This window comes from Macrobrachium rosenbergii, chromosome 17 (genome assembly GCF_040412425.1).
Source record: "Macrobrachium rosenbergii isolate ZJJX-2024 chromosome 17, ASM4041242v1, whole genome shotgun sequence".
Lineage (NCBI taxonomy): Eukaryota > Metazoa > Arthropoda > Malacostraca > Decapoda > Palaemonidae > Macrobrachium > Macrobrachium rosenbergii.
This window is the reverse complement of record NC_089757.1, coordinates 16672915-16745003: the sequence shown is the minus strand read 5'-3', so window position 1 is coordinate 16745003 and position 72089 is coordinate 16672915. Positions and strand designations below refer to the sequence as shown.

Genomic DNA, 72089 nt, shown 5'->3' with positions numbered 1-72089 from the left:
TAACCTTAAATAAAATCAAAACTAATGAGGCTAGAGGGCTGCAATCTGGTATGTTTGATGATTTGAGAGTGGATGATCAACATACCAATTTGCAGCCCTCTAGCCTTAGTAGTTTTTAAGATCTGAGGGCGGACATAAAAAGTGCTGACAGAAAAAGTGCGGACGGACAGACAAATAGCCATCTCAATAGTTTTCTTTTACAGAAAACTAAGGTTGTCATTAAACAGTACCTTTCTAGCTTTCGTAGCGTGATTAGGTGATATTTTTATACCTCTTTCCAGAGTCGTATTGGTTTTAATTTTTTTGTCTCTTGAATTGCTATTAATAATGGTAGGCCTGTTGGTAATAATAATGGAAAAAAGTTCACAGTAGCATAAATGTAAAGTATACTGGTGAACGGACGAAGTTGGCAAACTCTCCTATGAGCATTTCATAAGTGGGCCTATTTATCAATTTTATAATGATATTGAAAGTATGGTTTTTGATAGTAACAATAATACTGACAACAGAATGTAAATGATCTTGCAGATAATTTGTTACTCCTTCAAACACCAGCTCTAAGAGAAGCTTCTCAATTTTACCTGCTCCCACGCCCACTCCCACAAAAAAAAAAAAAAAGATTCCAAGAATGGGAAGCATATATTTGCAGTCAGTATAAGGAACCTATCATAAGTTAGCATGCAAATATAAATTGAACTACTCTAAACCTTTAAAAAATAAAGTACCTCAAGCTGCTTAATTGCTAGGTCCTGAGACCTCTTCTGCTTCCTCCCCTGACGTCAGTCTCTGCATTTGTACGTGAGGTGCCTCAGGGTGGGTTTGGTTGAAGCAAAGCATCGGACCGCCTTCTTTTACCCTCGCGGTTTAACAGAGGTTAAAGCCTTTTCATGATTGCTGCTGCAGTCATCGTGTACAATTTTTCCTGTTTGGTTATAGCATTTCCATCTTTGTCACCATGCACCGTTTTTTATTCGTCTTAGGTGTCATCATTATCTTGCAATAACCAATCACGTTTTTCTTACTAATCATTGTCATCACTATGAACGCTCACGTTTTTCGTGTGATCTCTGTCGTCATTATCAGTACCGTCACCGTACATCTCTACCTTCTGTTCTGTTTTTGCGATCGTGACCCTGTCGCATGCTTTTCAAATTTTGTTTTGATTGTTCTTCGTCACCATCCTCTTCATTTTTACATTTCTTTATTTTATGGTTTTAAGATAGATACATATTTCAGTTGTCTTTACGCTGCCTTTTCTTTATTTTCTGTTCCTCTTGTTATGGAATTTTCTTTCTATTTTTATATATTCACTTCAGTTTTCTTGAATTATGCTCTCTCTCTCCCTCTCTCTCTCCCCTCTCTCTCTCTCTCTCTCTCTCAGACGAAATGACCCAGATCATAGTGAAACTACTGTCTCTTCATAATTAAGGATGCTCGATATTTATTAGAGGAAGAAAACAAATCTCCCTTTCTCTCTCTCTCCTCTCTCTCTCTCTCATCTCTCTCAGACGTGAAATGACCCAGATTTTCATTTTTCCATCTCTCTCTGTCTCTCTCTCTCTCTCTCTGCTCTCTATTTATTAGAGGAATTTTTTCAAATTTTTACAGGCTTTCTAAACAGGTCTCCATTAGAGGCTCTCTCTCATTTTCTCATTATTATCTCTCTCTCTCTCTCTCTCTCTCTCTCTCTCTCTCTCTCGTGTCGTTCTGATTTTTATTTTTTCAATTATATACCTGTCCTCTCTCTGATTTTTTTTCAATTCCATTTTTCTCTCTTCTCTCTCTCTCTCTCTCTCTCTCTCTCTCTCTCTCTCTCTTCATTTTTCTTATTCTCTCTCTCTCTCTCGTGTCGTTTCTGATTTTTATTTTTTCACTGTATATACCTGTCCTCTTACTGAAGAGAGATCAAAATTCAAGGGAGTCATCTGTCTTGACCGCGCCGGTTTTTTCCATTATTCGCAATAATCGTTAAGCATCTCTCTCTTTCTAATCTCTCTATACATTTGTCTCTCTCTTTTTTAATATGGGAGGTTTTTGCCAGCTCGTTTCTTTAGGTTGACGAAGATTTTTATTTTATTCAATTATATACCTTTGTATCCATATCTTATCTCGTTAAATTATCTCTTGATCATTTTTTTCCATTATTATCTCTTTTCTTATTCTCTCAAAGACAATCTTTCTTTTCATAACTCTCTTTATAATAAATATATATTATATATATATATATATTATATATCTTTGACCTTTATTTTTTCTTTATTTGTTATTTTTTCTCTGCTCTCTGATGATGTGCAACTTGGTTGTGTTCACAGTTACTTATGGCTGTTCCCACAGGTTTTTTACTGTACTTGTCAGGGCGTAGTTAAAGATTACTGAAGGAGAGGATATATTCATAGATGTTTTTTTAAAGTCGAGCGTTAAGCAAATAGAGGTCACGGAGCTTGTCCGCTTATCAGACGACCGCGCCGGTTTTGGGCTTCATTTTATTATCTTTTGAATTAAGCCAGTAACAAAGCAGGAATTGGTGTTTTTTCAGCAATGTAATTTCAGCGAGTTTAATTTCACATGCTCCTGCGTGAATGCTGAAGAATCTTTCGTATTTGAAATTTGTGACTAGAATCAATTGGTCTCAAATCTGTGTACATTTACATTTGTGATCACTTCAGGATTCAACATACACAACCGCGTCTGTCTTTTTTTAATATGGGCAGTTTTCCGCAACAGCATCAGTCTGTTAGCTTTGATGTTGACGATGATCAATTGGCTTCATTTACAGGGTTTATAATTATTCATATATGATATTTTAATGCTTGTCTGCTGACATATGTTATCTCGTTAGAACCAGGTATGATGCTTATTAAATATTTTCTTAGATGATTTCTTTACTCATATATATATATATATATATATATATATATATATATATACATATACATATATATATATAGATATATATACATATATATATATTATAAATATATATACATTTATACATATACATATAAATATATGTATACACATGTATATATATATATATATATATATATATATATATATATATATATATATATATATATATATATATATATATATATATATATAATATATATATATAACGGAAAACCGTTTCAAATTATATATATACAGTATATATATTTATAATATATATACTGTATATATATATGTGTGTATGTGTGTACGCTTATATAACTGTATATATATCAACAAAAAGCTGTTACACACGATAGGGTTTGGCTCCAAAAAAGGAGTAAGCTAACTGAAAGGTTGAAATTCTTGCTTCACTAGCAAGGAGGGCCAGGTTTAATTCCCGACGGAGGCGTGATGATATGGGCGTGGTTCGTTAAATTCAACTGTGCCTCTGTCGTCTTTGATAGGGCACTGCCAGAGTGAGGAAGAAGGATATGGCTAGAAACCCCATACCAAAAAACTTGGTGAAAACCTTAAGACTAACGCCGCCCTTGGAAGTAACCCACTCTAAAGAGGAAAAGGTAAAGGGCTTTTGTGAAATTCCTTCACTCATATCTTTTCTGTGCTTCATCTTCCAAAACTCTACCTAAATCCAGCTTCTCTTCTGATAGTTCTCATCCGAATAGGTTCGAGTTCGAAATTTCCCGTATGGTATCATTTATAACTGTCCTGTCATCTGACTTACCATTCCTCTTAGAGCTTAATTGTCAGATCGACGAAATCTGTTAGATACCTTTTCATTGTATATCAATACAGAGCATACTAGACTTATATATAATCTTACTTTCATTTACAATTTCAATTTATTTGGTTTCCAAATCGTATTGACATTCCCAGATTATATATATATATATATATATATATATATATATATATATATATATATATATATATATATTTATATATATATATATATAATATCAGGAGATGGAGAAGTGAATGTTAGTATGGGCCATGAGAGGCTGGAAGCAATAGGTTTTTATAAAGGATTTTTTGAGTCAAGATTTCGGAAGGGTTGAACGTGGACTTGGGCCCCAGTTTTGTAAAATACTGCGCCTTGCTGAGGATCTAAAGTGTCCGTTAACATGTAGTTGTCAGTATTTTGGCAATTGTTTGCCTTTATACCCAAGGCGGGATGCATGAAACTACTCCCAAAGTTCAAGAAATCTCGTTATTTTTAAACACTGCCATTACAAACTCAGGGGAGTTAAAAAATGTAACCGAGCGAAATATTTTTCCTGGTACATCGAAGATCTCTATAAATTTGGAAATCTCGAAGTTTATATGGCCGGCTGCAGCTTTTGTTAAAAAATTCAAAGACTAGCCGCTGTTTTTGATGTAGTACTGGTATGACCCCAATCATGACTTCCTTCCTTTGTATTTCAGTGAAATTAAATTATATTGCTGCCCCTTGTTTGCCGTGATTCGTTATTCAAATCAAGTGCTGTATTAATCTTCATTTTGACTTTGTTATTAGTGGATAGTATTGTTGCTCAGGCGATACTTTTCATTATCTGTATGTTTGAAAAAGATTTGTTTGCCAGTTCTCAGAATTCTTCGAGGATTCGTGAGTGATTTGCGTCTCCGGGTAGTAATAATCAGATGTTTGCGTGTTGTTAGTCTTTGCGGCCTTGGGCCTGAAAATTATTGGGAAGTCTATGAAAAATCTCTCAGTTTTCCTAGAATATTTCGTTAGCAAAGGCAGAACTTATGATCTGTTGATGGTGGCTGTTATTAGTTACCAGTTCTCGGAAGACCTTGAAGAGTTGTCTTATAAAGTACCAAACAGCCCACTGAGATCACCTTCAGAGAATTCTCTTTCTCTCTCTCTCTCTCTGTTGTCAAGGAGAGAACAGTGATACAGCACAAAAATCGTCGGTAAAATTCAGACGCTTGTGTAAATATTTTCCTCGTTTTATTTAGCAGGGGTTTAGCAGTTATCAAAATTCATATTTGTAAGGATCTTTAATCTTAGGAAAAATCAACACAATCGCTATTTTACCGTTAAAATCTTCATCAGAATTAAGGAAAGTGAATCAGTAATATTTGCTGAATCAGAAAAAGCAATCTCTCTCTCTCTCTCTCTCTCTCTCTCTGTCAGGCTCTGTTGTCGAGGAGAGAACAGTGATACAGCACAAAAATCGTCAGTAAAATTCAGACGCTTGTGTAAATATTTTCCTCGTTTTATTTAGTAGGGTTTATTATCAAAACTCATATTTGTAAGGATATTTAATCTTAGGAAAAATCAAATATGAATCAGTAATATTTGCTGAATCAGAAAAGTAATCTCTATCTCTCTCTCTCTCTCTCTCTATCTCTATATATATATATATATATATATACACACACATATATGTGTGTGTACGGAGTGCTTAGCAGTCTGGAGAGTTTGCTACTCCACCAACATCCGGTTTTATTGCCAATTTTGCAGTTCTGTCTTTTAAGTAATTGATGTATTATAAGAGAATAGCAATAATTAAAAGATGTTTTGTAATTACTGAAGCTTTTTTGATAACCAGTTAAATATTTTCCTTCGGGTCCTAATTCTCACGAAAGTCATCCCATGACTTGACAGTTTTCAGCGGAACTGCAATTTATAAAGGTGCTCTAAAATTCAACTCAAGATACTTTTAACAAAATCTGAATAGAACCCATTCTGGGATTTCGTTTTCATAGCGTCTGTACTTTTTTTTACGGTTGGCTCTGCTCTTACGAACTTTTATTCCCACGTGATGCTCTTGTATTAACATTTCAAAACTCCTGCTTTGGAATAGTCGAAGCCATTTATGAGCAAAACCTGAAAAGTAAATCAGAATTGCTGTTTATACCCTTAAAAAGATTCAGAATTATAATCAATTGGGCAGATTTATCTGTCCCTAGTACTACAGCTCATATTGTGGTAATTGACATCGAATTTAAAATCAAGTCCGGAGAGCAGTTTGTATCTCCGTTCGGTCGTCTGTTTGTCTGCTGAATTCGTGGCTACAACAATTGGCTAGTTTTTGGGAGATGTGTGGAACAAGAAAACGGATCTTGAGGTCACCGAGCGTCATATTTTTTTTAGAGATAGATCCTTTTCTTCATAGGAATATGATGATAATAACAAAAACGAAACGACACGGATTGTGGATGTATGATTGCGGTTTCGTGAGATTTAGGTTTTCCAAAACCTAAATGTAATCTGCTGCCGACGATGGAATGAAAGATCCCAAGCATAATTGTGAATAACCGATCGACTTTCTTGTCTCCTTAAAGAAAGAGTCAGTATTACTTTTGATCATTAGACTCTTAACATGTCGATGGTCTTTAGTCATGTGTAGTGAGGAACCCATGTTGCTATACGGTGAACTTGGAGGTCATTGTTTTCAAGGCCAACAACATTTATTTGCGCAGCTCAACTTACAATCATTTCAGGAGTGTGTCTTGGGTGACTGGTATGGATTACTACTTTTGAACAAGTTTGTTATTCAATGTACCACTCTCAGTCAACAGACTTGAAACTTTATCCAACCAAATTTGGCGTTACTTAGAGACAAGAAACTATGAACGGCTGCTTCGCTTGTTGGTGGAAATATTTCTTCAGAAGTAAGCATACCTTAGTTTAACCTGACCACTGAGCTGACTAACAGCTCTCCTAGGGCTGGCCCGAAGGATTAGATTTATTTTACGTGGCTAAGAACCAATTGGTTACCTAGCAACGGGACCTACAGCTTACTGTGGAATCCGAACCACATACAACGAGAAATGAACTTCTATCACCAGAAACAAATTTCTCTAATTCTTCATTGGCCGGTCGGAGAATCGAACGCGGGCCCAGCAGAGTGCTAGCCGAGAACGATACCAACCCGTCCATTGAGGAATATTTCTTCAGAGTCCTTTGCTGTAAAGCTCTACACAGAATTTCATCGCAGACCTTTTGGATAGGAAAATGCGTTAATTGCGTCACAGCAGGGACGGTCATCGATACCAAAATCAAAGAACAAAACTCATACAAATACCGACAGTTTTGTGAACATTTCTTTCTCTTTACCTAATAATGTGTTTTCTTAGATGGCGTAACGCTATAATGGTCATCGACTTGAAGTTACACAGCTCTCTAGAATTAAATATATTCACAATCTAATATGTGGCAGTTTCCTGGCATTACAATGTCCGTAAAACTCACATATACATAATATAAGTTATGGTTAACCTTTCTTCTTTTGGTCTCTACGAAATATAAGTACAGTAAATTAATAAATTCTACCCAAGGAATGACCTCAAGACCATAAAAGATCAAAGAAATGTTCCGTTTACCCTTCGACTGTCGCTTGTTCGACAAGACTATAATAGTAAGGAAAAATTACACGTCGGATGGAAGATAGTGTAAAGCGTATTTTGTTTTATGCACTGTTGGGAGTATGATTATTCACGTGCTTCGAACCAAAGCCCCGTTTATCGTTGCTTTTATTTTTCGATGTATGTACACGCGCGCGCGCACATACACACACGCACACATATATGTGGGAAATGTATATATGTACATATATATATTACCCCGCTATGTTTTTAAAAAATTCTAACAAAGGGGAAAAAGTTGCAAAACCAACTTGTGTAGAATAAAGTGATTAACAAATGCAAGACTAGAAAGTCAAAATTAATATTGAAAGGAAATTAGCTGTCATGTTCTTTGTCCGTCTTAGTAGTTTCTGACATTCATATATCTTGGTTTTGATGCTCCAGGACAGTGTCTGTCATTCATCCGTCTTGGTTCTGAAGTTCCAGGACAGTTTCTGTCATTCATCCATCGTGGTTTTGATATTCCAGGACAGTTTCTGTCATTCATCCGTGTTGGTTTTGATGTTCCAGGACAGTTTCTGTTATTCAATCATCTTGGATTTGATATTCCAGGACAGTTTCTGTTATTCAGTCATCTTGGTTTTGATGTTCCAGAACAGTTTCTGTTATTCAGTCATCTTGGTTTTGATGTTCCAGAACAGTTTCTATCATTCATCCGTGTTGGTTTTGATGTTCCAGGACAGTTTCTGTTATTCAGTCATCTTGGATTTGATATTCCAGGATAGTTTCTGTTATTCAGTCATCTTGGTTTGATGTTCCAGGACAGTTTCTAAGTTATTATTCAGTCATCTTGGATTTGATATTCCAGGATAGTTTCTGTTATTCAGTCATCTTGGTTTTGATGTTCCAGGGCAGTTTCTATCATTCATCCGTGTTGGTTTTGATGTTCCAGGACAGGTCATCTTGCCAGGATTTTCTGTTATTCAGTCATATTGGTTTTGATGTTCATTTCTTGTGTTGGTTTTGATGTTCCAGGATATTCCAGGATATATTTCAGTTTCTGTTATTCAGTCATCTTGGTTTTGATGTTCCAGAACAGTTTCTATCATTCATCCGTGTTGGTTTTGATGTTCCAGGGCAGTTTCTGTTATTCAGTCATCTTGGTTTTGATATTCCAGGATTTCTGTTATTCAGTTTCTCCAGTTATTCAGTCATCTTGGTTTTGATGTTCCAGGACAGTTTCTATCATTCATCCGTGTTGGTTTTGATGTTCCAGGACAGTTTCTGTTATTCAGTCATCTTGGATTTGATATTCCAGGATAGTTTCTGTTATTCAGTCATCTTGGTTTTGATGTTCCAGGACAGTTTCTATCATTCATCCGTGTTGGTTTTGATGTTCTAGGGCAGTTTCTGTAATTCAGTCATCTTGGATTTGATATTCCAGGATAGTTTCTGTTATTCAGTCATCTTGGTTTTGATGTTCCAGGACAGTTTCTATCATTCATCCGTGTTGGTTTTGATGTTCCAGGACAGTTTCTGTTATTCAGTCATCTTGGATTTGATATTCCAGGATAGTTTCTGTTATTCAGTCATCTTGGTTTTGATGTTCCAGGACAGTTTCTATCATTCATCCGTGTTGGTTTTGATGTTCCAGGGCAGTTTCTGTTATTCAATCATCTTGGATTTGATATTCCAGGATAGTTTCTGTTATTCAGTCATCTTGGTTTTGATGTTCCAGGACAGTTTCTATCATTCATCAGTGTTGGTTTGATGTTCCAGGACAGTTTCTGTTATTCAATCATCTTGGATCCAGGATAGTTTCTGTTATTCATCCGTGTTGGTTTTGATGTTCTTGGATTTGATATTTGTTCAGGACAGTTTCTGTTGTTCAGTCATCTTGGATTTGATATTCCAGGATAGTTTCTGTTATTCAGTCATCTTGGTTTTGATGTTCCAGGACAGTTTCTATCATTCATCCGTGTTGGTTTTGATGTTCCAGGACAGTTTCTGTTATTCAGTCATCTTGGATTTGATATTCCAGGATAGTTTCTGTTATTCAGTCATCTTGGTTTTGATGTTCCAGGACAGTTTCTATCATTCATCCGTGTTGGTGTTGATGTTCCAGGGCAGTTTCCAATCATCTTGTGATATTCCAGGTTTTTCTGTTATTCAGTCATCTTGGTTTTGATGTTCCAGGACAGTTTCTATCATTCATCCGTGTTGGTGTTGATGTTCCAGGGCAGTTTCTGCTATTCAATCATCTTGGATTTGATATTCCAGGATAGTTTCTGTTATTCAGTCATCTTGGTTTTGATGTTCCAGGACAGTTTCTATCATTCATCCGTGTTGGTTTTGATGTTCCAGGACAGTTTCTGTTTCATCTTGGATTTGATATTCCAGTCATTTCTGTTATTCATCCGTGTTGGTTTTGATGTTCCAGACAGTTTTTCATCATTCATCCGTGTTGGTTTTGATGTTCCAGGACAGTTTCTGGGATTTGATATTCCAGGATAGTTTCTGTTATTCAGTCATCTTGGTTTTGATGTTCCAGGACAGTTTCTATCATTCATCCGTGTTGGTTTTGATGTTCCAGGACAGTTTCTGTTATTCAGTCATCTTGGATTTGATATTCCAGGACAGTTTCTGTTATTCAGTCATCTTGGTTTTGATGTTCCAGGACAGTTTCTATCATTCATCCGTGTTGGTTTTGATGTTCCAGGACAGTTTCTGCCACTCATCCATCTTGGTTTTGATGTTCCAAGACAGTTTCTGTCATTCATCCATCCTGGTTTTGATGTTCCAAGACAGTTTCTGCCACTCATCCATCTTGGTTTTGATGTTCCAAGACAGTTTCTTTCATTCATCCATCCTGGTTTTGATGTTCCAGGACAGTTTCTGCCACTCAACCATCTTGGTTTTGATGTTCCAAGACAGTTTCTGTCATTCATCCATCCTGGTTTTGATGTTCCGGGACTGCTTCTGTCATTAATTAATCTTAGTTTTGATGACCCATGAAAATGGCTGTCATTTTACATCCTAAGATTAGATGTTCTTTGAAAAAGGCTGTCTTGTGGCCTTATATGATTAACTGGCTTTTAAAAATTATTTTCTTTTTATTTTACCTCTGAGGATTTAACTTCCTTTGAAATATGTTGGTATGTGGCCTTATAGAATTACATGACCTTTGAGAATGGCTATTACTTGGCCTCGTAATATTGGATACCCCTTAAAAATAGCTTTCAAACGACGTCAAAGAATTAGATGACCTTTGAAGATAGCAGTTATTTGGTTTCACTGGAATAAATATCCTTTTAAATGGAACTTAGTATGGAAAAGGCTGTTATTTTGCCTTGCATATTAAGATATCCTTTGAAAATAGTGGTAATTTGTCCTCAAAGGATTAGATGACTTTTGAAAATGGTTGTCGTTTGGCCTCCAAAAATTAATGATATTTTAAAATGGCTGACATTTTCCTCTGAAGATTATTAGAATAATAAGGACTAGACATCTCTCGAGACTGGCCACCCTTTGGCCTCCTAAACTTAATACCCTTTCAATATGGCTGGCCTGTGGCCTCCTAGGATTAGATGCCTTAGAAGACGGCAATTTGGATGGCCTGAGTCATCTCGGATCCAAGATCGTATAATGCCTCAGATGTATTGGTGAAAACGACCTAACTGCCTAAAAGCGCCTATCTGTTTTGTCCCTTACTGAACCTCATGAATTATTTAAACAGGCATAGTGACAGATATGTGCAGCATGATTTCCTGAAGTCTCGGTTATTCACCTGAAACCATCTCTGCAATTTGAACTCGCGTGGACGGATTATTCATAAGAGTCGAAATGACTGGCATTTTCATGAAACTTCTGATTTAAGATGGCTTATTAATGAACACCTCAACTTCTCTACTTGGGACCGCGAAGGTTTGTTGCATAATTTGGTAATGCTTTGGTAGTTTCTAGTTAGGGGCCATTCAAACCTTCGCTCAGTTCTTCTGTCGTTCTTAAATTTATTTAGTATACAACTCCAAGTTGAAAATTTGGCCGATGAATATAATATACAGACAGATTAAAAAGCCCCATCTCTGGGTATTACACAGAAAGGGGAAGACATACTGTAGTGTAACTGAAGAAACAGTGCAGAGGCCATCTCTTAGCCATTTGAAAAGTGGCCAATAAACATGAAAACCCAGTTCAGCCATTAAGACTGTTATTGATGTTCCTTATACATGAATTCAAGTTGAAGACAGTCAAGTACGCGCAGAAATCACAACATCCTTGTTTTGAGCGACTCGACTGTTTCTCTCTCTCTCTCTCTCTCCCTCCACCAGCATTTGGCTTTATAGACTAATTTTTAAAAATGAAATCTTTCTCTTTCGCCCATTCTTTTCTTGTGGTGCGTCAGTATGTCATATGCACATCAGTAAAACGGTTATCTCTCTCTCTCTCTCTCTCTCTCTCTCTCTCTCTCTCTCTCTCTCTCTCTCTCTTAAAGTAAACATTCAACTTTATAAATGAGCGTAATAACTGGATCTGCAGAAAAATGACTATCACCAAAAATTTAAGGTCAGCTTTTGTACCACAAGGTAGCCCAACTAGTGTTTTACGTATGCATCAGAAATTAGTAAAGAGCCTTGACACAAAATCACAAAACAGATCGTTCCGTAGTTTGCACATGAGGGCAACTTGGCTAAATAAAAATACATACTTTAACGTCTGTATGCATAGCCGTTTTGCAATCGTACATATTCTGGCGCTAGCAACGGAAAACCTGTTTTTAGCTACACTTAACCAGGGCTCTGAAAGGTGGATTTATTGGTAAGATTGTTTTTATGGGACATACATGCTGTATTATGTTGTATTAAAAAGCCCACATTTGCTTTTATTTAATATATTTTTTTTATCGAAAGTTAATGGCTTTCCAGGCTTGCTCCATTAGTATTTTTGCAATTTTTAAATAACATTAGCAAACCTGAATGTTATGACCATAACCGAGGAAATTGTAAAAATTTTTTCTTTGCATTGGCAATAAATTGCCGCCAAAACGTAACTATAACCAAACAAAGCGAAAAATTGCATGACGTCATCGTCAGGGCATTTCTTTGCTGCCTCGCCCATTCTGTCTGGGGTATAAAAGGAAGCGCTCTGTCATTTTCCACCTCAGACCTACAACTTATTCCGAGAACGCTCACCTCCGTCCCTCCTGAAGCCACATCCAAAATGGGCAAAGTCTTCCTGAAGACGGCACTGATTTTAACACTGCTCGGCATCAGTTTGGGGGCGCTTCAAAGGGGCATAGCAGATACCCATCCAGGTTGGTAGCGTCTCATGAACTTTTAAAAACAGGGCTTACGTTGGTGCTTTTATGAAGAATATAAATCTCCTTTTTAGTCTTAGGGAGATGGACTGATAGTTTACGGATGTTCGGACGTAGCTGTTAGTATAATCGTGAACAATTTATATATATATATATTATTTGTCATATTTTTTTCGTCATGAATTATTCTCATGTCCTGAAAATCCGTTTTAGCTGTATATAATTGTGTCATTTCAATCACGCTTGGCATACATTACTGCTGAAACTTCAGCGGCCACTTCCTTGCTTCCCGAGGCACTAGCGGATCCAGAAAAATTTCATGGGGCCACCAATTTTCATATATATATATATATATATATATATATATATATATATATATATATATATATATATATATGTACATATATAATATATATATATATATGTATGTATGTATTTCTATGATAGACTTTTATTTTTTTCCCCATTTTTATATTTCTCATGTTATTCTTATCTAAATCTTCTATATTATTATTTTGTTATTTTTTTCATAGGGGGCACGTGCCCAGGTGCCCCCACAACTGGATCCGCTAGTGCCCCGAGGACTCACTCGGGAATAGTTGAAAGGGCGCCTGGGCGTTGATCATATTTTATGCGTATGTTCGTTCTCGGGGTAGTGACCTTTAAATCTTATAAGATCACCGAATTTCACACGGTCGCAATTCTCCGTTCCACAGATCATCCAGGAAAATGCTGGGATAAAGAAAGCAATAAGGCGTACGCCGAAGGCGAAACCTGGCCGGCCAAAGACAGTTGTGCAGAGTTTTCTTGTTACACACAAGGCGGAGATCTGTATTACCAGATAACAACGTAAGTAATTTATTTCACTTTGTGATTTTTCCAGAACTGCGTAGAAAGAGTTCATCGTATCATAGATTAGCTATATGGACTATTTAGATGCATGCAAGAGTAAATTATCTAGCTTGCATAACAGTTCTGAATACAGTATTATGATTAAAAATGTGCATTAGTAATAGTGGTACAATTGAGCATGTTTATTTCACGAAGAATGCTCTTTAATTATTTTCAATCTTTTGTTTTCAGCTGCGGAGCTGTTGCACCGGGGCCAGGTTGCCACCTAAAACCAGGTCCCGGCAGGTACCCCAATTGCTGCCCTTCCATTGCTTGCAATTAACACCACCCGAATCATCTTGGTCAAGTAATTGAATGACTGCTTACATGCTAGCGTTACTGGAAAGTTGTGAACGGCTCAGCATGTGCCAGTGTTTTTTAGATAAGGTCGTTCAGTGTTTCATGTTAATGTTATGAGAATTATGATCACGAAAAGTACAAAGTTTATTTCCTTTCATATATCCTAAGGTAACTCTAACAAGGCTCCCGCGTGGATATATGTAGTAAGTATAAAAATTTACAAATGTTAAGTCACAGAAATCCTATAACATAACAGGATTTATAATTGATAAAAAAGCAGGAAAATATGAGTGAAGTCAGGAGTGTTCTGCAATGTTGCAATGTTGTGTTTCGTAAATGAGGTTCACCTGAATACGGAGGTGACACAGGGAGTGCCTGCGTTCGAATCGGTGCACTTGAATCGCTGGACAAGGATAATTATCGTTTGATATTGTCAAGCGTGTTCACCATTCTAAATTTAATTCAAAGATTTCCTCAGAGCTAACCAGACTGGTATTTCATACTGATTTCAGGAAATTTTACTACATTTTAATAGTCATAAAATCGCTTTCATTGCTATCGCTTACACATTCGGAGGGATGGCAAGCAACGACTGCACTCTACAAAACCAGAATATGCCGATGTTTAACTTAAAGTTATAGTATGATAGGCTATACGAGTTATATTGGATATAATTTGCTGAGAATTTTCTTCAGGACATTATCTCCTTTCGAAATAACAGGACCATAAAAATGACAGCTTATATGCCCTGTCTTTATGACCTTTGGATTATAGGCCTATCTCATATTCAGCCGTTTTATTGTGGTTCTGGTCGTGGTTATTCTTCTTTTTGTTGCTGCTGTTATGATGCTTGTAGTGCCTTCGAAAAATTTTCATATGGTGACCTAACATTGCAGAATAAATATAGATCTATTCATAAAATACTGGTGTAAAAAATTATCTGCCTACTCTTGTTAATTGAAATTTAGTAATTTGTTTTAATTAAAAGTAATCGAGATCTTTATAAATATAGTCTAAGCTAGAATATTCTCCTATCAAGAGAGAGAGAGAGAGAATTTCTGACTCTTATGCATCCTTTTGTCCAACGGGGTAATTTACAAGAACGGTCCCAAAAGCAAATAAATCATGGGCCACTCGCAGACTGGTATGGATCATCTCATACATAACTTTTTCAGCTATCATTTTTTCTTATTTCGTGAAGTATCTTATGATGCTTTCCTACCATAGCCTTCTTTTTCATAGAAATGCTACAGCAGTCTTATATTTACTCATCACAGTAATATAATTTGTTAACCCTTTTGTAAATATATTTTCAATATACTTCACTGAGAGCAGTCCTATGACTGATCTGTGTGTGCCCTCGGCTACATGCCCACAAGTTTTACTTTTATTCTCTGTGGTATAAGTGGCGTTACAATTACTATGGCCATCCACGCATGTATATGTATGTGCACTTGTTATACGTGTACATCATTCCACTTTATGCATTTACATCATACATCGTGGAGTTGAAACTACAATATTAATTAAAAGCTACTCTATTTCCAACAGATACGGATAGGAAACTTTGCGATGAGAAATTGACGTGTAGGCCCATGCCCTGTCAATGTCTCACAATATCAGAATTTGATGTGTAGGCCTATGCCCTGTCATTGCCTCAGAATATAAGAAATTGACGTAGAGGCCCATGCCCTGTCATTGACTCAGAATATAAGAAATTGACGTGTGGGTCTATGCCCTATCATTGCCTCAGAATATAAGAAATTGACGTGTAGACCCATGCCCTGTCATTGTCTGAGAATATAAGAAATTGACATGTAGGCCCATGCCCTGTCATTGACTCAGAATGAAAGAAATTGACGTGTAGGCCCATGCATGTTATTGTCTCAAAATATAAGAAATTGACGTGTAGGCCCATGTCCTGTCATTGTCTCAGAATATAAGAAATTGACGTGTAGGCCCGTGTCCTGTCATTGACTCAGAATATAAGAAATTGACGTGTAGGCCCATGCCTGTCATTGTCTCAAAATATAAGAAATTGACGTGTAGACCCATGCCCTGTCATTGTCTCAGACATAAAAAATTGACGTGTAGGCCCATGTCCTGTCATTGTCTGAGAATATAAGAAATTGACGTGTAGGCCCATGCCCTGTCTTTGCATCAGAATATAAGAAATTGACGTGTAGGCCCATGCCCTGTCATTGCCTCAGTATATAAGAAACTGACGTGTAGGCCTAGTCTCTCAATGATATTAACATTTGACATAACTGCAAAAGATTATGCTTCATTTCAATTAAAGTGGTCTATGTGGGATCTCTTATTTAGGCCAATACCAATTTGAAAAAAAAAAAAGATGCTTGTATATTTAGGCTGTGCATGATCAAAAAATAAAAGATGCACAGACAGAATGATCCAAGACCTTCATAACGATATATAACTTAATATATCTTTTATCGGAGATATCAATTGCATACTTCACAACTCCGGGAACTCAAATCTGCGGTGTCATGTGATTCATGCACGAAACTCAACATGACCGAACGGAGTCAAATCCGTACTGGTAATCATTTGGACTGTTAACTAGTGTGACGTTATTCCCCCTTCGGGAGTTAGCCAATCACTGGCGTGCAGTGGGCGGGGCTTAGCTGCAAAGCTAGGTGGACTCTGCTATACCAGTTGCTCATATGAGAGAGAACTCGCGCCGACCCTTGATCTGAAGCCAACAACAACAGCAATCATTCGGATTCGGAGCTCAAACCGGATAGGACTCGTTTGACCTTGTGGGTAATCAACCCGTCTTAGCTCACCAACCCCGGAACGCGGAAGATTGATTTATTAGTATGGAAAACTGTAATGGTCATCTATGCCAGAACGCGTTAGAATTCAGAAATGTTTTATCTAATGTTTGGGATAAAGATTGTATGGAGAATTATACTTTCAGGGAAAATCTTTTGGGAAAAATTGTGTTTTGGATAGTAAATATGTTTAGGCCCATGACCTGTAAAGATCCATATACCACTACTATAGCAAAATCTTGAAGCTGATTGGTTGGAAGTGGTTTCGAAAAGTTGGTTAATGTGTGGTTCTTTTCATCTTCATTGATCTTGCAATGGTTGTTTTACCGAAGTAAAATACGTTCTGCTGATTATCAAAAGGAAACGTTATATTATCCCGTAAAATAAGATCATAGTACACATCTCCCTAAAAATGGAAAAAAAATAGGAAAATATGAATGAAGTCAGGAGTGTTCCACGGTGCTGCAATGTTGCGTTTCGTAAATGAGGTTCACATGAATACGGAGGTGACACATGGAACGTCTGCGTTCGAATCGGTGCACTTGAATTATAGGACAATGATAATTACCGTCTGATATTGTCAAGCGCGTTCACCATTCTACATGTAAACAAAGACTCTCAGAGCTATGCAGACTGGTATTTCATATTGATTTTAGGAGATTTTACTGTATTTTAATAGTCATAAAATCGATTTCATTGCAATCGTTCACGCATTCGGTAGGGTGACAAGCAGTGACTGCATTTTACAAAGCCAGAATAGGCCTACGTTTAGCTTAAGGTTAACTTACAGCATGATAGGCTGTACGAGTCATATTGGATATAATTTGCTGAGAATCTTCTTAGAGACATTTTCTCCTTTCGAAATAACAGGATCACAAAAATGACGTATACCTATAATGTCCTATATCTTTTGTCCGTTTACGCAGCTTATGACGTTTGGATTATAGACCTATCTTATATTCAGCCGTTTTATTGTGGGTCTTGTTGTGGTTATTCTTGTTTTTGTTGCTGCTGTTATGGTGCTTGTAGTGTCTTCGAAAAATTTTCATATGGTAACCTAACATTGCAGAATAAATATAAACCTTTTCATAAAATACTGGTGTGAAGAATTATCTGCCTACTATTGTTAATCAAAATTTAGTAATTTGTTTTTAATTAAAAGTAATCGAGATCTTTATGAATATACTCTACGCTAGAATCTTCTAACAACAGAGAGAGAGAGAAAATTTACTGACTTATGTACCCTTTTGTCCGTCAGGGTAATATACAAGAATGCCCCCAAAATCAAGTGATTCATGGGCTACTCGAAGACTGGTTTTGATAATCTCATACATAACTTTATCAGCTATCATTTATTTTTATTATTATTTCATTAAGTATCTTATGATGCCTTGCCACCATAGCCTTCATTTTCATAAAATGTTACAGTAGCGTTGCATTTACTCATCACAGTAATATAATTTGTTATCCCTTTTGTAAATTCATTTTCAATATAGTTCATATACATTTTATATCGTGGAGTTGAAACTATTATATTAATTAAAAGCTACTCTATTTCCAGCATATACAGGTAGAAAATTGCTTACAATAAGAAATTGACATGTAGGCCCATGCCCTCCCATTACCTCAAAATATAGGAAATTGACGTGTAGGCCTATACCCTGTCGTTGCCTTAGAATATAAGAAATTGACATGTACGCCTGTGCCTTGTCGTTGTCTCAAAATATAAGAATTTGATGTGTAGGTCTATGCCTGTCATTGCCTCAAAATACAAGAATTTGATATGTAGGCCTAATCTCCCAATGATATCAACATTTGACATGCAGGATTATGATGAATTAATACCCTAATATTGAAACTGGCTGCATAAGTCCATGCTTCACTTCAATGAATGTGGTCTATGTGGAATCGCTAATGTAGGCCAACGCCAGTTTAAAAGAAAAAAAACAAGATGCTTGTGTATTTAGGCTGTACTTGATCAAAATAAAAAAAAATATGCAAAGACAAAATTATTCAAGATCTTCATAATGATATATAGCTTATCATATCTTTTATCAGGAGATATCAGTTGCATACTTCACAACTCTGGGAGCTCAAATCTGTGATGTCATCATTCATGCACAGAGCTCAACATTACCGAGCGGAATCAAACCATAGACATAGAGGGTATAATACCATAGAGCGTCAATCACCGGATTGGTGCTCTCTCTGCCGAGCGTGTGACCTCGGGCGACCATATTGAAAGGTCTCGGTCCAGCCGGGAGCACTATACTTTATTACTATTATTATTTTTTACTATTTTTATTTTTATATTTTTTACTGTTATCATATTGTTACTATTTCATTAATATTATTATTATTATTATTATTATTATTATTATTATTATTATTATTATTATTACTTGACCCAATTTCACAGAGAAAAATTACCTTACAAAAACAGGTTGGCCTAAGCACTCCAACCATTGTGGTCAAGGCTACGCTTCTGCTCTTGGATCTAAGCAGTGTTTAGCATAAATGGTTCCTGTAAATTTCAGGACTTTCCTTGCATGCAGTCACTAAACACTCACTAAACAGTAATGTACAGTCACTAAACACTAACGTTCACAATACACTTTCACTCACTAAGCACTCACACTCAATAACACTAAACACGCACTTAATACTCAACGCACGCTAGGCACTCACTATATATACACACACGCAAACACACACAGGCACACACACACACACACACACATATATATATATATATATATATATATATATATATATATATATATACATATATATATGTATATGTATATGTATATATATATATATATATATATATATATATTATATATATATATATATATATATATATATATATATATATATATATATATATATATATATATATATATGTGTGTGTGTGTGTGTGTATGAATAAATGAATGAACATGAATACGAGCGTTTTATATAAGGTAAAATGCCATTGCTTTATTTATTCCAATTTGTATGCATAGATATGAGGCTCTTAACGATTTTATTCAATGGTTTATAAAGCAGATTTAATGAGAGACACCAATAATTAAGTAATTTTAGGTCTGATCAGTATTTTTAGAGTCTAGATTCCGCTCCCATTTCTAGAAACATGGACAAGAGACAAATTCTTTTCCTCTGGAATCTTATTTCGTCTGAACTGAAGACTGCAACACTTTTCTCAAAACATATTTTGGAAATTTGTCTTTTTCTCCCTTTTTTATTCCAGTTTCCGTTAGAATCATATACAAAAAATATTATATGCTTTGAAGAAGTAGAAGGAGAGGTAACTATGTTTCCAATATTGAAAAACGCATGTGCGCAATTGTTGGCTATGAATCTTTTTGGATCAGTGATATTGTTTATAAAGGAAGTTCAAAACTTTGGACATGATATTTTTAAAAACGTTTTTTAACTAGCCATCTACATGGAGAGGCCAATACGATAAGTCTGGTCTCAGGAACTGCAACAACCAGGTAGAAACTGATGACAGCATTCGGAAGGAAGAATTTTATATTCAAAAGAAGGAGGTTTTAGAGAAGGAGTTAAGGAAAGCGTGGTCCTGTGTTGAAGGGCTTCGGAGAGCTTTTGCTGATGCTCAGGAAATGATAAGGAAAATTGAAAGGAAAAATAAGGACCTTCCCTCGAATAACGAATGCCTAAAGAAGAAAAATGAAGAATGGGAGGATGCCATGATTAAGAAAGAAAAGGATATCGAACAACTGAAGGACTTCCTCACTCGCTAAGATACAGAACTTGAAAAGAACAAAGGAAAAATACTCGAACTGGAAGATGAAATCATATGAATGAAGTCTACATCGCCTGTCTCGAGGAAAAGGTGAGGGCCCATGAAGCGGAGAGAAAGAAGATGAGGAAAGAGCTGGAAAGACGCCAGCGAGCCTCACACCAAGAAGTTCATGTTCCTCGAGCAAGAAATGTTGCTCTTGACAACAGTCTTGGAAAAGAGGACCAGAGGGATAATTTAGGTGTCCAGTCGAAGGTCCAGAAGCCGGACGATCGAACTCAATCGCTCCAACATGGCTTGGCTGAGAAGGAACTGCAAATTGTCTCGTCGAAGGAAAATCTTAACGACGAAAGAGGGAAAACTGGGTTCGTTCGAGAAGAGGCCCAAGAGATGAAGAACCGCTCTGCCGAATTGGGAGGCGGAGGCAAAAGTGGAGGCAGTCCAGACGAAGAAGAAACAAAGCAGGAGGAACAACCCCCCAAGTTAAGCAGGACTGTGGAGGATTCTGACTGGCCTCCTGTTGACTCTGCCGCGTGTCGCTCCCGAGGTGCTGCCATCTTCTGGGTCTTTTCGACGGGATCTGCTGGAGGACGGGTGTTGCACACGGGAATACCCCCACACCCATTCTCTAGCCAGCCCCTTTGAATGTACCCAGAAGACCGCAACGCCCTGGAACACCACGCAACAGCATCAACAAACGGCCAGTCAAAATCCATCAAGAGACTGGAGAGCTTTGTGGGAGCTTTTGGGCCTCATCCTTGAAATTCTTGGGCCCTCTCCAGGCCCACTTCCCCAGCTTGGCAGGATACCTGCCTTCCTCCGAGGAAGCAGCCTCTGGGTTAGACCCTTCCCTTCAAGGCTGCCCTCAAGAGACTGGCGAGCCTTGAGGGTTTTTGGGCCCATCTTTGAGGGGCTTGGGCCCTCTCCAGGGAAGCTTCCCCAGCCTGGCAGGATACCTGCCTTCCTCCGAGGAAGCAGGCTCTGGGTCGGACCCTTCCCTTCAAAGCTGCCCTCAAAAGACTGGCCAGCCTAGAGGGCTTTAGGGGCCCACCTTTGAGGGGCTTGGGCCCTCTCCAGGCCTGCTTCCCCAGCCTGGCAGGTTACCTGCCTTCCTCCAAGGAAGCAGCCTCTGAGTCAGACCCTTCCTGTAAGGTTGCCCTCAAGAGAATGGTGAGCCTCAGGGGTTTTAGGGCATCCTTAAAGTTCCTGGGCCCTCTCCAGGCCCGCTTCCCCAGCCTGGTAGGATACCTGCCTTCCTCCGAGGAAGCAGCCTCTGGTTCAGACCCTTCCCTTCAAAGCTGCCCTCAAAAAACTCGCAAGTCTTGAGGGCTTTTGGGGCCCATCTTTAAGGGGTTTGGGCCCTCTCCAGGCCCGTTTCCCCAGCCTGGCAGGATACCTGCCTTCCTCCGAGGAAACAGCCTCTGGGTCAGACCCTTCCCTTCAAGGCTGCCCTCAAGAGACTGGCGAACCTTTTGGGGCCAAATCCTTGAAGTTCTTGGGCCCTCTCCAGGCCCGCTTTAGCCTGGCATGCCTGCCTTCCTCCGAGGAAGCAGCCTCTGGGCCCCTCCCTTCAAAGCTGCCTCAGGCTTGAGGGCTTTTGGGAGACCTTTAGCCCTCTCCAGGATTCCCCAGCCTGGATACCTGCCTTCCTCCGAGGAAACAGCCTCTGGGTCAGACCCCTTCCCTTCAAGGCTGCCCTCAAAGACTGGCAACCTTGTCTTTTTAGGGCTTTTGATGTTCTTGGGCCCATCTTTAGCCTGGCAGGATTTGCCTTCTCCGAGGAAGCAGCCTCTGGGTCGGACCCTTCCTTCAAAGCTGCCCTCAAAAAACTCGGCAGGAGGGCTTTTGGGGACCATCTTTACGCCTTCCAGGCCCCGTTTCCCAGCCTGGCAGGATGACAGCCTTCCTCCGAGTCAGCCTCTGGGTCCTTCCTTCACCATACTCTTTGCTTTCTCTTACCTATCTTTTCAAATATGACACTTGCTTTCTCTGAAGGCTTCCAGACAATTTGAAGCATCTCGGAGATTTATATTGGAGACCTTGGAGTTCAGTGCATGCGTGAATGGCATTTCTCTCGTTCCTTCCAGGAGCTGGAGACTGAAGGATTCCAAAATGTCTTCAAGGAAAATCCCAAAGGCTTTAGACCATTTAACATTGCGTTAACCATTACTTAGAGTTCTTTTTCTGACACATAAGCAGTTTCTTTACTTTAACAGTCGTCTTCTATAATCTTATGGGATTCCATCTTACTGATATATATATATAAATATATATATATATATATATATATATATATATATATATACATATATATATATATATATATATATACATATATATATTTATATATATATATATATATATATATATATATATATATATATATATATATATATATATATATATATATACTGAATATAGATATCTCCCGACGACGAGAAGATGTCTTCCCGACTCAGGATCCTTTGAAGCAGTCTTCCGCTCCTGAAGCATTCCTGGAGGATCCAATGGGAGTTTCCAAAGAAAAAAAGTAAAACTTTGTGGGCACGTAGCGGATGGCACACACAGATCAATCATAGGACTATCTCAGCCTTACACACAACTATCAAACTGCTCTCAATGAACTATATTGAAAATGTATTTACAAAAGGGAATAACAAATTATATTACTGTGATGAGTAAGTATAAGGCTGCTGTAGCATTTCTATGAAAATGAAGGCTGTGGCAGGAAGGCATCATAAGATACTAAACGAAATAAGAAAAAAATAAATGATAGCTGAAAAAGTTATGCATGAGATGATCCAGACCAGTCTGCGAGCAGCAGATGCTTCATTTGCTTTTGGACAAAAGGATACATAAGAGTCAGCAATTCTCTCTCTCTCTCTCTCTCTCTCTCTCTCTCTCTCTCTCTCTCTCTCTCTCTCTCTCTCTCTCTCTCTCTCTCTCTCTCTGTAGTTAGGAGAATATTCTAGCGTAGATTATATTCATAAAGATCTCGATTACTTTTGATTAAAACAAATGTCTAGATGTCAATTAACAAGAGTAGGCAGATGATTCTTTTATGAATAGGTCTATGTTTATTCTGCAATGTTAGGTTACCACATGAAAATTTTTCAAAGGCACTACAAGCATCAAAACAGCAGCAACAAAACCAAGAATAACTACAAGAACCACACTAAAACAGCTGAATATGAGATTGGCCTGTAATCCAAAAGTCATAAAGACAGGACGTTATAGGTCTATGTCATTTTTTATGATCCTGTTATTTCGAAAGATCATGTCATTAAGAAAATTCTCAGCAAATTATATCCAATATGACTCGTATAGTCTATCATAGCATAACTTTAAGTTAAACATCGGCATATTCTGGTTTGGTAGAGTGCAGTCACTGCTTGTCATCCCTCCGAATGTGTGAACGATTGCAATGAAATCGATTTTATGACTATTAATATGTAGTAAAATTTCCTGAAATCAATATGAAATACCAATCTGCATAGCTCTGAGAAGCTCATTGTGTTAAATCTAGAATGGCGAACACGCTTGACAATATCAGACGGTAATTATCATTGTCCTATAATTCAAGTGCACCGATTCGAACGCAGACATTCCATGTGTCGTCTCCGTATTCAGGTGAACCTCATTTGCGAAACACAACATTGCATCATCGCACAACACTCCTGACTTCATTAATATTTTCCTGCTTTTTACCATTTTTAGGGAGATGTGTATTATGATTTTATTTCAGGGGATAATATAACGTTTCCTTTTGATAACCAGCAGAACGTATTTAAATTCGGTAAAACAAACATTGAAAAATAAGATGAAAAGAACCACACATTAACCAACTTTTCGAAACCACTGCCAACCAGTCAGCTTGAAGGAATGGTCATGACGTAAGCAGTGGGCGGGGCTTAGCTGCAAGGCTAGGTAGACTTAGCTATAGTATACTTACGTATTTACTACGTATATACTTGTATGCTTGGGCTTTGTTTATATTTATTTATTTTTTCTTATTTTTGCATGTAAATATTTTATGCTTGCACATGTTGAGAATAAATTATATTGAGAAAGAAAATCTCTAGGAGTCTCAGACTGTTTCAGTGAACCAGCCAAAATCGTCACCAAAAGAAGTAGACCCACAGCGAGTGGAAACCTGTCATTCCTGTTAAAGAGGTGATGCATTAGTGAGCGATTATGTAAAACCATAATTGATAGCATTTCAGCTCTCTCTCTCTCTCTCTCTCTCTCTCTCTCTCTCTCTCTCTCTCTCTCTCTCTCTCTCTCTCTCAGGGTCTGTGTTTTTTTACTTATGGTACAATGGTTAGCACATATGGCTCACGTATGAAAGTTCCCAGTTTATTCCCAAGCGAGTTCGGTTAACTAAATGGTGAAGTAGGCACAATCAAATTCAGGGTTACTTGCACACTGGGGAGTGACGCAGTCGTCGGCTGACTTTTGCATTTAACTGTACCTGGTGGTCTGTCGACTAGAAAGGGTTGTCACTAGGGAGACGGGCATGCGGCCAACAACCTCATCCCTGAAGACCTTCTAAGAACTGTTTTAAGAACTGTTATGCCAACACATATTTGAGCCTCCTTTTATGTGAATACATACACACATTATATATATATATATATATATATATATATATATATATATATATATATATAATGGATCTAGAAGCTTGAACTGAAAAGTACTCGCTTGTCAGTTCAGGCTTCTAGATCCATTTACATATATATATATATATATATATATATATATATATATATATATATATATATATATATATATATATATATATATATGTATATATATATATATATATATATATATATATATATATATATATATATATATATATATATATATATACAACCTGAAAGTGTGTGTGTATGTATTCACATAAAAGGGGAGGCTCCAAAATGTGTTGGCATAACACATTATGTCTTAGTCAGATTTTCTGGAACTTGATATCTGATTTCCTTATGGCGATTTTCTCTTTTGACACTCATTTTTAATCCTGCAATTCTTGGATTAACATCCCCTCCCAACACACACACACACACACACACACATATATGTGTGTGCGCGTATGAGGAGGGGTGTTAATCCAAATAATCGCAGAGTTAAAAATGAGTGTCAAAAGAAAAAAATCGCCATAAGGAAATCAGATATCAAGTTCTAGAAAATTTTACTAAGACAAAGATATAATGTAAAGGGACTCAACTGTGTTTTCGCTTTTCTAGAAAACAGCCAAGGTGCTATATTCATCAACAGAATAAGGATTTCACAGCATCAAAGGAACAAACAAATTTGAGGTGGCCACTGAGTTTTAACGCCTACTCTTGCTTGGTTTTATTTTTACTATTGACTCTTGAAGATATGATGTAAACACTTTCACCCTTATGATTAGTTATCATGAACTTTTAAGATTTTGATCGTTGACAAAAGACAGGATGTATCAAATTGATTTATCTTTGAGCGAGCAATAAAAATTTACCGTACTTTTAAACAATGCAAGATTGACGTTTTTTCTATCAAAATTAATTGTATTTTAGAATTATGTTCAGAAAACATGAAGGAGAACTAGGATTATTGACAGACGTTGGTTGTCGTTTTTAAGCGGTAATTAGGGGATGTTTTTGGGGACGTGCAGGGTGCTTAACTTCCCGTAACTGTTGCGGTACTGATTTTGTTTCACCTCCATAAAATTGCTCACCGGTAGAGTTGTGACGGTTGTTGGTGTTCTAAGGATAGTTTCTTTCTTGATGGTGATGGTGTTGAACCTCTACAACAGGCATGAGGTCATTCTTAAATAGATATAATTATGTGACAACACCGACGAATCATTGGGAAGGGCGATATCACTGTAGTGTGATCGTGACTACAAGTCTAGGTGGGGATGCTAGACCAGACTGCACAGGATACCCAGACCAATTTGGCAAATGGGATTTTTATGGACCGACACCTCTCACCCCTGCATTGTTTCCACACCTGCTGACATAACAGAGAGGTGTGGCCTTCCTGTGGGATTGGTAATAGCATTTTAAATGACGTTAGTCGTTCTAAAATGTGAGGAATCTCTAGAAAATGTATTTCCTACTTTTGCATCCCATTCAAAGAAGGGTTTTGGATTATAGGTGAAGTTTTCTTCTCACGCCGATTGCATTGGTGAGTTAAACAAAGGTGTATGGTAGTTGCCCTCCCTTGGATTCTGTGGTGCCTTGTGGACATGTGTTTGTCAAAATCGATAAATAGGCAGATATACACATTTTTAAAAGAAAAAATTGGGCATGGCATTGTTGTTTTGCCGCTTTCAGTTAAGGGGTTGATGTTGGAAGTACATAAGGTTCAGAGCAGAATGTTCTGACGCATACTTTGAAAAAGGAGAATAGTAAAGCCAAATTAATCTCATATATGAACACAGAATGTATGAAAGAGCAAATCAAAGTGTAGTGTTGAAGAGTCCCAGGATATATGTCTGATCTTCATGGGGTTAATAGAGAGAGAATGAACATTGAGTAAATAGATCTTGAAATTTAAGGGAGGCGAGAGGAGATGCACTGTCAAAAGCGAATGAAACCCTGTGGAGTGAGTACTTTGAAGATTTCATGTGTGTGGATAATTTGGAAAGCTATTCTGAATGGTGCACGAGTGGTTGGGGTTAGTATAAATTTGAGAATGCTAATGGAAGTAATTGTTGAGGATAAAAGGAGGGCAGTTACCTGAATGTATAGTGTGGATGGTATTGTGTCATTCCTAATTTGATATGTTAGAATATTTTTTAAATGTTTATTTATACCGTATAGATGCTTTGCATTGTGCCTGGTAACATGTAAGGTTTGTGTTTTACCTATCCATCCCGCTTTAGATTACTGTCACATCTAGTGCACTTCATCTTTTGTTCTCAGGGATGGGGATGGATAATTGACTCCGTCCTTACCTCTCAGCTCAGTCCTCTCTCTCTCTCTCTCTCTCTCTCTCTCTCTCTCTCTCTCTCTCTCTCTCTCTCTCTCTCTCTCTCTCTCTCTCAATACGTCCTTTCTGTCTTTGTTCTGTTGAGCTCAGTAGGAGCGTTTCTCTTTCCCTCTTGCGGCATCGTAACTTCCGTCAAACCACGTTTTGTTAAATCTACTGCCAAGATTTGGAATTATTTTCATGTTAACGTTTTTCCTGACTAGTAATCTCTCATTAATTTAAATGCAGAGCTATCGTTTTCATTGTGTTTAGGCTCCAACATTCGTCCTTTTCCCCGTATTTTAATTTCTTCTAGCCTAGGCCGGTGTTTTTTTTTTTTATTAGTCTTTGCGCATTTTTTGATAGAATATGTTATTGTTTCCCTCATCTTCCGAATGCATGTTATTTTTTGTATTATAAATTCTGGTACAACAACGTCAGCATCATTTAATCTGTAACATTCGGAACAGTTGGATATGGGAAGTATGACGAGGAACCTATTTGATTTTTGTTACCCCTTATATTTGTGTGATTGTTTTCTGTGATAGAGAACTTCAACCGTTTTCTGTTGAGATGCTTACTTGTGATTCGAAAACTAAGATAATTATTATTATTAACAATAAATAACCCTCCAATTCAAATTTAAACAGCCTTTAGCCAGCCACTGTTAGGTATGAAGAGCGTAATCTTTTGACGTCAGACGTCTTCCGTATTTGTTTTATATAAATTTATATATATACACATACATATATGTATGTATATATATATATATATATATATATATATATATATATATATATATATATATATATATATGTGTGTGTGTGTGTGTGTGTGTGTGTGTGTGTGTGTGTTTGTATAAAATGAAACAAATACCAATATTAATTTTTTCTGCGTAATATGGATAGTCTACGGGTAATGAACCCCATGATTACGCTTGCCGTTGTCCAACCCAGGTCTAGCCTATCACACTAGTGACCTGGAAAGGTTGCAAGTGATACGTTCACCATAACTTTGGAAGTCCCATTTAACATGAAGATTCTTTCCCTTTGTTCAGAATTTACATCCAATAATTTGGCTCATTAGCCGTTCTAAAGTAGGCTTTTTCTATTCATCTTACTCCTTTCTTCTCGATGACGTAACTTTCGTACCCGCCCCCCCCCAAACCATGAAGGAAATTCTTCACAATTTTCAAAATACAAGTTCGTATAGGCTTAAATAACCGAAAAAATAAAAAGGGGATGGCAATTTCTTATTCGACTTATTCTTATCTTTTGACAGATAACTTGTCACGTTTCCAATTTCAGAGGACAGTGTCCCAATCTTTTGTCAAATATACGATGGGCTTAAATAATTTGATAAAAAAATGGCGGATTATTATTATTATTATTATTATTATTATTATTATTATTATTATTATTATTATTATTTAGGCTTTAGCCGTTTCGTCCATTGTGAATGTTGCAACATACCTTATCCCTTCATTCTAAATATGGTTAATTTAAAGAATGGGGTGGCTAGTCCCGCGACCTGGCTCACCCAGATGGACACAGGGGATTTTATTATTATTATTATTATTATTATTATTATTATTATTATTATTATTATTATTATTATTATTATTCCAGATAAACGTGACCTCATTTTAAGAATGATACCCGTCATCCAGAAGAGGGCCATTACTGAACTTATATTACAGTGAACCTGCTCTAGATGAAAATATTTTATTCAGAGTCCCACTGACATAGGTTGGAGATAACAGCAATTACTGAGTGACCACCACAACATTTTATTTATATTATATATATATATATATATATATATATATATATATATATATATATATATACATACAATACACACAGATATATATATATATATATATATATATATATATATATATATATATATATATATATATATACATACACAATACACACAGATATATATATATATATATATATATATATATATATATATATATATATATATATATATATATATATATATATATATATATATATATATATATATATATATATTGCCTAAAACATCCACAAAAGAATGCCAAAGAAACTGCCGTGCCTAGAAGAGTGCATTTAATGAACCTTGCCGCTGGTATCTAAGGTTTTATTTTCATTTTTGCGTGTACACAGCTGATTTTTCAGGTGCACATCTGTAGACGCCCACTTGTTGCGCACAGGTGTGTGTAAATCCCCACCTCTCGATGGTTGCATTATGGCACCGACTTCGGCTTCACAAGTTACGTATTCCGTTATGGCCTATCCGTGTAGTAATTTTTTCAAATGTTCGATTTTATATGGGTTTTACAGTTACATGTTGTCTTTAAATGTAGATTAAATGAGGTATTTGTCTATGTGTTTTACGTATGCGTGTTCAAAGAGCTTGATCAGACCGATCAAAGCGAACGCCTGTGATAGAGGTATTCACACTTTACCTGCGTTAGTCAGCCTTACGTACCGTCAGAATCGGTAGGCTACAGCTACGTATAGTGTCGCCGGCTCGTGTGTATGTGTGGGTGTTATGTGAGATTTTGGCTGTGTTTTGATAAGATTATTTACGTCAGATAGACCTTGCTGAGGAGGTCTTGTACAAATTGTGCGCCCGCATATATACATATTTTTTTTTTAAATAACGGGAAAGGATGAAGATCAATTCTGATTTCCGAAAGGAGGTCAAAGCGTGACCCCATAATCGCTGGGACCTTATCGTTTGTGAAAACGAGAGTGTTTTTGTGTTTGTTATTTTTATTAAGTCTTTTTTAATTCCTTAATTTTTATTTATTATCTGTTAATTAGAATGTCAGTACAATAAATGATGACAGTGATATCGTTATTTGTGAAAATCAATGCTAGTGACCTGTTTCTAAGAAAAAACCTTTTAGCGAAAGTCAAAGAATCATTATGTACGCAGAACCAGCTGGCTGCTGCAAGATGTAATAATTCACTGGCCAGGAATTATAAAATTTATGACTTGTACTTCAGTGCTCTCCAGTTATTCTTGTGAATGTTGGGAGTTATTTGCTTGGCCTCCTTCTGTAGATGAACATTATTTTTGTTATTTTTCGATTTTATTTTATTATTTTTTTTTCTTTGCTACTTTTAGTTTTTTTCTGTAATGTTATAGATGTATTTTGAATTCGACATGAGGGGGCAGTTAGCAGAGTGCGTCCTTTTCCTTACTTTTTTGAGTTTTCTAAATCACTCAGCATTTTATAGTAGACAGGATTATCGTCATAAAAACACAAAGTCTGTTTTCAGATATGAAAAGCCCTTCTCGAGATATCTCCTGTGCAACTTTCCTTAGTACCTTTCTTTTCATATATAGTATTATTGTCAGTTGTTTAACACTGTGGAAAAGTGTCCCCAGAACAGTTAGTACTAGAGTAATTTTTTTTTTCTTAGAGATAACCTTCACCATCCCCAAGAGCAACGCAATTACTGGTGGCTCATAGCTCACCCTTCCTTATGCAATGTCCGGTACCCGGCGGCTCTAAGTTGAAGAAACTGACGCCCTTGGTAAAGGGCCCCGTGCCCGCTGCCAAGCTTATGTCCGGTGTCATGAAAATGAAGGACCTAGCGACCAAGAAACGCCACGGAAAAGGCTACAATCCCTTCGACGACGACCTCAAGAAGAAAAAGAAGAAATGGGGAGACAATTCGTCCTCCTCTTCTTCAGGTTCCGGCAGGGGAAGGGGAGGCGCCTTTATGAGGTTCCTTCGGCGATTCTGCGGTTGTCTGTGTCCTCGGCCCAAGCATCCCATTCTCACCAACCCCGTCGTCACGCACAGGAAGATATCGCGGTGAGTGGTCGGGAATGCAATAAAAAGTGAGATGAAATGAGATTCGTGGGTCACACTGACAGAAAAGAACTACAAATATTAGAGGAATATAGTTAAAGGAATGGCTTGAAAATGGAATGAGAAGAAAATACACTATATAGGGGTAATATAGACGAGGTATACAACATGAATTGGTGGGTGATGAATCTCAAAGACGGAAGTGAAGGGTTAAAATGGGATACACAAGGAATGTCGTTCTCAGATAGAGTTAATACTCAGATTTAAAGATTTGGGAAGGAGGGATACTCAGCCAGTTACCAGGTTAAGCGGGTACAAACTTTTGATAAAGTTGAAATAAAAGAAATAGAAAACTAGGTTAAATAAATGATACAGTACATCTTCATGAGTAGGAACTGAAGAAATTTAATAGGAAGTTTAGTTGATACACTTACCATTAAGAAGAATTAAGTGGATATATGTAGCATTAAGAAGGAGGAGTTAAGTGGATGCAAATAACGTTACCAAAGAGAAATTGGGTGGATACATGTAGCAATAGAAAGAAGTTAAGTGAACGTTAAACTTCAGAAAGAAGTCAAGTGGACACATGTAGAATTACAAAAGGAGAAATTAAGTGGATACACGTAGCATTAGAGAGGAGTTAAGTGGATGCATGTACATCTGGAAGAAGGTTGTAAATATCCTTGAGGAGGGAGAATAGAGGGAATACGCTTCCTTAAGATTGGTTGAGTAGGTCAAGAATGAAAGACTATGAATGGTTGGAGACACTTGAAATTTAGCAAATATGTAACAGGGAGGAGATGTCTAATGCCTCATTTCCATACATCTAATGCCTCATTTCCTTACATAAAAAAAAAATGAACGATAGAAAATGAGAAATTATTCTTGATTATTCTAAAATATAAATCCAGTAGATCGTGGAAGAGAGAGAAAAAGAAATTATGCCATTGTTCAGTAGAACTTTATTTTAAATAGTTGGTGCAAATTCGGACCCAACATTTGAAAAAATTAAGGTTTTCCATTCCATTCGACTTACCATGATTACCCGAAGTTATCTGGTAGGCTGTTTAGTATTCCTCTGTAACATCTTATGTAGATTAATTAACATTTTAGGATTTCTGGTTTGTGTAGTGCCAGTTGTGTAATATTAATTCAGTCAAACTATCAAAGATATAGACCTTAACTCATTATGCTTTTATTAACACAGGCATTGGGAATTTACCAGACAATCTCTCAGAAATCCATACATTATGGTTTTAAATGCGTTGACAGTTGTCAGTGACTTGGTCTAGATGTACGCCTCGGGACAGTTTGAAAGGACAGTCAAGAATATAAACCACTCTCTTTCAATTTCCCTTCCTTTTAGTTTCGCTTTGAAATCAGTATCTGAGTGGAGTATCTGAGTCGTTATTTGTGACAGCTGAGACATTCCAATAGGTTACCAATGGTACCCATTTGGCCAGTGCCACAAACTGCGCCCAGCTGTAGACTATGTACAGCCCGCCGTTACGAGTTGTTGCAGGAGCAAGAGCTTGTGCTGGCAAAAACTATAGCCCTCCGTAGTCTTGGGGTTTTACTCGAAGGTGCACTCGGCCTGATTAATAATTTTCATTAATGGTTTCATAAATATACCCTTTTCTACTCGTAGTTTCTGTGGCATCTGCGTTTCAGTTTTAGCCATTCTGATCAGATGGAGCTTTCTGTGAAAGTCTATTAACATTATTTCATTATTAAAGATAAAGACATAAAAAGTAGAGTATTAAGGCTATAGATTACTTTTGAGGGTCTTTGTATGCTGCACATTTTATTCATGTTATTGGTTATCATACGTTGGTTGTTGTTATTATTATTATTATTATTATTATTATTATTATTATTATTATTATTATTATTATTATTAGTCCTTTTCATCTTTCCGTAGGCGTCGACGACCGTAGTTGTTGCAACTCCAGTTTAAAAAAGTCATTAAATAGCAGTAGCCCTGTCTGTTCGTTCCTCTGTTGTCTGAACCCAGAGCACGACTCCCGGCTGTTCAGAGGTTCATAGAAAACTGCTGCTTTTGTTGATATTGATGCGCAAATTCTGAGAATGATATAAACAGCTCTGAGGATGCTTTTCGATTTTGATTTGTAGCAGAATACTCTGATGAATTAAAGTTTTTCCACCTTCGTGTAGGTACGAATGAAATTCTAAAAAAAAAGGGTATTCATAAAAGTGTTCCAGTCTGACTGTTGGATGGGAGGCCATGAGCAGTCACAAAATGCTCGGAATAATGATAACGAATCATGAAGATTGCTGTTTCTGACTCAGGGTTACTATTGTTATGATAACCATCCTTGTTATTCCTAGCATTGTTGTTGTACGAAACAGACAAGAGCATATGTTGTTTAGTAAGCCAGCTCACAATGCAGTAACATCACCCCTTGGGCTGTGCTTTGCTTCTGATAAAGAGGTTATGTTTAAAGTTCGATTTGTTCGTTTGTTTGTCAGCCTCGTGACTGGCAAGAAGTGATTAAATTCTGGGAGAGATAAGAATGTAAGTTTTGGGGAGAAGGAACTTTTTTGGCCTGAGATCGCTTAGCCGTGGTTCAAATGATCCGGGCTTGAGCAACCGAAACCCTCCGCGCCATTAACGTAGATCTTGATAACGAAATTTAATTATTACTTTGTGAATGTCAACAAGTGTTACAATTATGAGAGAAACAGGGTGTCACCTTTGGCAGATTGGCTTTTGGATGATGGATTGCTCAGCTTTGGCGGAGGTTTGTGGTTTCCGAGCGCTCTTATTATTGTTGCTACTGCAGTTGTTGTTATTGGTATTAACATCGATGATCAGCTATACCCACTTTCATTCCTTTTACTGTACCTCCATTCATATTCTCTATCATCCATCCTACTTTCCACCCTCTCATAGCAATGGTTTCATATGCAGCTGCGAGGGTTTCCTCCTGTTAACCTTTCAAACCATTTTACTCTCAATTTCCCTTTCAACGCCGAATGACCTCATAGGTCCCAGTGCTTGGCCTTTGTCCTAAACTTTATATTCCATTCTATTCCAACATCGATAATGCTGCAGAGAAGTAGTTGTTGTTCCTTTACGACTTAAATAAGATGAATCCTTTGGTAGTAATCTGTTAGTGACGGAGGAGGTGCAGTAACATTGACCACTTTTAACTCGCGCAAGTGTTTTAGAGAATGAATCATACATATATGTATATACACACACACTCTCACACCAACACAAACACGCTCAATTGTTCATGGCCCCGGCACATTCGAACAATGCATAAATTGTCTTAGCGCCTTTGTTCATATTCACCTTTGTTATGTTCATTCACATGATGACGCTAGATTTTCCTTTCGGCAATTCTTATTGTTTTTACTCTCGTTTTTTTGTGAACTGTCTTCCTCGAAACAGAATTCTTCTCTAGGTATAGTTTTTGTTTTGTTTTTATAACTTTTCTGTTATTTTTTGAATATAGGTCTCGTCACCATTTCCTCACGGGAAATACACATATACATATACATATATGTGTGTGTATATATATATATATATATATATATATATATATATATATATATATATATATATATATTTGTGTGTATATGTATATACATACATATATTTACACACAGATTTATATTAACACACACACACACACACACACACATATATATATATATATATATATATATATATATATATATATATATATATATATATTGTATCTTGATTAAAGCAAAATTTCCTTTAAATATTTATATATATAATATTGATTAAATTCTGCAATTAACACGGCTTGTCAGATTAGTTTGTAGTCTCAATACCTCTAAATAAAAGCAAATTTACTGCTTGTAATTACCTAACTGGCTTTTGTGTAAATACTCAGGCAGGAAAAATACTTGACAAATGAGTCCGTGGGACTAAACTGGTCATAAATATGAGTAGGCCAGTTCAGTTGCCATTGTTGCTTTGGTTTTATCTTTAGTAACGATCGTGCCATAGCCAGTGCGATGCCGGAAGTCAGGATTTTTAGAATTACTTTGATACAATGCAGTGCTGTATATACATATATATATATATATATATATATATATATATATATATATATATATATATATATATATTATGTATGTATATGTATGTGTGTATGTGTATATATATATATATATATATATATATATATATATATATATATATATATATATATATATATATATATATATATATGCATTATGAAGTAATGTCGGATGAAGTTAAAACTACAGTGATGTCAGAAACACGTTTATTACACAGGTGGTCTTCTGATCATCTATGTTGGTAGGTGCTGGGATGGGTGACCTCATACGAACGCCAGATATTGCCATACGCGCTATAAATCAACACCGCCGATCGGTTCAGCAGCGCTGGGTCTCGTCGGTGCTTGGATAGGTCACCGCTAGTGGATGCTATATACATAAACTCCCGTGACTGTGTGGCCATGAGCGTGGGGCTAGCGACCTCATTAACAAACGCAACGCCACGAACTTGCAACAGTTTCTATGATTCTTTATGAGCAATAGTGGGTCATAACGGAGCCCGACAGTGTGACAGCGTGAAGTGAAAGGGAGCAGTTAGAATTAAGGGTGTGTGATGCCAGAATATTATCAGTCTGAGGACGAACAGCATGAGTTCCTTTTGTTTTGGAATTACTTGACTAAGTTGGACTTTTCTTTTGAGTAATTAATTTGAAAAAAAGTCGGAAGTGAGAAGAAAACGGTGAAGTCAGAAAAGAGGAAAAAATAATTACTATAGAAATTGAGAACAATCCTTAGTACTACATAAGAGAAAACCCACTGAAAAGGGAAGAAAAAAATTATGTGGTACAGAGTCTATCACTATGTAAATACGATGGATGCAGTTCTAGGACTGGACAGTAGAATACGACCTCACACCATGAGTAAATTAATACAGGAGTTACCCCATTTAGACACCGCTCTCATTAAGTGAATGTCTATGCATTCTGAACCCTTCTGGCGTGTCCTTCCAAATGGAAAAGCGTGTATGTCTATGTATTGTATGTGTGTGTATATGTATATATATATATATATATATATATATATATATATATATATATATATATATATATATATATATGTGTGTGTGTGTGTGTGTGTGTGTGTGTGTGTATGTATGTATAAGTGTGCGTGTGTGTGTTAAAATTAAACAAGCTCAAATCATCCAGAAAACCCAGAGGTAACTCACCATCCTAACAGTATTAGTCATATATGCATTTTTTCCTTCCAGCGTGGCTTCAACTGAATCACTAGCGAAGGAATCGTCAGGAGTGCTTGAGAAGCCCTTCTCCAAGGTCCACCACCACCACCGCCCTCACCGTTCCTCGCCCAAGGGCTGCCAGGTGCCGCAGCCCAGTACTGCCAGTCGCATCAGCTCCTCCTTCGACAGCAAAAACCCCTTCGAAAACTGGGACTCGGACGGATCCAGCGAGATGGGTAAGACATTTTATTCGTTTCATATGATTGGCTTGAAGGATTGACGTTAAGCAAGGGGTGAAAATCGGAGGAAGATAAATTTAGAGAAGTTGATAAGCTGGATGGGAGCGGACCAGAGGGAACGGATGAAAAGTAAAAGACTAAACAGTGCAGTTAGGAGAGCAGGACTGCAAATCCTTCAGGACATACAGAGCTGGCACATGGCACACCGTAGAAAGTAACCATCCCCCTCCCTCCGTCTACTTTACAAGGTTCTCTTCAAAACTGTCACTTATGGTTTTCTTGTCGTTTAGGGTTTAGTTAAATTCGTGGACGATTGGTTGGTCATGTGACGAAGTTATGCTTTGGAAATTAACTGTGAGGTAGCCCTTTCGATGCCATTGTCTGGGGGTTTAATAACATCTTTTGTGTGTAGTGAAATTATTTTCCTCATTACTATTATCACACTTTATATTAATTTATAGTCAGTATTTATTTATTTATTATTTCCTACTCTTGGTTATACCATGATTCTCGTCATTAAAAGGCACACCGGAGAAAGAGCACTTAACCCAAATACATTTTTCAGAAGCCAATTTGGCACGGCACTTTGCATACGTAAATGTCATTTGCGTTTTTGTCATGAAATAAGATGTTGGGAAAAATGAATGTTCGAAGAGGAATATTTTTCATTTTGGATCTAAAGATATATCAGAGGAAGTGGTCATCATATTACATCTATGAAAAACATCAGTGATTATCACTCAAAAGACATACATATGTATGTATATATATATATATATATATATATATATATATATATACACACACACACACACACACACACACACATATATATATATATATATATATATATATATATATATATATATATATATATATATATATATATATATATATATATGTGTGTGTGTGTGTGTGTGTGTGTAATGTGTGTGTGTGTGTGTGCTCCACAGTATTTTGATTTAACATTTGCTGATTTTATTCACTTACAAGATTCCCCCCTCCTCCCAGCTGCGACCAGGTTAGATTAAAAGAAGTCCCATAGGTTAATGGAAAATAACCCCTAGCACTCATCCTCGCTCTGCTGAGGTGATGAACACCGTTAATAGGGTAAGATGTCAGTAGTTATCTCGGAAGCTTCAATGATTATCCTCATGTAGAATCAGTATGCATTTTATCTTCTTTTTCTGCGACTGGAGCAATGCTCATGTTCTAATTCTAAAGAAAAATAAAAAAAAATCACTCAGGCAAAGGCAGCTACACATATACATACACATAAACACACATACACACACACACACATATATATATATATATATATATATATATATATATATATATATATATATATATATATATGTACACACATATACTGTATATATGGACACAAATATATATGTACATATATGGATGTAAGCATACGTATAAATTAAAAAGCCCCTACTAGTAAAATAACTTGAAACTTTCATGGTAATCGATATTAATAACATCTATACAAATCCTAAAGGCATCCGGTAATTATTTTAACCCCTCAATGATATAGCGACGATACTCACGTCCCCTTATCCTCCCCTTATATCCCCCCCAACAACCCCTTCCACCCCGAACGAAGGGCCAGAAGCGAAAGTAACGCCGATCAATAAATCGTTGCCTGTATCTCCCTCTAGCATTAAGTAGGTTGACCCCCATGCAAAGCAATAAGGCCGTTGTTAACATCATCGTCTTCAGCGTCATGATCATCATCACCTGAGTTTTCATTATCTCAATTAGAAGTCACGTCCCCGTCATCTCGTTTCTTTAATTTTCTTTTCCCCTTGTTTCTCCTCGTTTTAGTTTTTTATCATTTTTTTCTGTGTCCTTTTATTGTGTTTTTTTTTTGTATTTATCTGTTATGTTTGTTTTTTGTCCTATGGTAATTGCTTTCGCTTCTTCCCTTTCTTATTCTTTTATATTTCGCTCTTTCTCTTCCTTTCTCTTTCCATCCATCATACCCTCATTTCTTTGCTTCATCCTCATTCCAGAGACCTAGCCCCTATCCTCCTCCTCCTCCTCCTTTACTATCTCTTTCCTCTCTCTCCCACCACCTCCTCCACCCCCTCACTCCTGTAATTCCCCTTCGACAGTGACTTACTGACTTTCATTGGGGTTAATAGGTCGCTTTTGCAATACTGTTTTTTCCCTCTCTCTCTCTCTCTCTCTCTCTCTCTCTCTCTCTCTCTCTCTCTCTCTCTCTCTCTCTCATTTCAGTTTGCTTCACCGAAGATGCAGTTGAAATGAAAAAATAGATCTCATTTTTTGTTCTCATAAGTTGTAAATTAAAAGAAGAAAATCGGTTTTACTCGGGTAAAATGACAACTATAATTTTTATATTTCATTTCCAACGGTACAATCTGCAAGACGTTATGATATTTTGCTAATGTATTATTATTATTATTATTATTATTATTATTATTATTATTATTATTATTATTATTATGAAGGTAGTAGACCCTCCTTTTCAATATTATTATTATTATTATTATTATTATTATTATTATTATTATTATTATTATTATTATTATTATTATTATTATTATTATTACTCTCCAGATTCTGACCCTGAATAACTTGGGAACTACGAATCTAGGTTATAGAAATGACATGATGCGGGAAAGAAAGGTCCGAAGCACCACCAATGTCACTGTACTTCCCTCCCTCCACAACAAAACGAGTAAGAAATTACTCCACGATCCAGCAAAACAGCTCAGTGGATTGTCTTCAGATTCCTGTAAAATTGTCCCGAGCTGAGATCTTGTTTCCGTAACTAATTTTTTACTTATTTTTTTTTTTACTAAGAGGACCAGAAAATTCAGAATTGGATATAATAGTTCTGTTTTCATCATTTCAACTTTTGTGGTTCCCTCACTATCTCATTATGTTAATTACCTTCATTTTCATTGCATGGCTGATGAGGCTGTGATTAATTCATCTCATTCATCTGGGATTTTTAATCATATCTTTTCCCCATACGTAATGAGAGAAAAAGAGAGAAAGAGAGATAGAGGTGTCTGAAGTTCTTTTTTTTTTATATTGGCTTAAATGTTAATCATAAGCTGAATACTTAGCTCTGCCTCGCCGTTGATATCCTTAACTTTTATCAGTATATTTTTTACCGGTCGTTTTGATTAAGTTCTTCAATTCTATCAGTTAACCTATGCACTGGGTATTCATTTATGCGTATATTTGTTCAAGTCCTTTTACTTGGTTGCATTTCTTTATACTGTTCATATTCTTTTCATTTCTCTATCCCTGCGATTTACGATTTTTTTTAGTTTTTAGTTGTACGCTTTACTTTTAAGTTTGTAAAAGAACTGATCCCAATTAAAAGCGTCATCACAGATTCCCGAGTAATTTCTACTTCCATAGAAATACATTGACCCCTAGCAACGTTGCCGCCTTCATCCAAACCCTATGAGATTGTTACACGTTTCAACAACAGAACATTCGTGTGTAGAATTCTCAATGCCGAGAACAGGAGTAACTTTGTATAAGGTCCACAATAACATATCAATGGTAGAATGTGAGACTTTATAAAAATGTATAAAAAACATTTGTTAGTAATGACTGCAAAGTTAACCATGCGTTTAACCCTCCTCTCTTACCAGGACTTGGAACCGGCTTTGGCCTACAAGCTCTCGTGGCAAAGTCACATTAACCTTGTAAGAATGACCTTAGGGAATATCAAGTATGTGCCTCTAGAAATAGATAGATAGACAAGGACGAGGGTCTTTATTTAAACGTTTATTATGACAGTTATGTGAAAAGTTTCATAGTATAGGGAAAAGGTTATATCTGATGAACACGTAGCTAGTAATATTTCATGGTGAAATTGATAAAGTAATAGTTAGGAGATTGTTGTGGATATGGTGTAGATAGTGTAGAAGGTAATTTTTGAAGAGCCGTTAAAAGTTTTTATGATGAAAATGTGGCGCGCTTTACGATATGTGTGCGTCAGAGTGACTGGTTTGGTATGGAAGTGCGTCTGAGACGAGGGTTTCTTATGTCTCCGTTGTTATTTATTATACAGTATTTGTGGATACAATGATGCAAGAGGTCACAGAAAGGACAGATGAGCCTGGAAAGTTTTGTGATAAGAAAATTAGTCGTCAGTGGATTGTAGATGGGATAGCTGATATTTTGCATATGATACAGTATTGATATGAGATAGTGAAGACAAACTGCAAAAGCTAGAGAAAAATTTGGAAGTGATTGTTTGCAAGAGAGTTCAAAGGAAATGTGAGCAAGCTTGTGTTTATGAGGGCACATGGGAACCAGGGAGATAGAGCAATAAATGGTAGCGTGCATGGTGAAAATTAATGCAGTTATTTTGTACAGGCATTTGGGAGTAAATGTAGTGGACGATGGTAGGATGAGAGAAGAGGCGAGTTACATACATAGTAGCTAGCTGGGTGTTTACAAAACATCTGGAAGAGGATTGGAGTGTTTATGGAATCTGAAGCTGGAATGTGTAATGGGATTGTTAAGTCAACTCTCCTTTATGAAAGTGAAGCGTTGATGTTAGGTATGAACGAAAATAAAGAAGACTGAAGTTATTTAGATGAGTTTTTTACATTGTATATAAGGTGTAGGAAGGATTGAAAGGGTCACAAATGTAGAGATTCGTAAAGCGGTAAAAAAGGTTATTAGTGTGTTTTGAGATGCTCTGGTCATATGAAAAAATGGAGGACCATGGGTTCACTAAAGAATGCATAATTTGGTAGTTTGGGAAGAAGGAGGAGGCAATGACCTAGAAAGGGTTGAACAGGTGAAGTATTTGAACGGAGAGGCTACGCTACAGTATCCAGGAAGCGAAAGAAGGCGGTATTTGTAGGGGATGTAAGGTACGTTGGTGGTGAGCCTTCTCTGTAGGTACATGGAGCAGCTATTGTTGTAAAAGTTTTCGACATAGGAGGTTCATCCACATTATGGCAGTCATAGTATGAAAGCGGTAGTGACCTTTTTTGTTTTTCTTTGGAAATACTGTTGACATTCGTACATTTTACAACATTTTTTTCGGAAATTTACAAAATTCTACATCTCAGTGTAAGTTGTTGGTAAAATATCTGTTTTTAGTAATTCCCAGTATGTATGTTTTTATTTTGTTTTACAAAACTTTGGACGCAAGCTTCAGAGATTCAATCCATCCCTGAAAATATGTCAAAAATAAACTTTTCCTCCCACTTGACCTTTTGTGACAGGAAACGCCTCCTCCTCCTCCAAGCCAAGTTGGCCTGTGTTACCTCCGGTCCCCACCCCTCGAAGTCTCCCGTCCGTTCCAGCCAATGGTTCCCTGGAAAGCTGGTCTGCTTCCTCCAGCCCCATGGTTACTCAGAAGTTCACCCACAACTTAGCCGAGAGCCCTAATTTAGGGGGAACTACCAAGCGCCCTCGCCCGACCCATCTAGCACTGGCTATCCATCCCGCCCAAAGAAGGCGTTCCTCAACCCCTACACCCTCGGGAGATTCCCCAGCTAGCACGCCCTCAACCCCAAAATTACACTCGGGAAGTTGGGCCCATATGAGAGCAAGTCTCACAAACTTGATGAAGGTCGCTACCCACTCTCCGAAGTCTGGTCGGGCTCCTGCTTTTTATAGTCAAGGTAATTATGATGACTTCCTTTGTCAGTCTTTCTCTTTCACTTATCTGTCATTCAGTTGCTTTTTGTTCGGATGCACTGCATATATCACACAGTAGTGTCTTATGAGCTCCAAGCACGTTATTTTGGTTTGCTGAACACGTGAATTGTTAAAAAAATTACCCTGAGAGATCCCATAAGCGCAGAATTATTGGCCTCAGCTAACCCAGAAGTGTTTGAGGTGACCTACCAATTTCCTCTCTCTGGTTGGCGACTGTTTTCTCAGTAAGTTGTTCTTTATCTTAACATTGAGTAAGTCGACTGTCCTTATAAGAAATGAAGTAATGAAGCAGTGTGCACTATGTTTTATATATATTTTTTATATTATTTTCACTAATATTATTATTCATTCATAGTGTGGGAAAAACAAATGATCAGTAACATACTAAGCAAGCTTCCGCAGTGGACTAACGCAACGTTTGTGTTCATAAACGCTCGCACACGAAACTTACCTGCACCCCTGTGCCACTCACCTCTGTATTAAGCGCACTTCTTCGCTTCCTGGTTATTCAAACCCTTACATTCCAATCCCTCTTTCCCACCGTCTGTATGTATCTTGTATGATGTATATATGCATACAGACATACTTGTGAACCGTCACACATTACAGTACAGGTATGCGTAACTTGCCAACTTTGGATTTGCTTAGATGTTTTTACTTATGTACTTAGTTTTTCTTTATTTTTATGACGTATGAAAACTGTTAATGCAGTTTAAAACCCTTAAATATCTTAAATAATGGAAATGAAATGTCATTGTTTGTTTCAAAATAGTTTATCATGCGATTATGGAATGTGTAATAAGAGGAATGCATTCATCGTCTGGCAATTGCACCTTGCAACTAAACCAGAAACTTCAAAGGAGTGGATGTGGAGTCGATTTGTGGAACATTCTTGCGAGTTCCTTACCTGTATGTAGCCTGAGGGGTTTACGACTGGTACTAGGGTACCAATTCCGACGAAAAATGATGTTACGTACTGTTCAAAACTTCGGACCAAGGTATTTTCATTCTGCGTACTCATGAAGGGCCAATAGTGAAAGAGGCTGGATACAAAGCGTCTTTTACTAAACTGATTCTGTACAAGGCGTCATCCTTGATTCGGCGGTTGAAGGATGAACGTTACATTGGTTTTTCTTTTGTTTGATGTGGAGGGATTTCTCACTGAATAAAACGGCTTGCTGGAGGATAACAAATCCCATTCAGTGTTTTATCAGGTACATTGACAAGTAATTCTTTTCATTACTTTCGTCACGATTCACGGTTTTACTTTTGTAATGCATAAAAATTATGAGATCGTTTTTGAGTTTCTCCTGTCCATAATAGTCAAGTTTATATAAGTATATATATATGTATATATATATATATATATATATATATATATATATATATATATATATATATATATATATATATGTGTGTGTGTGTGTGTGTATGTATGTATGTATAATCCACAAATATCGTTTAAGAGACAAATAGAGAGAGAGAGAGAGAGAGAGAGAGAGAGAGAGAGAGAGAGAGAAGCTATCTTATGGCAAAGATATATAGGATTTGAAGAATGGGTGAGGAGCAGTGTTGAGGGGTGGGAGGAAGGAGAGTAGTTCTTGATGTCGGATTTACTGTATCTTGGGACTAACTTATACCCAAGGGAAATTAGATACACCGGAATACATACATACATGCACACACACATGTATATATATATATATATGTATATATATATATATATATATATATATATATTTATATGTGTGTGTAGGTGTGTTTATACATACATACATATATATACATATATATATATATATATATATATATATATATATATATACATATATATGTATATATGTATGTGTGTATATGCTGTTTTATTGCAAATAACGTCTGGTTATTTGAAATAAAACAGTAATCATGAATTTCCAGTTACCACAACTAGATATCGCAATAGACTTGCAGTTGATGTAGGATATGAGGCTCACACAACGTACATTGACTCTTCATAAAAACTTCGTCAGTGTTGAAAAGTGCGTCATACCCAAATTAAATTTACTTACTAAATGATTGGTTAATTGGTTAATGGAACCCTTATAAGATAGTATTTGTTTCTTCGAGTTGGACTCTACATTTACGGGTAGTTTTGTTTATTTAATTCTTAATGCATTTTTAATTTATTGACATATTTGCTTATCCGAAATCACAAGTCAGTCTCGAATAAATACATTTATAGTTGATTTTGTTTACTGTCTTCATTTATTTATTTTTAATTTCTTCATTCACCCCTCTGTCATCTAACGTCGAGGCGATTAAATTCCAACATTAAGTTGTAGCCGGTTGATTTATTTATTTATTATTTCTAAAATTAATTTTGCAGACGACGTGGAAACCCTGAGCACGCAGCAGGAGGCGACGAAAGAACAAGAAGAGGACGTTCCTGATGTCACCTGTCTCCGGCCGGCAAGTGGGGGCGTGAGCAACCCAGCTCGTGAATGTTTCGGCTCATTAACCGTGAGAGTGCTCTCAAAGCAGGGAAGATGGTGAGATGGCTAATTTTTAAAAGAGTTTTATTTATTGTCCCCAAATTTACTTAAAGTGTGTTAGAACAAGATGCGATATAGAAGGTACATCGTATTGACTGATGCGCCCGTGAGATTATGTTAGTTTCTTTTGATGATTTTTGTATCTTGATTTTGTCTTTTCGCTTGTTAATTTTAATTTGAGCTCATTAACCGAGAGAGTGCTCTCAAAGCAAGAGAAATGGCAAGAGGTTTTTTTCTTTTGAGAATATGCGTAACATTAATTCACGTGGCTACGAGCAATTTTTCTTTTCTATTTTCTTTTTTGTTGTTAGTTTTTCTCCGATTTAGAGAGCGTGTGGTTTTACTTAGTTTTAATGAAGAACTTTGATGTGAACAAATTCAGAATTGTGGTATTTTTGTAATTTTTTTAACTCTGCATCTGAGCTCCATTAAAGAAACTAACCCGTTAAAGAAAAAAGAGAAAGAAGTAAAGAATAAACTACATTAGAGAATCGACAAGAAAAGACATTGGATTAAACAATTAAAGTATGAAATAAGACTCCTCTGGCATCTTCCTTAACAGGGTCAAAGTGGTTATTTTTGCGCTCTCTGGCCTACCATGGGTAGGTGGCCCCGGTGGGCTGATGTTAGAGGTGGCCATAGAGCCAGGAGGCCGCCCACGGTGGCTTGTTCTACCTCACGCCCACGGCCCAAACATCACAGTCACGGTAAGGAGATTCGTATGTTTTGTTTGTTTAGAGTCTGATCACATTTTTTTTTTTATCAAAATACCTTCGTTGAGTTTTGACCCCTCGATATTCATTTTGTTTTCTTCTGTCAAAGATCATTGATTATTAAAGATTTTTGGAGTGCTACTACTACCACTAGTGGTGTAAGTAATAATAGTCAAAAGATTAGTAATAGTATCAAGGACGATAATAACTGCTGTAATACATATTAGCTTAAGAGTTAGGAGAATGGTATTAGCTGTAATACAAACAGCCATAGTGGTAGCAGTTGGTGTGGTTGTTGTAAGGTAAAAATAGTAATACAACTATTACCTGCTATGAAGAGAAAACACATTAAAGAAACGGAACATGAAAATCTGCTTTGAAGTATAAGGTGCATTGAGCCTTGAAGTGCCCCGGTTACCAATATCCTTCATTATTATTTTGATGTAATTTTCCAGATTTCGTTAAGGTTCTATTCATGTTAATGAGATCGATTGTTGATTAACCTTTTTTTTCTATAAACTTGAGAGCTCAAACAAAGTCATTTTGTGCTAGCAGTATGAATGCCCTCTTGCTGTATTCTGATGCGTTCGATGAATCGGAGTCTCCACGACAGCAAAATTAACAAAGGAAGATCAAGTATTTCAGTACAACAAAGAAGTTCGTGGTCAGGTTTTTGTTTGGTATATACGAGTGGAGAATAACGGCTTAAGGGGATTAGGAACTGAGTTTAGCTTGTTGGTCCTTCGATGAGGAAATATTTATAGTTCTTCAAGATACCTGTATATTCTGCATAGAAGCTGAGTATTTCCTTAGAAATGTAGGCTCTGCAAACAAGCTTTATATTACGTTTATATATTCCAAATACCCAGGCAAATGGAGAGAGCTATAAATTAGTTTCAGCAGTGTGTAGTAAAATAAAAATTTCACCTTTGTCAAGGACGTATGCTCAACAAAAAACTTTCTTAATGGAGAAACAATTATTGGGTTAACCTTCAGATGTTACAGTTTATTATCATGAGTGTTTAAAGTTTCATTATTACCGGCTTTTATGCGGCTTCGAAGCACCTGAAGTTGCGGGAAATGATTGATTATCGCTGATAATTGCATAATCGATTTACAGTCGTATCTGCGTAATTGAGACCATTTTTGTTTATTTGTTTTATGATAATTGTGCGGCGAAATCATACCTTTTTTACCCATTGTAGTTGTTGCTCTTGTAGTTGGTTCTAATGCGTCAGCTGGGTCTGGCCAGTGCTTGGTTAGGTGACCACTATGTCTAGTAGTCTTATCCATAAATTACTCTTATCCATAAATAACCACAGAGAAACTTCCAACAGGCATTAGCTGTCTGATTTCAGCAGCATTGAGTCACAGAGGCGCATACTGCAAATCAGTGTATCTCCTTAAACTACAGTTTATTTTAACGTTCGCTAATATAAATCAAAAGTCTTAAAATTTCAGCCCCTCTTTATCCTGTGGGGTTGCACCGCAATTTTATTACAGATTAAAAGTTATATATAGGATATCTCTCATCCCTTCTAAGGTCCTTAACTGCATGACTTTCTGCTTTTGACGTTCCTTCTGTTCCCTTATGCTCTTTCCTACCTGTAGCTGCCCAAATTCGTGAACTGTATCTTACTCCAATTTTTACTTCTTATACAGTGACATTTCATGCAGGTGTCTAACATAGGGTTCAGTAGGCTTGTGAAACCACTTAATTATTATTAACAAATAGATCTCCTTATTTTATATCCACAGTTGGAAGCCACAGTAAAAATGCCGAGGGATCTGAAGGGCAAGGGCAGGGGCTTGGTTAAAGTGGGCGTGTGGGTGTGCGGCCGGGTCTGGAGACATGCCGCCCTTGGCTACGCCCTCTTACAGCCTGTGGAGACTCCGTCACCTTCAATTTTGCCGTTGCTCAACCACTTGGAGGTAGGAATAGATATTTATCACTCTCCTAGTCAGTGAGTGGCTAATTCCAGTTTATAGTGTTTTGACATTATTAGGCCCATTATTTTTTCCACATTAAGATGTTTCGCGCAACAGTGGGTGGCTGCAGAGAAAAAGAAACCCAAGGGTCACTTCCGCATTCATACTTTAAGGGCTGAATTGTGGATGACCTCCTTGCAGTTAAATTTCCACTACATTAGTTGCTTACACAGCTACACAGAAGGCTCACACTATATCTGTGCAAGAAACACCAGCTAGCCTGCAGTAGTAAGTGGTACGAACACCAACCTGAGGGAGTGATAGAAAATGATTAGGCAAAGATCCTCTGGGATTATGGTATCGGAACAGATAGGGTGATACGTGCCAATAGACCAGATGTGACGTGACGCTGATTGACAAAATCAAGAGGAAAGTATCACTCACTGATGTCACAATACCATGGGACACCAGAGTAGATGAGAAAGAGAAAAAATTGATGAGTATCAAGGCCTGAAAATAGGAATAAGAAGGATATGGAATATGCCAGTGGAATTGTACCCATAATCATAGGAACACTAGGCACGATCCCAAGATACCTGAAAAGGAATCTAGAATAACTAGATGCTGAAGTAGCTCCAGGACTCATGGAGAAGAGTGTGCTACTAGAGACAGGGCACATAGTGAGAAAAGTGATGGACTCCTAAGGTGGTAGGATGCAACCCGGAATCCCACACTATAAAAACCACCTATTCGAATAGGATGACTGTGATAGAAAAAGAAAATAATACTAATAATTCCTGTGTAGTATACGAGTTGATTGATACTGTTGAACGTTTTTGAATCTAAGTTTAATTCTTAATTTACTAGCTACAGGGTCAACCCGGTAGTGACTTAACTTGTTTCCCGTAGAGCCACCAAGTTTTAAGGAAATGTATTATTAGCAATAATAATAATAATAATAATAATAATAATAATAATAATAATAATAATAATTTTATTAACAGTTGTCGGAGAACCTAGGTCAAGTGGAGGTCAGCCTTCGGTGCGATTACCCGGATACCCTCGTGCCCTCAGGAACTGGGTCGTCCCAAGGCGAGGTCAGCCTTACTCTCGAAGTTCTCAAAGCTAAGAACCTGAGAGCGTTTCACCCTGGCAAACTCTCCAAGGCTAGACACTCGAGGAAAAAAGGTAGAGAAGGATGAATATTTATATGTGTGTGTGTGTGTATGTGTGGTTTCTCTTGAACCACAATTGTTAGAGAAAACGACAGATTGCTGATTTACATATAGCTGTGTATGTGTGGGATATTGTAAGTCACTTTTCACATGATATGTAGAACATTAATGTAACTAATACTTAAATGAGAAAATAAGTTTTATCCCAAAATCGGTCTGAACTCTCATCCAAGCTGCATGAGAATTACAAGCCACGGCAATACTGGCCACGAACTTATTCTTTCATTTATTTATATATATATAATATATATATATATATATATATATATATATATATATATATATATATATATATATATATATATATATATATATATATATATGCATGCTTGAAACCACCAGAATATGTGATTTATGTGCTCAGGTGGTACTACACGGAAAATTTAAATATTGGGTATAAATCCTGAATGGTTTCGCCTGCACTCGTAGTTTGGAAATGTCTTGGGAAACTGAAGGTAAAACTGGTCGGAATTCATACCAAGTGTTTCTCTTTCCTTGTGGCACATCTGCACACACACACACACACACACATATATATATATATACATATCTATTATAGAGGAAGGAGAGAGAGAGAGAGAGAGAGAGAGAGAGAGAGAGGTAAACTTGTTTGCACTTGATCTCTTTCGTTGCTCTCTTTTTCCTCAATTAAATTCATTCTCTTTTTCTTAAAAGTATATTAGGCTCAGTTCCATCCCTTTTTCTTTAAACTATATCAAGCTCAAAGCATGGGCCAACTTGCCTCATGTTTTACCTTTAAGTAAGGGTAGTAAGTCTTCGTTAGGGCTTCTCGCCGTCAGAGCGCCTTCCGAAGCTCTTTCCGTTAGAAGACAGAATTGCCTTTCGGGAGCAGTAAGAAATTTCGAGAATGAAGGACTTAAACGCAGTCTTAGGGGCCACGTGCAAAGATAATTGCCGGTAGTTATTTTTCTAGTTTACTACGTAAATATTTTTCTTACTGCTAAATGTTTAGGAGAGCTAGAGTATATATTGTATATGTTTTCTGAAATATAAAAAGCATAGTTCTCAAGTTTCAGTAAAGAAGACTTGGTGATTTCCAAGGCTTGGAAGCAGAAGGAAGGAAACGCCCACCGAAGGATTATAGATTTTTCCGCTGTAAATGAGGGGAAAAAGTGTTCTGATGGTTGTAACGAGGCTGCTTGTGAAGAGGGAGACTTTTCTTGAGCCCGATGGAACGTTAGCTGTAGTAGTGCCTTCAGTGAAGAGGCAGAGACAAGATAGATGAAGAGAAGTCTTAGGGTTGATGTCCTTGACCAGTCAAATTACTTTGATTCAGTCTTATGGAGGTGGAAGACGAAAGATAATTTAATATTACAACCCTGGGTAGGAGAAGCCCAACGCTTAGCTTTAGTAATGAAGAGAAGGACCTTACATCCCAAAGAATCTTGCATCCCCCCAAAAAAAAACTGAACTTGACTAGGTTTTAAAACTCACAGTTAGATATTATGTTCACTAGATCAGAGTTGGCAGACGAACAAATAGCATTTTGAGGTTATTTGCGACCAGCAGAAGATGGACGGGAGGTGAGTGGGAGAAAAAATTTAGGTGGGTGAATCATGCACACGAGGAGAGGTGGATTGGAGAAGGTTACTGAGAAGAGAACCCTGAGAAACACCACTAGCGGTGGAAAAGGAACCAGGCGTTGTGATGTCCACTAAAGACGTAACATTGTTTGACCGTAAAGGCCTAAATTTATGGATAAGAGTAAAGATGTATGGATAACATGCATGATGCCAGACTAGAAAAAGCTGTAGGGGAATAAGAAGAAGCTACAAAATATTCTCCAGAATCCCATGCAGCTGCTGACCAACATCAGTGAGGTTTGGAAAAATATCCTCACTTAATCTTTCCCTACAGAAACAAACAGGTGATCCAAATCAAGATTGTTGGATTAATGGTGTTCAAGACAGCCAGAGTCGAGTTAAGTTTTAAGTTTCTGTAGTGGTAGAGATTTAAGTTATAGATTGGTAACTAGAAGAATGAGGGTGGTCACTTTTCACTGTGAACGATATTTTGGATACTCGTAATTGTAGAGTTCAGCAGTCAGCCGACAAATACAGTAAAGAGGAAGGGCTAGTTCCTTCGTAAACTCCATAACGAATTGTGCGAGAATACATTTGGGTCAGACGCCTAAACAATCCATAACAAGTAAAAAATGCGCCGAAGTTTCTTCGGTCCCATCGAGTTTTCTGTACAGCGTATAATGCTGTTCGAAACTCTCAGCCACGGCCCATGAAACTCTCAGCCGTGACCCATGAAACTTTCAGCCACGGCCCGGTGGTGGCATGGGTTGTTGACACCTATAAATAAAATAAAAACTACTGAGGCTAGGGGGCTGCGATTTGGTATGTTTGTTGATTGGGGGGTGGATGATCAACATACCAATTTGCAGCCCTCTAGCCTCAGTAGTTTTTAAGATCTGAGGGCGGACAGAAAAGTGCGGACGGACAGACAAATAGCCATCTCGGCAGTTTTCTTTGACAGAAAACTAAAAATTCAAGCGACGAGTACGAGGACTTTATAAACGTTTGTAGATAATACGAACATTCTCTCTCTCTCTCTCTCTCTCTCTCTCTCTCTCTCTCTCTCTCTCTCTCGTCTTATGTGCATTTTTATGTGTTTTGCTTGTTGCCATAAGTACTTCAAGTTATGACGGACCCACAAAAACTTCAGTCGCTCGTGAGATTCACATCTCTAGAAAAGAGGAAGAAAAAATGAAAGGAAAACCTGATCCCCAAATTCCAAGTAGAAAATAGAAAAATAGGAACAGTCTGCACCGTTCTTCTATTCAGAACTTAATTCATATTCAGTCTATTCTGAAAGTTTTGGTCACAAATCTATTCAAAGGGAAGGTGAGGAGCGGTGTGTCTGTAAGGTATATAACGGCTCTTGTCCACGCTGCGTCTACGCACGGGATCTCTCTCTCTCTCTCTCTCTCTCTCTCTCTCTTCCATTTGGTTACCAGAAATACGACGTCCAAACTCGATTTCTGATGTATTGAGGGATTCGGGTTCCTTTCATCAGTCAGCAAATAGCGTCCGAAGATCAGTTTAGTATGAAGGATAGAGGGAGAGAGAGAAGGAAATTGTTACTTTGGATTTCCTTTAAAAAAATATTCAAATGTGAGCAAATTGTAGAGAGAGAGAGAGAGAGAGAGAGAGAGAGAGAGAGAGAGAGAGAGAGAGAGACTGAACTGAATTGGCACTTTAAAAAATATTCGTATAAGAGAAAAGCGTATGTTTGCTGGCATCTTTTCATTAGATTTAAAAAAGAAAAAAAGGCAAAATATATTTTACGAGTAATTTCTCATTTTGTAAAGCTACACACACACACACACACACACACACACACACACACACATATATATATATATATATATATATATATATATATATATATATATATATATATATATATATATATATATATATATATATATATATGTACCCTGAACTCTGTCCTCAAAAAATTTTTCTATCAACTTCTGGGGTCCACGAGTTTTCAATAGACTGCTGGTTTTTTCATTATGTACAGGGACTCATGCACACACATATATACGCTGTGTTTGTCCATTTATGTGCGTAAGTGTGTATTCGTTCGCACGGGAAACTGCGCGGAGTAAAACTACGAATTCTGTTCTTCAAAGGAAGTGTGCAATGGGGATCGAGACGAGGAAAACAGCCAGATATAATTCGGTTCTCGTAAGAAAAGAAGAAAGGGAAAATAATTAGATTTCTTAATGAATTCTCCAAAGGAGATGACGCTCTTCGTTTTCGAAATTGAGATGGAAGAGCCGCGGGAGCATGAGGAAGAAGAATGCGAAAACTTGAAGAATTTAAATCTGGAGAAGATGAAAAGCTGCTCAAAGCAGAAGACTGAAGGATCAAACCTCGCATTTTTTACTGCAGTGATACGAAGGTGTCTGAAGTCTGGCTGTTATTTAGAGCGCTCTGGGGTTAAGAAAGGGGCTTGTGGCTTGCAACCTCACCCATTTATGAGAACAGAAAAGGCCCATGCACACATAAACTCACTCACACATATATATATATATATATATATATATACATACATACTGTACAAATATATAACACTGTATATATACATACATATGTATATGTATATATGCATGTGTATATTATATATATATATATATATATATATATATATGTATATATATATACTGTATATATATTAAGTAGAAGACTTTTGTTTCTAAGGTCTAATGGGAGTTTGTGTACAGAGCGCCTCCCTCTACCTATTCCCCATATATAACGTTAAGTCCCAGCTATAGCGTAGGAGCATCCCCAGAAAAGAAGTTTACATAGAACATCTATGGGTCACACGTAGCCAGTCCCCTTAGGCAGACATTATAAACTTCCTGGCAATGATTACATGTGGACTGAATTTCCTGTCGAGGATCTGAGGCTTTATCATAAGACAGACGACAGTTTCGTTTCATTTTTTCAGTACCATCATCATCATAGACGCTCTAACGCCGAGTTTTTCCATTGTGAGGTTAGACATTCAATGAATTATTTTCATTTTCCTCTGCGAAGATAAATGATAGCAAAGTTCATATTGAATATTTTTCAGAATGGCTGCCACAAACAACTGCAATAGCACTTCCTGTATTTGTGTGCTTGTTAAGTTACACACTAAATTACTCAAATTTGTGCGCACTCGTGTATCTTGGTATGGGTATACGTCAGCATCGTACACAGGAACACTATGACATTTTTCAGTGGCCCTGAAGCTCAGAGTGTGACCCATTAGTAAGATTAGTTTTCCACTCTGGACGTTAATTAACAGTCACAAATGTAACCGGGTTACGTGACAATTTTCCTGGATTCATGCTCATACGATATTTAAAATTCCCACGGGCTAAGGGCACATCACAGTGTGTTATTGCTAGATTTGTTACACATTGCGTTGGTTTTTTTTTATTGTTAATGTTGTTATTGTTCTTTATATGGCCCTGACGCAACATAGGTGTGTTCATTATATACTGAGTTATTTCGTATTAGTTTGGCCTTAACACGATAAAGTTAGATTTATTATTAAATACGTTTGTTGTTATAGTTCTTCATAATATGACCTTAGTCCCCTAATCCGATGAGGGAAGCCGCTCGAGCTTATTTTCTCCATAAATGCCGATCAAGAGCTTTTCTATGGTTGGTATTATGAGTAAATACTATTTTCTACCTCTTCCATTCTTGGAAAGTTCCCAGGAAGCCCCATTCGCTAAGTGTGTCAAGCAACATTCGTGTTTCAAACTGAGCCTCCTCCACGGTGTCAGAGTGGCAATCCTCAGCCGGAACTTAATCCTGTGATAAGAAAGAAGTCACAGGGAGGCAGTTCAGGTGAATATTGGGTACGGAAGTGACATTCACTGAATTCGGCGACCTGTGACTTCTTCATCTTCCTTGAGATGAAAATCAGTTTCTGTTTTGACTTGTAGGAGAATCCGTCAGAATCACAAACAATGATGATTTAATAGAAAGCAAAGAACTTCCTGGGGGCATTTTGAGTGTAGTATAAGTCCCTTATGGGAGATGGCATCTGTAAATTCAAGTCAGGTATGGCTTTTCTGTTTAATGGATTGTCTTCTTGTAACTTTTAATTACACCTTATATTTCAGATCTGTTTGAATTGCTTATCTTATGTATATCAAATCAGATGGAAGTCTTTGCTTGACTTTCTATATTTAAAATCAACTGGAAGTGACAGTTTTATCTTTTGGGCTTCCAGGGCAGCTAGAAATAGTTGTTTATCTTTTGATAACAACTGTTCTGTTCTTGTCTTTCAGAGCAAGTAGAAGAGTCGTCTGTCGTCTAAGTCTGTGGGTGGAAGGTCAGCGTATTGCCCGCGAGAGATCTCCACCTCCTGTAAAACTGCCTGTCACGCAAGATCCGTCATTAGGACACGCTGCGTATTTACTCTTCCCAAAGATAACTTACAACATGCAGCCATTATCATGGCGGTGAGTATTGCTGTAGTCCTTTGGCCCTAGAGTACCGCCAAGCCTCTAAAATACTTTGGCAAGTTGCAGCTTCCGACACACTTGGTTGGCAGGAGTATCCGTAGTTATTGCAGTATAAATAGTTTTGCATTATGTTACTTGTTTACTGGAGCTCATTAACAAGGTGCAAAATGCCAAGGGTAAAACAGTATTATAATAGTAGCTACTAGGACTTGCTTTTTAACCGGGATGCATAATCAAAGTTGTTTCTCTCAAATGTATTATTCTTTGATAAGAATATAAGCAATAGTCAGAACTTGAATCATCAAGGTGTAAAATACAGATACAGTGTTGTGTGGGCTAACATTTTTATTAAGAGATGCTCCAGTATTGTATGTCATTTTCAGTGGATTTATTGGTATTTATTTAATAACATTTTTTATTTATTAAGAGATGCTCCAGTATTCATTTTCAGTGGATTTATGGTATTTATTTAATAACATTTTTATTAAGAGATTCCAGTATTGTATTCATTTTTCAGTGGATTTATTGGTATTTAATATTAATTCTTACAGATTATCCAGTTTACAGGTTTATTAGAAGTCATTATTCAAGTGTAATCCAAGAGAAACACTCTACGGGAAAATAGACGGTATACCCCTTGTTTAATGCCGCATTAAATGAGAGGTAGTTCTTAGCTTTTGCAACAGCGAAAAATAGTGATAATATGATTTACAGTTGCATAAATGTTTTCATTCTCAATGCACCTTCGAGTATACAAGGAAAAAGAACCATCGAGAAAGATCAAAAGTATTTCAGTGAAAGCTTTCGTCAACTTCAGGTAGTATAAATAAAAGATTAATGGGTGGACATTTTTCATATAGTGATCAATTGATGAAGCAGGATTTGTTTCATGCTTAGACAGGCAAGAGTCAGTAAACCCTGGGATTTATCTTCAGGTGCTGTACACATCAAAGTGGACGAACAAGATGTCATAGGACGAATCAATTAGGCCCTTCCTCTGCTAGGGCGTCTCCTGAGCAACAGCGTCACAGGACCCTCCCCCGACTACAACACTTCCATCACGCTTTCACACTGGGGTCTTGCCCTCAAAACTCAGGGATCCGTTACAATGGCATCTCCTTCAGCAGTGATGGATCCGCTTTTGGTTTCTGATACTTCTTTTTTTTTTTTTTCTGAATGCTTAGATGGCAGTGAGTGAGTGAGAATAAGTAGAAGTGGTTGGGTGGTATAAGCTCGGGTCTCTCATTAAAAACAGTTGTGGTTAACAGTTGATGTGGATGAAGAATGGTTGATGATGGATGTGAATAAACAGTGAATGTAAATGAGCATTGGTTGAGGATCAGTAATGGATGCAAATGAGTATTTATTGTAGATTAATAATGGCTAATAAGATTAAAGGAGAAATGGTTGGTTTACCAACGATAACTATACGTTGAGCAGTGGTCAGTGGTTGCTGAGCAACGTTTAAGGACTTATATGTCGTGACTGAAAAGTAATTGCCGAGAGACGATGATGGATGAGCAAATGTCTATTGCAAGAGGAGGAATAATGCATATTAAAAAAGCGCTCATTAACTTTTACCACTCATATACGATAGGAAAATTATTTCTCTGTTTGTTACGTTGCAGGCTGGCATTTTTGACTAATCGTTTCTCCGTTGCTAACTGTCTTCCCACCGATTAGTACATTAGGTATTTTCGAGAAATTCAGGAGTACCTAACAATTAAGGTGAAAACCGTATCCATGGAACCACAGAAATTAGACAGGAGCATAGTGTTTGTAGCAATGTTTACTAAAGTGAAAAAAAAAAAAAAGATTCAAGATATCTAAATGGTACAATCAAAATAATCTAGTTGCAAAACAGGAAGGAATCCTTTAAATAAGTTTGAAAATAAAAGTGATTTACATATATTTTATCTCATGGTAATTAATGGTACCTCTTATCTATTATTTCAAAAGCAAGTAGGGCTACTGTTGTTTTAATTTTTAACTTAGTGTGATAAGTAATGCAGGAGGAAGATAACGAATTTTATTTTCATTTTTATCCTGTACTGTCGGCGAGCATATAAAACAGTTTGAATAATAACTTTGCTTGCTTTGCAAATCGCTGTCACTGACTATAGTATTAGTATTTTTTCTTAACATTATAGAATATGGATTCAGCGCTAGTAATCCATAGAGAAGACTTTGTTTACCAAGTAGTCAAACAGGTGAGTTACTGTAGTACTGGCAAATACTGGAACTGTGTTTGGTAAACCTAAGGTGTTTTAAAAGTTCGTTTTACTCATTCGTTTTCAAGGCGAACTTCCAGAAGGTTTAGTGCATGAGTTTTTTTTTTTTTACTTTTTGTAAGTGCCAATGTAAATGGATGGGGATTATTTATTGTCCGCATCAAGTTGCATCATATGTTTTGTTTCGCTACGTCGGCATCCAACAAAAACGTCAGTTGTTTTGTAATTGTGTGTAGTGACAGATGTTATGATGACCACTGTACATTATTTAATCTTGCAACAGCTCGTGGGCTCATCCTTGTCCATTGTAGTTCGCATCAGTTACGTTGTAAGTTTTAATAACTATTTTCTTCAATTAGAGACGTTGACCCTTTAATCGGGCTGGGATTGGCTTGAGTGTTAAATGATGAACTCTCTTCTGCCTCTGTCAATTTTCTTCAGATTAATATGTATACAAGGGAGCATGATTATCTTTGATTTGCCAAAATAACGTTATGTTGTGATGAGAGACACAAATATTGACAAACTTACGCATGAATACAAAATTCGGAGAAAAAAAATGTCTTCAGGCTACAGAGAATTTTCTTACATCAGTAAAGAAAAATTTAGCCTGTGAGGATTGCGCCTAATTTTCATTGATAAGTTTGTGAGATTCTGCGGGTACCAGTCACTCTAAGCTTATGTATAGACCTACTGATGTAAACAAATTAGTAAACGCTCCAAAAAAATATATGGCAAGGCTAGGAGTCAAGTTTGGCCTAACCAGAACGCCACCCACACAGTAGGTTTGTTTTAATTAGTAGGTAGCGATCATTGTCGATGAGACTGGCCTCGAAGGTACCGCTTGTTAATGTAATTTTTGGCTGAAGAATATAGAAAAGGTTGTATATAGTACAGTACAAGTGAAAATTGAATAAGTGTACTGGAGGTAAAAAGAAATTGACCGTTTTTGTTTGGATTTTTACTCTCATCTTTGAGGGGCTGGTACATAAGTAATGGCGTCCTGAGGAGCCGCCATGTTGGCGCAAGCCCTGGAGGGTGAACTTTAAACATTTCTCCAGTTACTAACTGTACTGCTTTATACACCATTTTTCAGCAGTGTCGAAGAAAAAATCATATTAATAAACGGAAAATCTAAGTTTGGTCGTCTTCTTTATAATTACCTGATGGTTAGTGTTAAGCTAATAGCCTATGTTGACACGTAATTGTTGAAGGATTTGAAGCCAGGGGGTAAGGACCAAGGGCCTGATTTGGGCCTATGGACTCGTCTACACCAACAGAGATGCTTTTTATAGTCTTCCATCTGATAGGCAATGGTTTAATTTACAGTGAATAGTAGCTTACCTTGGTTCTACCCCAACACAACCACAGGCACCATCCCTACTAGCCAGTGCTGTGGTTTCTGACATGGAGCTGCAACCGGCTACACCCCACAGTATTTGTCATAGATCTTGAACTGAGCTAAATCTGTATTTAATTTAGTACCAGTTCACAATATTGAGTTGATTAACTTTGTCAAGTCTGTGTTATGCCTATTACAAAAAAACAAGCTCTAGTTTATAGTGAATTTTGCTGGTATTGTTACTCCTTGGACTTTCCCAAAAGTCTTTTGTTTTGATATGCTTGCAGGTGGGGGCCTGATGAGACTTTTTTTTTCTTTTTGTCCAAGTCCATTGTGTTATGGATGGCAAGTATGTTTTTTGAATGTTTATTGATATTTACACATCTGGAAATTTGGGTATGTGCAATGCTGAACCCTTGACATCCTTTTACCAGTCAAGTGGGATGTTGGAATTCAGGCCGTGCTTGAGTTAACTGAATTCATTTCTTAGTCATGGTTTTTGTACAGACTTTACCTCTTTGTTCCCTTAGATTATTTTTTAGCTCTGTCAAATTTCATTCAAATTTTTCTGATGTTTAATTAGGGCAAATCAGTAATGTTAAAAATAGCGTCAAGCCTCACATTATATAAGGATATATTTCATCAAGGCGAACACACCCCCAAATCAGCCAGGACCCAGTTTCCTAAGTTAGGTTAGGTTAGATTGCAACTATTATTTATATTGGATATATAGTATCCTCCTGGCAGGTAAGGACCCATTGTCCTAGATTAGGTTAGTTTAGAATACATTTCCTGTATTTCATTCTCGGGTTTTCATTCTGGGGTGTCCCATAATTGTATATAAGGAGGTCAGCATCTCTAAAACTAATTATTTAACAAAATGAACACCAGAAACTTTCAAGACATTATAAAACTTAGTCATATTTTCAACTGCAGGATAACAGCTAAAGTTTTACCCTTGAATCAACCTAAACACATGGAGTGGGTTGGCTTTAAGACGTTTCACCCATAAACCATTGCAGCCATTATTTTGGATGGGTCATATTGGTATACTGTATGTATTTTGAATTCATAAATTTAAATGGCTGTTAGCATTGATGATTTTCCTGTAACCTTGAGTACAAGTATATATAGGGGTGTAACTTGGGGTAGTATATAGAACAGCATGCAGTGGTTACATTGTTGATTGCAGTCACTCCAATCAACTATTGGTTTAAAATTAAATCTGCACAGCATGCCTTAAAACCCCAAAAATAATAATAGTTGATCAATTATTCAGTCAGACGCTTTGCTTTATATTTTCTTTTTGTTTTAATATGACCCATGATTAATTGCTGTAGATGAAAGCCACAGACTGCTCTGTTCCTGGTCTTTTATAGTTAGATGGCTTATGATCGCCAAGGTTACAGATTGCTGGCAGATCATTCAAAACACATGCATTTAGCTGTGGCTTCCATCTCCAGGTGACCCAGAATTATCCTCAAAGACACATTTCTGTAGACACTGCTTCCCTTGGGGTTCAGCCGTGGTGAGCGTGCCCAGCAAGTCAGGGCACAGCACCTTAGGGATAGGTTAGTTTAGTGCATTGCTGTTCAAATATGTTTGACCTGTTTTTAAACAATTTGCGCTTTTATGCTTGTGGAATATGGAGGAAGAAAATGCTAGCCAGATCAGGCACAATGCCCTAGGATAGGTTAGTAAAGGGAAGGGTAGGTTAGGATGTATCCCTGTTGAAATATGCTGCTTGAGAATAATTTCATCTTAACTGAGTACAAAGCCAAGAACAATGCATATGTTTGATTGAACCGGAATAAGTTTCCATAGCACAATGACAGGTCAGTGTGTTCTTCCATAGTGTTCCTTTTCCGTTTCTTATCCAAATAACCTAAAATGTAAGATACCATAGCCGTTTCTGTTCTGATTTCTTCTTCCAACAACACATGCCCTCCGTTCTGCATCTGTACTGTAATATGTGTAAGAAATGTACAAGGGATGAACTTATCACTTTTACTGTTTGTGTGTAATTACAAGTAGCCTTTCCCTCGCTTAATCAACGTGGGGCCTTTTTTCCAAGCATAGCAAATATGGAAAGGATAAGGTCAAAACAGTTACTTTATAAAAATCCAAATATTATAAATAACCATTGTAAGAATGTTGCAAGTTAAGTGTAGCAGAAACGATTTCATTTGGTCGAAACGACCATGAGCAGTCAAGTAGTTTGCCAAAGACTTGTCGGAAAAAGGCTTGCTTTACCCAGTTTTGTTCTGATATTGTTTTGAAAAACCTGAAGGTTAATCGAAGTTGGATTTGAGGTAACGCCCACAAAATTGCCAATGTTTGGATAGGTCCAATTACAGATGACCCTCAAAATAAGGAAGTCTTAAAACATATACTGTACCACCATGTTTTTTCAGCATTGTGTCTGTTTTAAGATTTTCTGATGTGGATAGCTTACTTGAAGAACTTGTTGTTCAGTGCCTATGTTTATTTTTGGGTAAACTCATAAGGTCCTTTCATTTCATTTAAACCAAGAATTTTTTTTCTGTGGGTCAGCGTGTTATTTTTTGCCATAATTATGTCCTTTATTTTTTTACCTAAGTTTTAGTTAGAACTGCATAACTTAGTACAAGGCTGACTTAGTAATCTAGTGCACTGAAATAGCATAACCAAGGACAAGACTGATCAAAATAGCCTTGCATAGTTGGACAGCATAACCACATATACAAGTAAGGTGTCATTGGATTGTAGTAGGCCTCATTAAAAGTATGATAAGTAAATGAAATTCTGTTTGCCCTGTTACCCTGGCAGCTGATGTTAAGCAGCAGAATTTATTAGAAATTACGTTACCATACGACTTGCTTACAAAATAGGTCAAGTGCTCCAGTTTTATACTATTGAGTTAATACACTGGCATATAGTTAAAAGAATAAATACACGGTTGTTTTAACCATTCTTTTGTTACACTATTGAAATCCTTTGTAAAATTGAAATTGAACTGGCACCACTCATGTTTTTTGGAAGTATTGTTCTAGCTTATTCTCAAACTAATAAAAATGTTTTGGGAAAAAAGGTTGTAGAACAGTTAAAGGTTTTAAAATTGCAGAATTGAATAAAAACAGTGTAGCAACAAGTTAATGGGTGTCCTGTCATGTGAATATTCTAACACATCAAAAGACCTTACTATTTTGATGTATTTATTAATAAATAGAGAGGTAACTGGATTTGGTAGTCATATGATATATTAATTTCTTGCCACTTCCATAAACTATATGTTTCCCAATGATTGTCATGTGTTATAAGTATTTTAATCATTATCGTTGATGCAGAAACTCCATTTTTATCTTGCCTACCCCTATATCAAATGCAATGGGCATTTATCTTGTCTACCCTATATCAAATGCAATGGGCAACTGGTGATTAATAATAATAATAATAATAATAATAATAATAATAATAATAATAATAATAATAATAATAATAATAATTTGGGTCTGGGAAAACCAAAAGCAAGTTAATTGCATATACAGGAATGGTAAAATATGCAAAATCAAAAACAGAAGGAGGTGGAAAAATATTGGGCTAGTGTATGTGATCTGTAACAATCATAAAATAAATATGAAAAAATGCCTGTGGTAAAGGCTTGAAAGGTGTAACAGGGGGAAAACCTCGCAGTTGCAGTATGAATCAGTTGTTAGGAGTGGGTGGAAAGTAAGATGGAAGAGGACATGAAAGGAGGTATTAAAGAACGAACGAGGGGTTGCAGCTAGGGGCCGAAGGCAGTGCCGTCAGTGCACCTCATGCGGTGCACTGTAGGCATTACTTCGACCCCTAGCTGCAACCCCTTTCGTTCCTTTTGCTGTACCTCCTTTCATGTCCTCTTCCATCTTACTTTCCACCCACTCCTAACAGTTGATTCACACTGCAACTGCGAGGTTTTCCTCCTGTTACACCTTTCAAACCTTTTACTGTCAATTTCCATTTCAGCGCTGAATATTACAGGTCCCAGTGCTTGGCCTTTGGCCTAAATTCCATATTCAATTCAGTTCAATTCATAAGAGTTTATATCAGTGGCCTGATTGCTGCAAGGCGAATTGCAACAGTCGCTGGTGCTTTGAAAGCTTAACCTCTTCCTAGATGGTGATGCTGCAGCTATGCAATGAACACGGAAAATCCCAGTGTTTGAAAAGATTGCATTTGGTCATCCGCCGATGTACCTCGTTAGAGGAAGGAGATCCTTTGGTGTGAACTTCAATGCTTACGCCTTGTTTAGGGCTATTATACTGAATAGTACTGGATTCCCATACTAGTATTACAGCGGAGTTTTTATGGTTTCATAACTCTCAGTCGTGCATTCTCCTCCACCTGTCAAAATAACAGTGAAGGTTTTGGCCTCTCTGGGTGATTAGCAAGGGTAAAAAGAGCCGCTTCTCCAGACAGTGCACGAGACCTGCTTATCTCTAGTTAACAAAGGGAGTCAGGGAATAAGGATCCTGAGAATGTAAAGGTGTCTTGTGGACAAGTGTGCTTGGAGAAAATGATAGAAGACAAATTTGCATCTGTGTCAAAGGTGACACAAATCGAAGTGTGATATCACTAAAAATGAAGTGAGGGATATAAAAAAGGAGAAATGCAAAATAGAATGGGGCAAGATATGGGAGGTATATCACAATTACTGCCACTGCTTCGTGATTTCTTTACATCCAAGGAGGTGAGCCGGGCGTGGGCGGTCAGACGTGCAGTTAGTGATTTGATTGGTGGTGAGATTGGAATGTAACTTCTATTGAGGAAGAGTGGTTTCTGGGCCTACTTGTTTTCATTGTCTTACAGTAGCTTGCAGTAAAATTCTCTCGTAGCACTTCCCAGTCACTGCAGCATTAAAATATCATTTGGAATCTGGAAATGATATTTCATATAAAATATTGTGTGGCTTAGCTTCAGATCCAATACGACTGGAAAAAATGGCACGCTGCTGAATTAATTTGCCATACCAAATCTGATATTGCGGTGTTCGAAATCCAAGGAAAATTCGTATCATAATGAAATATACCGTGAATGACCTGTTTTTTTGTTTATATATACATACACATTTCATATATATATATATATATATATATATTAAATATGTTGTGTATGTATATATTTATATGTAGCCTATATTATATTTATATTTATATTTATGTGTAAATTTTTGTGTATCTACTGTATGTACGTATGTATAAAAAAGCACATAGCAGCAATATTATATAATATATAAAGAAATGTAGCCTGTAGAATATAATATAAAAAATGATCGAAGCAGACATCAAACGTAAGTGAAGAGCGAATATGTAGATAATATATATTTAGAACTAACTTATCAGTGAAAGTGCACGAAGTAAGGTAATTGATTTTAATTAAGTAAACTGAGACCGTTAATGTAAGCAACAAAAACGCAGAAGCCATGTACGGAATGTTGACTCAGACTGTGGATCATTCTCCTAAAACTAAATAATTTGAACACTGCTTGTGAGCGAAAAAGTCAGCATCGCCTCCTTCCAAATGGTATGGTCATCGACGGTAATATGGCTGCTTTTCTTGGCCACTGAATTACCTCGGATATGACAATGTAAGACTTAGGCTACAGAAGATGGCAATCATTACCAATGTTTTCGAACCGGGGCAGGGGTTGGGTTGGAGGGGGAGGGGGGCGGCGCCTGAGCCAGTTCACCATTGCCATCAACAGTTCTGTGTTTTTGTTCACTTGATTACAAGTACATTGTAGCACCAGTTCTTTCATTATCTTTGCATGATTTTTTGTTAAATATACATCGAGAATTATTTATTCATAATATATGTATTTTTCAAGGCAAGTTCATGATGGCCGTTTTTTCATTATAGGATATGCACTTCGCAAATGATGATAACATTTTAGCTCGGAGCGTTGAAAGACCTTTTCCACTTTTTTCGTATGGATTTGCGGGCAAGAAAACTCTCCCAACTATTTTTGCAATTTTTTTTTCTTATATTTTATCTTTTGATGGCGTCACAGGAAAAGTTTTTCGAACTTTAATGAAGGCGGGACTCTTAACGGATGAGGATTTTGCCCAGAGTTCAGCTAGGCTATGTGGACGTCGGTAGTTAATAATGTAGACTGTAGAGCTAAGGAGATTTTAAAGCGTACATGGGAAAAGCCATTCCAGGACTGATATGGCTGCACAAGAAATAGTATCTTAAGTAATAATTACGTACTTGTGTTTTAAAGTCGGTTTTTTTTTATTGCATGGCAGTTAGTTTTATTGTATACTGATGATAAATACATGAATGGATTGAGATCACTTACCGTTACTGTTCTTGGCATAGAGCCTTGCAAGTGAGTTAGTTTGTTTGGATGTCTGTAAGGCATATTTCAAAAGCATATGAACGTTGTCGAGGAAAACTTGTGGAGGGGGGTGGGGTAGGTGAAGGACCAGAGAGCAAACAGTTAAATTTTCACATGAGTCGTAAGAGCTAGCAATCGTATATCATTATTATTGATATTATTATTATAGATAGTATACCCATGCCGCCAGAAATGGTAATATAAGAGTGACGCGAGAAAGCAGGTCCCGATCCTTCGGATTTTACGTTCCATCTCGAAACCCAAACAAGGGTGTTAGGAAGGGCTAACGACGGGCTGGACAACAGCTAGTCTAGTCCATATTATGGAGTCGGTATCACGTAGCCTATATGTGTTACACACAGATTGAAATTACAGATTTATATTACATTTTACATGGTAAGATTATGATCACTTTTTGCATTGATGGGATTAGGTAAGATTATGATCACTTTTTGCATTGATGGGATTAGGTAAGATTATTATAACTTTGCATTCATGGAAGTGGGTAAGAGTATGATCACTTTTTGCATTGGTGGAATTAGGTGAGATTATGATCACTTTTTGCATTGATGGAATTAGGTAAGATTATGATCACTTTTTGCATTGATGGAATTAGGTAAGATTATGATCACTTTTTGCATTGATGGAATTAGGCAAGAGTATGATCACTTTTTGCATTGATGGAATTAGGTAAGAGTATGATCACATTTTGCACTGATGGAATTAGGTAAGATTATGATCACTTTCTGCATTGATGGAATTAGGCAGGCCAATATTATGACAACTTTTTGCACTGAGAGAATTATGTAAGATTATGATAACTTTTTGCATTGATAGAATTATGGGATCTTCGAGTTCCTTCTAGTTTGATTCTGCGAATATCTTCCTGAGTAAACGCTTTGTTATCTTCCGCTGAATTTCCCTAATTGATAAGTGTACAGAAGAAGCTTTTCTTTCGACAAATATTAGCCTTCTTCGAGTTCATCCAACTATCCGTTTCCTGTTGCTGTAGTTAAACGATATCGCAATCCTTTCCTTTTTACCTGTGTATAAATGGCGTTGTGGTGTATGGAGCTATAGACATTCACTCAATCGCTTTGCTGACTTTCTATTCCGCATTACGACCCATAGTAGCTTTCCTGACATGTAATGGTTTCTTCTAGTTACTGAATATTATCGTTTTAGATGGCCATAGGTCTCACTCTCCAGTTTGTTCCCGTTTTCGTGTGACACATTAGCCATGCTATCGTTACTGTTTTGATAATTTTTTTTATCGTAAATGGTGACGATTATTTGCGTTAATAACTAATCTGTTATTATTATTATGTAGTGGTTATTGTTTATAATAACCGTGGTACAGCTACCTTATTATGAACTGGTTACTCTACGTTGCAGCCAGAATTACTCCAAACTGCGGCCATACTTTTAACGCACTTACCTTTCAATGGATTGTTTAGTGTTCATGACGAGCGGGAAGACCTAGTGGTAGTCTTTATTTAGTTTTTAGTTGTGAGTATCTTTATGCTAAAGAATAAAGTTGGAACTCCGACTAATTGCATTTTATTAGGAAAGGTCACATCGAGCACTACGTGCGTTACAATACGTGGCCCTGATCATTCGTAACTCGCTTAAGTAAAAAAAATATTTTTCATAAGCATCGTATTAGTTGTTTCATATCCATTAGCATCAGATATGCATTTGTTGTTTTGCACTTCTTCATATCAGCACATTTTTAGGTTGCAGAAACACATTATGTTTAAGTGTTTTCAAAACAACGTTGCTATTTCTTCATCATCATCTTTAAGTTGTGTTGGTGCAGAGGAACTGATTGCAAACCTGGCAGGGCGTGGTCAGATGTTTAATACACAACTATTGCAGGAAGTCCATCAAACCATTAGACTGATTTGCGACAGGAAAGAGTCTCGTCTGGCAAGGTAGAATTCGCCGAAATGGCTGTTAGGAACTTGTCTCAGTTTTTATACCTTGCCGTGAATTTTTTGAACTCCTGTTGGGCTATTTTTTATTTTTGTAAATTTTGAAGTGAATATATGGCTCCATCGGGAATTTTCACTCATGGTGTGTGCTCAAGTTAAGGTGCCTAGCACCCCTTGCTTCCTCTTCACGAGCCCCATAGTCTTTTCTGACCCTCTGGTTTCATTCATATCATTCCTTCTTTTTTTTTATTGCAATTTAAAGCCTCTTGTTTCACTTTCATCCATTTGTACATGAAAATAACTAAGTATGGACAAACATTACAGAGCTAAAACAGTGACAGAAGAAGATTCGTTACTCTGTACTACCTGACAACAACATTGTTGTCCTGGAAACGTTTATTTTGAGGTTTATTAATAAATTTCACAGTCACTTTTTCACAATGTGATATTTGTTGTATTAGTTGGGTGCCATTTAAATCAGCTGGTTCTGAAGTTACAGCAACAAAGTCAAAAGAAGAGTTATGAAAAATGCAAACATCTGCCAATGCTGATTAGATCTGTCTCAAAATCTGACCACGTGTTCCTACTCACGAAACTCACTATGAATCAGTTTTCCTTGTGAAATCCAACATCCTGAAACTTACAATAAAACTTAGCAGTCTCAGATAAACATAACTCGTTTTAATGGGGCTTCATAGACAATAGGAGTAACGATAACTTCGGCAGTCACGATTGGGGCGGCAAGCGAATAGAGTAAAAAGTGGAGTTTAGGAAACTGTAAAAATGAGGCCTATAAACGAAGAGAGTAAGTGATAACAGTCGGTATTGTTCCATAATCAGACCCGTGAGCGAATATAGCAGGAGATACGTATAGGTAGCGAGTCTTAATAAGGCTGAAAGCCGATGGAACGAAGAAGAGCCCTCGGGTTATAAAATGAAGCCAGGTTTGGTTGGGCAGTCACTAGCAACGTAGTTGATTTATTGGGTTTCAATGAGGTCCTTTTTGTTTCGTGTTTTTAGGCTGTGTACGGTGTTGGGGGGGCGGGTGGGGGGGAGGGCGTTATATTTGTTATTTCTCGCTGGGTGTGTATGCTTCTGGTTGTTATTTTGTGTCGTATCTTTATCCGAAATGTATATATATATATATATATATATATATATATATATATATATATATGTATATATATATATATATATATATATATATATAAATATATATGTACTATATATATACAGTATACAAATATATTTATGTATATAAGTATGTACAGTATATATATATATATATATATATATATATATATATATATATATATATATATATATATATATATATACATACAGTATGTGTGTGTGTTGTTCGTATGCGTATAATATTTTTTACTTGTGACACTAGTTTTAATAGCCACACATTAAATATATATATATATATATATATATATATATACAGTATATATATATATATATATATATATATATATATATATATATATATATATTTAAATCTTCGGATCTCGGACTTGAATAAAGTAATGTGAATACGTTCTGCTAAACCCATTACGGCTTTATGGATCTAAACAATGAATTATGTACATGGATGCCCATCAACTGGGGTGAGACGAAGCTAGATTAAGGAAGGAAGGAAAGAAGCTAGTTATTTTTATCGCTACTTGAAACATTCTATCATGCAACCCGTGTATCGGTCAGTATTCATATCAGTGCTAGTGTTCATGGAAACACTAGTGTTCATATGAATGCTAGTATTCATGGAAATACTAGTGTTCATATTAATGCTAGTATTCATGGATGCTAGTGAAAGCATCATCTGGAAACGGATTCACTAACTCGGCTACCATTTCGGCCCTCATTTTGGCCCATAGCAACCCACGCCAAGCTCCAGAGACCTGGGGCAAGTTTTCCAAGCTTTTCAGCATTGTTAAGACGAAGTTTTCAGCGCTATGCCCAAGCAACACAGAGATCATTCGATCGCAGTCACTTCTGGGTATCATAGGCGGTCACCCAGCCACGAACTGACCAGCCCCACAAGTTACCTACTTCCACCCATCAAGAGGCTGTCAGTTTCGGGAATATATTCCTGCCTGCCAGTCATAGGCGGTCACCCAAAGACAATCCTCGGTACCGAGAGCAGGCGCCAGAAACCAACAGGTCCTTGGAAAAGCCCCAGACCTTCCCCATCACCATCATTCCGGGTCAAGACACATTTGTTGCTCGTGACAAGACTCCGTCTTTGGAAGGTTCTCGACCGAAGCCAGGTTTGTAAAGGCAATTACTGATTAGCATAGTTTATTCATTGGCTTTTGATCAGTTTTTTTTTTTATTTTATTTTAGTGGGGTGGGAGGGTATTTTCTCACGCCCGCATCCCTTTAATCGTGTTCATCGCAGCATCATTCTCTTGTGAGGGGAATTCATTGGCAATGAATACATATACCTTTTTCGGATGGGGAAAAGATTTTTCTTTTTATCCTGCCTTATCCGGTTTTCCGTTTATACTTCCAGTGCTCTCTCGTCCTTTCACTCTCTGTGGGAGCTGGCGTGTCGGTCGGTCTGTTTATGTTTAGCGTGTAATTGGGATTGTCAGAATATGTAACATATATATTATTCATTCCAGTTATTTTCCTTTTCACTCCCTTAGATTTCTCTCCGCCCCACCCCCTCCTCTCTCTCTCTCTCTCTCTCTCTCTCTCTCTCTCTCTCTCTCTCTCTCTCTCTCTCAGTGTGGCTGCCGCAGCTAGACGCACGCGCTCAATCCTGCCACTTGTGACGAGATTTCTCTATCTTGGGAACAAAACTGATCAAATACTTACCTTTTGAGCGAAACATTTATGCAAAAGTAGGCACACATGGTGTATGACATTGTCTCCAAAACGAAAATCTACCCCGAATCCATGTCAGCCTTCCATGGCATTGAACTGCGGGGATTGAGGTACGATTTGGGCAGTCGTCACGCATCAGGCAAGCCGTGTCTTTCGGAAGGGACGAGAGTAAACTCGTGCCTGGGGTCTGTGTGTGTCTGTTGGGTTGTGTTCTTCGTCCTACTATATCATTACTACTCCTCCAACTCATCTTTTTCCCCGACAGTGACTCTTCGGTATATTTTCTGGCTCTTTGCCCTGCATGTCTGTCTGTGAATTGATTTCAAAGCCTTCCCTCTCCCCCACCTAGACCTGTTGAAGAGAAAAATAGGCCTAGTTTACGCTCTTTTGTTTTTTTTAGCTGCATTTGGCTTTTCGTTTATTTTCTCGAATTTCGCCTCTTGGTCAACCTGACCTTTTTCCTTTTTATCCATTCTCTTCTGCCAATAGATATTAGGCCTGAGTATACTGAGCATGGAAGCGGTTTTGCCCAATCAGCTCTAGACCTTGAGCTAGAGTCCAGTTGAAGTTCTTCTTCTCTCCTGGAGAAGAAAGATTGCCTGACGGCTGTCTTGATAAAAAAAAAGAATAATAAAGTAATTTTGAGAGCATGTATCAGCTTTAGCTATTAAAAGCACGTGGTTCTAGTGAAGAGCTTATTTATATCCTTATTGCGGCTGTATTCTCTTTTAAAACGAGAGAATATTTTGGTAAAAAGTTGAAATGCATGAAATAGTAATATTAACGCATTATATGAGATGAGCTGTAGGTATGTTAGAATGTATATAATTAGACAGCTTTGAGATGCATAGCGGCTTACTTAGCAAAATTTATTCCTTGCTAAAAACATTTGATAGTTTTGTGCGCATTGTACCATGAAGAGAACAACAATGGTCCGTGATAACGTTTTGTTTACTGGAAAAAAAGTCTACCGATGGAAATGTGACTCTTGTAAATTACATATTGAGCTGGATTTGTCTAGCCAACGAATCCTGTTGAAGTCGTTTGTGATTAGAAAAGTTCAAAACAGGAAGCACGTGAAGTGAAAAGTTCATTTTGACCAACAAAAAACGTTTGTGTCGAAAGAAAAACAAGAGGAATTGAAACAAAAGAATTGGGTTGACACGCAGGGGATTGGAATCAGCTAGCTAGCAGGTGGGTGCTAGCGAGGAGGGTTATACGATGCCCCCTGAGGGGCGAGTGAGTGGGTGGATTTGGGGATAGGTGGGGTAGGAATTGAGGGGGGGTGGGCTGGTGGCTGCTGGAAGAGATGTTTCATGTGGATGGGGGTTGTGGGGGCGGGATGGGGGTGGGGGTTGAGAGAGACCCCTGGATTCTGGTATGTTGAGGAGAGAGCTGCTGGGTTAGATGGGAATCTGTGACGAGTTTTGATTAAGTCAAAAGGGGTGAATTGGATTTAGTCAGAACCCTAGCTGATATTTGTATGATTTAATAGATACTGGCTATTATTTATCGCTACTTTTGATTAAACTTTCATAGCTTCAAACGAGATGTATTTAGGATTTTATCATGGGATTTTGTAATTTATTGTACATAGCAACAAGCAAAGGGAATAATGAACTTTGGGAAATAAGGCTAACGATTCGTGAGGAAAATCATTTGTATTTGGAAAATGGATACGTCATCGAGAAAGAGGGTAATTTAAATCAGAAGTTTATGTTTGTTACTGTAACATCAGGTACTTAGAAAAGAAAGAAATTGTATTTTGGGGGGAAGTTACATCGAGAAAGCTTTTAAATAGCTGTGCAACTGAATGCTACGCAAGTTGATATTTGATGTTACAGTGTTGAAACTAATATTGAAACGTATTATTTTATCGTAACTAGTTCCCCAAAATTTAGAAAATGACTAATGGTCTAATTTGTATCATAGGAGTTTTCGACTGGAAGTAGAAATTTTAAGTGATATACGAGTAGACATTTTAGGAATATAGGAACTGCACATAGAAAAACTCATTACTTATTGCTTGGTTCGATTGTAAAATATGATTATTTCCATTTGATTGGGAAATGACTGGACAACCTTATCTGAATCACGGGATTTTTCGATCGGAAATATCAACTTTAAACATCTTAAAGGTGATACTAAGGTACTTTTTATTTATTTGTGCTTAAATTCCTTCATGAACAAAAACCTGTTATTCGTAAAGTGTATTCTTATCGCACAAGAAGTGAAAATGGAATGTCATATTTACACATAATGGCTGCCATTTGTTAATCCTCATGGAGTGTTGGATTTCCACGTTCGATGCAAATAATGCAAACATTCGCGTCATCTGCTTTTAGTTTTTCAAGGGTCGAGGAGCTATATCGATGCTCTCGTTGTCGAGAGACTTTTTCCATGTAAGATAAAAGAAAATAATGAAAATGTGATAGTTAAGCGAAAACCTTTAGGATTAGGAGTGATTCCCTTTAAGGTGTAAGTTTGTGTGTACGTATGTTGGTGAGATGGTAAGGTGAAATCATGTTCGTTAAAGAGTAATGTATATTTATATATACATATATATAATTATATATAAAATATATGTATATACACACACACACACACATATATATATACATATATATAGTTAATTTCCCGTGAATCTCGTTTCAGTAATTAATGGGATGGTGAGGATTGTCCCCATT

General features: G+C 37.1%; 1 protein-coding gene and 1 pseudogene across 1 annotated transcript; both read left to right on the top strand.

Annotated features, from left to right (window-relative positions):
* The first annotated feature begins 12417 nt into the window (after positions 1-12417).
* On the top strand, positions 12418-13916 carry LOC136847758 (U-scoloptoxin(16)-Er13a). The gene is made up of 3 exons (XM_067119643.1): positions 12418-12580; positions 13300-13432; positions 13667-13916. Exons 1-3 carry the CDS (start codon positions 12487-12489, stop codon positions 13755-13757), a joined length of 318 nt encoding a protein of 105 aa, XP_066975744.1. The 5' UTR covers positions 12418-12486; the 3' UTR covers positions 13758-13916.
* Positions 13917-29756: 15840 nt separating this feature from the next.
* LOC136847564 (uncharacterized) lies at positions 29757-69968 on the top strand (annotated as a pseudogene).
* Positions 69969-72089: the final 2121 nt, after the last annotated feature.

Coding starts and splice junctions, on each gene's coding strand:
- LOC136847758 (XM_067119643.1), top strand. CDS start 12,487: ATGGGCAAAGTCTTCCTGAAGACGGCACTGATTTTAACACTGCTCGGC. Junction 12,581..13,299: donor CATAGCAGATACCCATCCAG/GTTGGTAGCGTC, acceptor TCCGTTCCACAG/ATCATCCAGGAAAATGCTGG. Junction 13,433..13,666: donor CTGTATTACCAGATAACAAC/GTAAGTAATTTA, acceptor TTTTGTTTTCAG/CTGCGGAGCTGTTGCACCGG.